The sequence below is a fragment of the Abrus precatorius genome, unplaced genomic scaffold (assembly GCF_003935025.1).
Source record: "Abrus precatorius isolate BTA unplaced genomic scaffold, Abrus_2018 Scaffold7, whole genome shotgun sequence".
In the NCBI taxonomy this organism is placed as follows: domain Eukaryota; kingdom Viridiplantae; phylum Streptophyta; class Magnoliopsida; order Fabales; family Fabaceae; genus Abrus; species Abrus precatorius.
In genome coordinates, this window is record NW_020874417.1 from 17,943,892 (window position 1) to 18,015,980 (window position 72,089).

Here is a 72,089-nt window from a genome sequence, read left to right on the forward strand (position 1 = left end):
GGTTTGAGCCTTGAAATTCTCTCCTAATCCTCTCTCTCACACTCTCTAAGAATATGGAAAAAAATTGAGAAAAGATCCTAAAAATTCTGAGTTTTTGGCTATTTATAACTTTCCCGCGCTTGTAGTGTAGCTACTTTTACGCGCAAAGTCTTTCTCATGACAACATTCTAGAGTGACTACTTTGAGCCCTGAAAGTAGCTACACACATGCTATTTGTCATGACAGCGCTATAGAGTGACTACTTTTTGCTTTGAAAATAGTTACGCTAGATTATTTCTGCAATATAGCTCCTCTAGTTGTCACTTTTGCTCCCAAAAGTGGCTACTCCATGGCATTTCTTCTCAAAAGCCTTCAAAGTGACTACTTTCACCCTAAAAAGTAGTTACAAGCACCATGTCATTGCTTTAATCTTTTTGTAGTGTTGTTTACTCTTAACCCTAAAAGTGGCAATGTGATGTAACATATTTTATGTTTACATTTATAGTTTTATTTTGATTTCTAAATACTTTTCATATATTTTATTTTTAGAGTTTTTATCATTTTCTAGTTATTTGAATAAATTAGGCTTGTTACAAATGAATGTTTTAATTTTGTATTTTTGGTTATTCTAACCTTTAACTACTATTTTGGTCATTACATTTTCTATAGATATCGCTTTTGGCTGATTTCAGTTGAATTAGATTCTACATATCCTGGACTTCAAAATGCATATATAGATAATTGGATTTGTAGTTCTTTTCAATTTTCTATGATTTTTTTATGTTGATGCATATTTGTTGAATCTTATATGCAGAATTACATTTAGACACTTGTTTTTAAATAATTGTATTTGGGCTTTTAGATATAATTGAGACCCGAATTTTGGCCATTTAGTTTACCTTAATCAGAGTCTATAAATAGACCATTGAGACTCTGAATTAGTGTGCAAAATTTGATATTTTGAGTTTTTGAGATTTGGCTCTTAATAAGAATCCTTAGTTTTACCTTTTTTGAATTTCACTCATCTTTCTCTCATTCTTGCTTAGTTTAAGTGCTTCGATGGAAGGCTAAACCTCTTTTTGAATCCTTTCAAATTTGTGAATGGTGATTATGATTAACTTTTTTGTGGTTAGAATTTAAATTAGGATTCCGTTGATATTCTGACATGATAATTAAATTTGGATTAGGTTAAATAATAATGATGTAATTCGCGATCTGGTTTAATTAGGTTATTCGATTGATTAAAATCTTTAGATAATGTGATAATCAGATTTACAGGCATTTGAGATTCTGTGGATTGATAATTTTTTAATCTATCTTTTTTTTTAAGTCAATTGCGTTCACGGTTTTAATTTTATTGATTGATTACCTTCTCTTGTTTTAAATTTTGCTCTATTGATTTTTGTTAAATTCTTCCATTTAAATTTTTATTTTGATAAATTGCTTTGATGATCCTTGAAGGACAACTCTAGTTGCTTGCCTCATGCTATAGTAATTAGGTTTTTATTATTTTGACTCGCATACGACCGTGGACCACTACACACATGATGATTCTTTTAGCTAAGCTCTGTAGTTGCCACTCTTGGTCTCAATAGTGGCTACATGCACTATGCACCTCTTAAAAAGCCTTCAAAATGACTACTTTTGACACAGAAAATAGTTACACTCACAATACTTCACTCTATAAGTCTCTGAAATGCTTACTTTTTGTACTAAAAGTAGCTACGCCCAGTTCTCAATTGAATTTCAGACCTTTAAAGTGTTCACTTTTTGCTTCTAAAGTGAAAATGCTCTAGCCCAATTGACCTCTTAATGCCTTTAACTCATATGTTTTTCTTTAGAATCTCCTGCAAAACTAATTCAACAACAAAATTTCATAAGAATTCTATTAAATCCAAACAATTTGAATTACTAAAATTAAATATTGAATTTATTGAAAATTATACATTTTTGTGCAGTTTTCACCTTTCAAATTACTTTTTTTTTATTAAAAAGATCCTAAAAAACTAATTAAAAACCTATCAAAATCTAGATTTATTAGATGATATAGCCATTCTAGTTTGCTTAATAGATTACGATAAAATGGTTATACCACCACATGTAAACAAATAACTCATTTGTGATATACCATTACAAGGGTCAAACAAATAGCCTATGTTTGCATAACTAGTTAAGTCAGACTTAGATTCATTTGACTAAAATAAATCCATATTCATCGTACCTTTAAGGTAACAAAATATATGTTTAACTTCACTCAAATATCTTCTTGTAGGTGAATAATTATATCTTACTATTAAGTTAACAACAAATGATATATCAGGTAGTGTATGACAAGGAAGATACATTAGTGCTTCAATTGCACTGAAATAAGGTACTTTAAAACTAATTAGTTCTTTATCCCTCTCTTGAGATTTGAAAGGATATTTGTTTACCTCTAATGACCTTTTAACCATTAGAGTACATAATGGATGTGATTTATCCATATAAAATTGTTTTAACATCTTTGTTGCATAAGTTTCTTGATGCATAAAAATTCTACTTTTTACATATTCAAGTTATAATCTAAGACAAAACTTTGTCCTTCCAAGTCCTTCATCTCAACTTCTTTCTTTTAGGAATTTATTATTTTTTGAAATCTCATTAGGAGTTCCAATGATATTTAAATCATTACTATAAACAATAATTTACAAACTCATTATTTGATCTCTTATAGAAATGCATGACAAATAGGATCAATTTTATATCCTTCCTTCAACAAATAATTTCTAAGGCAATTATATCACATTCATCCATATTGTTTGAATCTATAAAGTGATTTATTCAATTTGATTGAATAACCTTAACTGAAATTTGAATTGTATGCTTCTGGAAAATTAAAAATTCAGGTAGTTTTATATAAATGTCATTATCAAGTGAGTTATACAAATAGGCTGTAACAATATCCATTAAATACAAATCAAGTCCTTCATGTATTGTTAAACAAACTAAGTATCAAAAAGTACTTATATCCACTACAAGTGACTATGTTTCTTCAAAATCAATGTTAGGTCTTTTAAAAACCTTGGGCAACAAGTCATGCTTTATATCTTACAATTTCACTTTTTTCATTTTGTTTTCACACAAAAATCCATTTATATCCAACTGTCCTTACATCTTTAGGTATACGAACTATAGGTCCAAAATCTTGGCATTTTTTAAGTGACTTTAATTCTTCCTCAGTTGCATCTTTCCATTTCTATTGATTCTACATTCATTGTTTGATCTTGGTTCATTATCCTCTATATCAGTTACACATTCAATAAAATATCATTGATGTTGACTTCATTTTGATTACATTGTATTTTATTCATGACATAATTTTATTGAGATATCTTTATTTTCATGATTTTCAAGTATTTATGTTTCTTTAGGAATTGAAATATTAACTATGATTTATGACTCTTCTAGAGTCTTTACATCCTTAATTTAGTCGCCTTGATTCATTACTCCTTTTCTTTTTTTGAGAGTTTTCATCTTTTGAGCCAAAAGGTCTACCACACTTTGCACATGAGTTAGACTCATTTGTAACAGCAGACTGTCCAATTGAAACATCAATTTTGATTGGAGCATTAGTAGTTGACACATATGATACAGTCATCGTTTTTAGATTTATAAACACATTTGGTAGTTGGTTGGTTAAATTTTACAAATGAATTATCTTTTGAACTTTCAATTCACATTGTTTTAATTTGAGGATCAAGATGAGAAAAAAAATAATTTATTCCAATTGTCTCACTTTTTCCAAATTTTATGTTTCCCCCTAAAGTAGTTAAAATTTTCCTCAAAAGCTTGTTATTTTGTTTAACAAGGAGACAAGAAATTAACTTAATATTTTTGAAATTTTTTTCACATATTGTTACTGAAGGAGCACATTAGATGCATGAAAAGTGGATAAATTTTTTCTAACATATCCTCATTAGTACTCCACATAATATTAATTAAGATATGATTCTAAATAATGTTGAATTATGCTTGTTAACAATTTTAAAATCTTGCAAGTGTAAATGTGATGAATCGTAGTTCTTACCTTCTCAATTCTGCCATAAATATTTTTAATTCAGTCTTGGATCGCTAGATACGATTCTGGATAATTCGCATGTGATAAGTTCATTACTCGTGCGGTCTCAAAATATTTGTTCGTGTAGTTCAGACTTTCAAGATTGGATTGAAAAGAATCGTATTGAATTGATTAGAGACGCATGTTTAACGATCATTTAAAGAACTGAGATTAAAGATATGTGTTTTTTAATTTGAATTAAAGAATTTGATTGAGATTTATTTCAAAACTAAAATTGTTAAATTGTAGATCGATCGCTTTTGGTTTATTGAATTTCTTTGTGTTTTAATTTCTTAATTACGTTTTTTCTTACATTCAAAATTTTTCCTAATATTTTGTGTTTCATTTTTAGCGTTTGTAACTGAGATCCTTGAGAGAACAACCTAGTTTTGTTTCCTAATTTACTGTATTTAAATTACTTCTTATTTAACCGAGTAGGACATCAATCAAAATGCATCCAATCATAATGAGCTTTTAGTAAAATGACTAGTTTTTTGTGATCATATTTGTTTTTAAAATTTTTCTAAAGCACAATGAATCTTTTATCATGAGATATTCATTTTCTAGTCCTTCATAAAGGTGGTAACAAACAAAAATCATAGCTTTAACCTAATTCTGATTAAATATTTTTTTTTCTTCTTTAATAGTATTTTGAAGACCTTTCACATTTAAATAAATTTCAACATCTAATAGTCATGATAAATAATTTTTTTTCATAATAGCAAATATAACAAATTTGATCTTCGTAAAATTTAACATATTTAGTACTATCATAAAGATATACAATTAAATAAATATCTTTTAAATATTATAATAATTAAAAATAAATATATATATATATATATATCTATATATATATAAATTTAAACATTCAATTAATAAATAAAACAATAAACATTTTTAATTATGGTGATGAAAGTAATCTAAAATTACTGGTAAATTTTTTTGACACAAATTTATAAAACTAATTTAAATTAAAATAAATAAGTTATGATATATTTTTATATAAAAATAAAAAATATCATATCTTTTTTAAAATCGTCCTTTTCTTAGTATTAAAATTTTATACTGATAACGTATTATAAAATTAATATAAAATTATGATAAATAAATAAATAAAAGAAAAAATAATGTTAAAAAAATTATCTTAATTTTATTTCACTATTATTAATATAAATAAGATATTTTATTTATAAATCTAACTACACAACTCACGAGTTTAATTACTTTAAATTTGGATTAAATAAATATTTATAATCTTTTAAATTTTAAGCAATATGAAAACATTCAGCGGTAATAATTTTAAACCCTAAAGTCTAAAGATGATGAATTTAGCCTAACAACAGTACGAATCACGCAGTAAAAAGTATATAAAAAAAAAAGTAAAAAGTGTAAGTTACTATATTATCACTTATCCATTATATTTTGAAGGATAAGTTATCCCTGCTATTATTTACGTGACGTTAAAATAGTGAAATTGTAAAATGAACTAAATTTACAGACATGGAATAGGATTCTGTTGAACAAAGATATTATATTGTCCTTGTGTGGTGTGCCTAATTCAATTCCACGTGCTCCTCTCCTTTCTCAAAAAGAACACACGACACGTAGACACATCACCGAACTATCACCACACACACTCTCTCTCTTCCCTTCTAAAAACCTTTGTCCTTTTGCCTTCCAGCTTCAGTCGAAGTCACACACTCTCTCTCTCTATCTCGTAGGTCCCTTCACTTGCATCTATATCCAAACGGTGATCGGATCCGGTGCGAGCAGCACCATCACGCAGGATGCAGTACAAGAACCTTGGGAGATCGGGTCTGAAGGTGAGCCAACTCTCGTACGGCGCGTGGGTGAGTTTCGGAAACCAACTGGACGTGAAGGAAGCGAAGTCGCTCCTGCAGTGCTGCCGCGACAACGGCGTGAACTTCTTCGACAACGCTGAGGTGTACGCGAATGGGCGGGCCGAGGAGATAATGGGCCAGGCCATTCGGGAGCTGGGCTGGAAGCGCTCCGACATCGTGGTTTCGACGAAGATCTTCTGGGGCGGGCAAGGCCCAAACGACAAGGGCCTCTCCCGCAAGCACATCGTGGAAGGCACCAAGGCCTCCCTCAAGCGCCTCGAAATGGACTATGTCGACGTCATCTACTGCCACCGCCCTGATTCCTCCACCCCCATCGAGGAAACCGTGAGGGCCATGAACCACGTCATCGACAAGGGTTGGGCCTTCTATTGGGGCACCAGCGAGTGGTCCGCCCAACAGATCACCGAGGCCTGGGCCGTAGCCCAGCGACTGGACCTCATTGGCCCAGTCGTTGAACAGCCTGAGTATAATCTCTTGTCCCGACATAAGGTACCCATCATATTAAATAATAACAAAACTCGCTCTTATCAGATTATTTGATTTGATTTGATTTGATTCCATGCCTATGTAGGTGGAAGCTGAGTTTCTTCCTCTTTACTCTAACTATGGTTTGGGACTCACTACTTGGAGCCCTCTGGCTTCTGGAGTGCTCACTGGCAAATACAAGAAAGGAGTTATACCGCCAGATAGTAGATTCGCATTGGAAAATTACAAAGTATTTTTTTCTTCTTCTTTATTTCGATTATTCCACTCTATTAAAATACAAGTTTTGATACTCACCAATTAGTCCTTATACTTCTAAACAAAAATTATGTTTTACAGTTGCTATAGTTACTGTTTTTGTTACGGTTGAGAACTCGATACTCTGCAATTTTCTATAACAAAATTGTAAGGTTGAGATTAATTTTAGCATATATTTCAGCTGCATTTAATGTGAGGTTAAGATTATCATTTCCGGTGTTTTCGTAGAATCTGGCAGCTCGGTCGCTGGTTGATGACGTGCTGCGGAAGGTTGATGGATTGAAACCAATAGCGGATGAACTTGGCGTGCCGTTGTCACAGCTTGCGATTGCGTGGTGCGCTGCTAATCCTAATGTTTCATCTGTTATCTGCGGTGCTACCAAAGAGTCTCAGGTTAGTTCTTTTCCCTGTGTGATTTACAAATTAGGGAGAGTAATTGTTGTTCTGTTGTTGAAATTAAGGCTTTCCATTGTGGTGTGAGGAACTAAACTGTTTGTTAAGATTATTTGCTTCAGATGTCTATGCCTGTGTTATTCTTCTTTATGCTTTCCCTGTTGTCTTTGCTTGTTATTTACTTTTTTCTTCCTTGATTTCTTAGATGAAATGATGAATGCCTGTTCTTTTGGATTTTGTGTGGCGTTAGTGTCGAAAGGTTTTCTCCACTTTGTTACTAAAAGGGTATTGTTTGGATTGCATTGTGCTCTTTTGCTAATGTTATGATTTATGAAGACTTCTAAACTATCAGTGAAGGAAGCTTGAATCAAACTGAGAGGTTGAAGATTTTAACAAATGGTCTTAAAGAATTAACATCGAATTGGACCCTGATATATACTGCTTCTGGTTTTTTTGCTGTTGGTGTTTAAACTGTATTATGCTCTGCTCTTCCCTACATATCTTTCCAGTGACATTCAATGCAACTATTCCTTCAAAAAGTGAGGAGGGAAGCCTTTAAATATATTATGTTTAATTTGGAAGCAGAAGAAATGGTAATGGTAGGGGAAAAATCGTAATTAGGGTTTTGAGGAGGAAAAAGAATTGAGTCTTAAACAAATTTCTCTTCTCGAAAGCTACTGTGTTGAACTGAGAAATATAATATGGATGGATTATATTGCAATTAGCAAATTAAATATGTTCTAGTGGCATTTATTCAGGTTTGAATTGTAAATTGCAATGAACAAATAAATTGGACATGGACAAAATTAAGGCGATTAATCACCGAAAGATGCGTAGTTTGCATGATCAAGCAGTTAACAGAAAATCAATGTACGCAGTAGGGAGTAGGGACAAGAAGCAGAAGTCCTCCTGACTATATATAAAGAATATTTTATGTTATATGTATAACTTTTGACATTATTTTGTCATCCTAAAGAGGATTGGAAATATATTGTATGTATAGGCAATAAAATAATTCCTTACATATTCCACTACATGCACAATTATAACTTGCCTCCATGCCTGCAAGATTTTATGATGTTTCCCTTTACTTTAGAGACATGAAAACAATTAATTTCATTCTTATTTTGAGGTTTATCTTGCTTGCCAGAATGTAGTTTTTCAATGTAATATTCTCTTCTTTTTTTTTTTTTTTTTTGCTTAGATTCAAGAGAACATGAAAGCAGTCGATGTCATTCCATTACTTACTCCTGTTGTGATGGAAAAGATTGAGGCTGTTGTTCAAAGCAAGCCAAAGCGCCCTGATTCATACAGATGAACTGCAAGGTTTTCATTCTCGGATGCATCATATATATGCATTAAGTGGGAGGCTCCGTCATCCTGGTGCACTGGAGTGGAAATTCTTGGTGAAATTAATTGGTGTGATTGATGTGATTTCCCCATGGCGACTTTTTTTGTCTTTGTTTTTCTTTATGGTATTTTAATTATGCCTTTTCTTGGGTTTGAAAGCCTTCCAAATTTATTTTAGGAGCAAAGGATTAACGACTTGAAATTTAGGTTTTACATTATTTTTGCTTATTAAAATAACAGATTGGCTTGGATGGTTTTAATTTTTTTTCTCGTGTCAAACTATAATTTTGGATTTTGGGAATTGTTTTTTGTTGATCCTTATTCAGGTAGTTAGGTTTATTTGGTGGGATATGACATGGTTCATGTAACACCTTAAAATTTTATTACTTCTAAATTAATTATTAATCATACTAATTTAAATAAATTAGAATTAGATAATATATAAAATGAGAAAAATTAAAATATATTTAGTAAAATTTAATTGTAAAACAGATGAATTATTGAAGAATCGAGTATTGTAATTATAGGGTGATTTAATTTTAGCAGAAATTAATTATTAAAATTATTTTAAATAATTTTAAACTATCTAAATTAGAGATTACAAATAAAAAAAAAATTAAATACAAGTTGTAAAATTAGTTAAAAAGATTAAAATAATTTTAGAATAGGCTTAAGATGATAATTTAATTTCAGCAAGAAAATGAACATAAACAATTTTAAAATTTTTATAGCAATTTATTTAAGCAAATAGGTAATTGTTGTTTAAGAACTAAGCAAAAATCTGAAATAGAAAATTTAAACTAAATGTGTCAAAAACTAACATTGATGTGATGTGTAAAAGTTAGTTAGAAAAATTAGATGATTTTATTTTATTCAATTTAAGTGACATTTTTTTGGTGAAAAAACGAGTTAATTTACTAAGAAATCAGTTAAAGTGAAATAAATTAATAGAAAAAAAAGTTTGATTTACTAAAACTCGTGAAAATAACACTTAATAATTTAATTTCTAATCAAATAGTTTAATTAAATGGCAATCAAATCAAATTTAATCAACAAATAGTATTACGTGAAGAAAAAAATTTGACTTAAATAATTAAGAATTAAAAGTAAACTAATCAAGTATACTTGAATCAACAAGTTGACATTATATCAGTCAAATTATGCATAATTTTTATGAATTATTTTCCACAAGATTTAGCTGAATTAAGGGGAGATTTCAAAAGTAAAGTTGCTTGACTTGAAGTGTCCTAATTGGTTGTAATGTCCTTGTCCCATAAAAGTGTTAAGGTATTTGACAAGTGTACCAAGTTTGCAATGTAGTATAAAAGATTGTCATATCCAGTGGGAGTATTGATACACAAACAATTTCAGTTATCCCAATTAAAAATAATAATCCTAAATGTTCACAAATTTACAACTACAATTCATTTGGTTTTAATTGGTTGGATTCATGAAAATTTAGCAAGATGACAAAATGTAAATATACTATGATAATAAAGAGCAAGGGTCGGATTTCATCTATCACTAACTTCGTATTTTAGTCATAATATAGTTTGAACAAATACTATGGTCATACGATGCACTCCCATTATATTCACTTGTTCGATTTTACTCACTCGAGATTCTAAGATATATTTATTAAATGATAATTATTTACCCAAACAACAAATAACTCAGCATTAATATCAAGAATTGTTAAGCATACAATAGATTAACATTTATTCCTAGAATCTTAACTACTGTGTGAGTTTATCTCAATCGGGTCCTAAGGTAGTTTCTCAACTCACCAAGTTCCCAAATCATGAATAATTTCTCGTAAGGTAGAAACAAACATTAATATCAAGATAAACACACCCAATGCATGAAAAATGAACAAGTATATTAATGAACTAAAATACTTAGAAAGTTAAGATCACATCCAATCCCCTATGAAGTTTTAGACACTCATAGTGTACAAAACAACAAGAAAACACATGGAAAGAGGATAGAAGTAGCCCTCCAATGGTGTAGTCACTCTCCCACGCTTCTTCTCTCGTTCTCCAGTCCGAACAACCCTCTTAGGTCTATCCAATCCCCTCTCTTGTTTTTGGGCTCTTCAAATTTAGGGCATTTAATGAATTCTCGCTTGAGCGAGAACCACACAAAGGCACCTTCCAATCCCAGTTGATCTTGCCCATGCGATATCTCTCCTCGCTCAGGTGAGCTTCTCACTCATGCAAGGATAGTCTCGCTCAAGTGAGAATGCGACAGAATGCAGCCCTTGCAGCTTGACTTCCTCACTTAGGTGACTCGTAGCTCGCTCAGGCGACCCAAAGCTTGCTCAAGCGAGATTTGTTGGCTTTGAGGACTTTGCTTCTCTTCTTTTCAATCTTCATTCCATCAAGTCTTGCCCTTTAATATTTAGGACAACAAAAAAGGATCAAATACCTTTATATGATCACCTATTTAAGGCAAATAATTACTAAATTTAAGTAGCTAACTTCAATTGACATGAAATGTAAATGCATTGAATTAAAAGGAAATTTAAGCATAAACTAATTAGAAAGGAATCGATTAAGTACCAAATTATATACAAAAAATTACTACCAATTGGCACTTATCAACGCCCCCAAACCTAGACTCTTGCTTGCCCTCAAACAAGGTATTCACATCTTTTAAATTAAAGATTGAATCAAAAATTTCTTTCCAAAAAAAATCAATTGACATAATTCAAAATGTTGAGTTTGTTTATCATGATTAAACATTCACATGAGCAGTCCTCACACATTTCAGTGGTGCCCACAAATGTAATCAACAAGATGCTAATGCACTTAGTATTTTTAAAAGAGTCAAAAGAATAGTTCAATGACTATGACCAAGAAGATTTCACTCATTAAAATCTCAACAAGGGTAAGTATTTCACTCATCCAATCACAACTTGCTAAGTAAACCATAATTACTGTTCATCTCAATAATCATCATCATCAAAGTAAATTCAAGATCACAAATGTCTTTTTAGGCTTGTAAGGAGGTTGGGCTAAGAAGGAACTTGGTTTTTCTGGATAACAAGTCATTCAAATCATGAAGAAAGCACCCAATATCTCAAAACTTGTGCTATTAATTTCCTTTAACTCATCCAATCCAAACAATTTCTTCAACCAAAACATTCTTTTCTATCTCAAAGCCTTCATTTTTCTTTTTTCTTTTTGTTCTTTCTCTCCTAACTTTTAGCATTTTTGTTTTGCAATGATATTTTCACTTTGACGAAGGAAAGGAACAATTTATACATCACTAATTTATCCTTCAAATCAAATTCCCTAAACCCTTGGAAAAACTTTATGCTTCATAATTTTGAATGAAAGGGAATGAGAATAATTTTCTTTTAAGGTGCTGGGAGGGATTTTTCAAAATAATGTCAATCTCTTTTAGGCTCAAATAGGTTGCAAGTGATAATTTAATTTAAAGGTTAGCTATTTTGCCTTAGCTTGATTCATAAAGATGGCCTTGATCATTTTAAAAACTTGCCAAAAAGAAGATGAACAAAGATTCAAGCAATAACAACTACAATTTAGAAGTGATGACACTCAATCAACTGTGTAGAATGCACACAACTCACCCAACAAAGGCTAACTCCCCAGTTTAAGTCAATTCACTATTCCAATTACACATTTTAGAACCAAATTATGCAAAACACTATCTAACACATGCTGAGCACCCACACATTTTACAAATTGGACTCTCAACGAATCATTTCATGCTCATAACCAAACATCAAGCAATAACTTATGCAATTCAAGTGTAAATTTGCAAAAATTCTAGTGAAAACTACACAAAAAGTCCTTGTTCCAAATTGTAAAGGGTATTTTTCCTTTTATCTGCAATACTTTTCTATTAAAAATTAATGTTTACCCACTGCACTATTTTAGAATCAATGAGTCCAAAAAGTTGTTTTCTCTTTTGAAATAAAGTTCATTGTGCAATGTTAATAGCTGTTCAAAAAATTCATGCAATCAATTTGAATTTACTAAAACTAAAATTCTAGACTCAAATTCCAGAAACCAATTGCAAAATTAACATCACAATCGTAAAGTCAGTCGCAAAATGCAAGAGCTGTAAATAAACAGAAACTATGAACAGTGAAATAAACTATAAAGGTAAAATGCTAAAAATATAAACTGATGAAACCCAATGTCTGTGGTGGTGCATCATAGTTCTCCTACAATCCTATCTATGAGTCCCTGCAAGTCTCTCTCCACCTGCTACACTTCCTCTATAATGTCAACTTCTGTAGTGTTAGCATAAGCTCCAGCTCCCTCTGCAAACTAGTCATCCTCTCTCTTTCTTTATGCTCTACAGCTTCAGCTACTTTCCCTATAGAATAGGCCTATCCCTAGGCCATGCAACCAAAGTTGCGAACTGCGCCGGAGTGCTGAATGAGCTAACCTCTGAGGGCATGAGATGAGAGACTATCTGATGTAAGTCAGACTACAACTGCAATTGGCCTCTATAGTTAGCAACCTGCTACTCATGAAAGTGTTGGAAGTGGGTCATGTACAGTGCATGCTAGTCATGTGGGGCTACATCCTCCTGTTGTGGTGCCTGAGCTATGGGTGGAAGAGGTGATGGTTGAGGTGCCTCAGGCTCTGCTGCCTCATTGGCAGTGCAGTTTTTCTCAATAAATCTTCTATCTATGGGTGGCCTGATGCTCTTGGAGAAGTTTACTTCCACCCCTTGGCTTCTGCATAGAGCTGTGATAAAAGCGAGATACCCAAGGGCCCTCTTCGAGTTGTTCAAATTTGGCATGATATAAACAAACTGATTGATGTCTTTATAGACAATTGTAGCAAAATCTACTGTCAAACCAGCTAAGATGCAGTATAGAAGATGGCATTTGAGCATGTTTAGATCTTACACATGCCCATTAGGGATGATATTGACCAACATGAGTTTTGTCCAAATTTGAGAGACTGTGGTCATATCACTCTGATGAATCCAAATAGGTCTCCCATCCTTAGCTCTCTAATAAGTGTGGTAGGGGAGGCATATGAGAGCTGCTATTGTGTCGTCATCAAAACCTTGGGTAGTCCTTTTCAATTTATAGTAAGTGTGTAGCTCTCCTTCTCCTAGGACTAGAGAGTCCCTAAAAAATGTGTTGATAGTCGCTCTATCATAACATACCCATTTGCCTCTAACCCAAGAGTGCATCTTGTAACACCTTAAATTTAATTTCAATTAAATAATAATTTCGCAAATCAGATAAGAAAATTTTTCATAAAAGATTTCGAAATAAGTGAAGGGTTACAAATTAATATCAAATAACTATTATAGGACTAGTTCAATTACAGCAAAGTTCAAAATAATATCTAAGTCCTATAGTAGTCCATCCATCCCTTCACTGAGTCCAGTGCTGATCGTCTTAATTACCTGAAAAATGAATGTAAGGGTGAGTACTCTACACTACCCAAAAACACTCAATCAATGTAGAGTCTTACCTCCAAAACATTTCCAACACATTAAACAAACGCAATCACAAGCAGGATTTCACATCCATAAGTACAATTCATAAACCCATGCATATGCACGCCAGCCACACTCACTATGGCATTGTGATCACAGATTTACACCATGAATGGTTGTCGGTTACTCCTCCCTCACGGATACCACATGGGCAGTCACAGATCACTCAGCAAGGATAGTGGTCAGAGGTCTAGTTAGGAAGAGAGTGTATGGCCCGTGGTGCACCCGTTTCGCAGTCGGTGTCACCACCACTTCCTCTTCCACAAGGTATTTCTACCGTCCTCATCTCCCATATTCCCAGTGTATCGCTGAACCATTCACAGCACATTACAACTGCGCTAAAATGCCTATTCACACATATTTCATTCACGCATGCAATAGTCATGCTTACACACGGCACATAGCCCACATTTATTCACAATATCATTAATTCACCAATCAATGGCATTCCATCACACACATTCACCCTCACGGGGTCCAATTATTCTATCACACATCACATTGCATATCAATTTCCATCAAACATACAATTTCTATCTTCTATCTCAGCCACATTGCATTAATCATCAAAACAAATAAGAATTACAATACATTGAGATAGGTAGAGTCCCCCTTTACCTTGGATTGAAGACCCACATGCTAAATCCACTAAGAATTGTTGCCCCTCACGGATTTCGTCCTAAACACATGGAGAAACTCTATGAGAACCCAAGGAAACCAAGAAACAGAGAAAGGGGATGAAAAACTGAAACCCTAACCATTAAAACTCCCCTCCAAGCGTCCCTCACACGAATTCAACCTTCAATCAAGCTCCCGAACGGCTTTGGAGCCAATTAATTGGTGGAATAGGGCTTTGGGAATGAGGGGATCCAAGGAATTTCAAAGGGAGAGGGAGAAATAACTCTCCCCGAACCCTAACCCCCTTTAAATCCTTTTCTGGTCGTGACACTCTCGCTACAGCAAGTTATTCTTGCTGCAGCGAAAGGTGTCTCGCTGTAGCGACGCCCTTTGTCGCCACAACGAAAATCTCAGACGAAATTGCACTCTGGTTTCTGCAGAATCTCGCTACAGCAAGACTGCACCCAGAAATGCACCCCAAACTGTCACTCTCTCGCTGCAGCGAGAACAGCCCAGAATTACTCCCTGCACTTAGGCACTTAGCCCATTTCAGCCTAACCAATCATGCATACACACACACACACACACATATGTATGTATATATACTAATATCCATAACATATATCCAAAAATATACACATATATGCATTTAGATTTATATAAATAACAATAATTAATATTACCAAAACTCAGGGCGTTACACATCTCGGGCCTCCTTCCTGACTCAATAGGATATGCATTGGCATAAAACATCCACTCTACTTCTTGATCAAATTTGAGCATTGGCTCAGCAATCGGCCTCCATCTTCTTCTATCAATTTCATCATTGAATTTTGGGTATTCTTCTGGTTGAAGTTGTACTCTTCTCTCCTCAATGAAGGTCTAGTGCTTGATAATTTCATATCTCTCAGCTCTCACATTTTCCTTGAACCTCTCCTTGTCAAAGCTTGCTTCAGAAGTGTTTGGTCCTATCTTTTGCTTCTTAGTTTTGGGTCTAGGGTTTACTCTAGCAGTTTGTTTAGTCCTCACCATCCTAAAATTTTAAAATAGAGCAGAATGTTACAATAGATTTGATTCAGTTTAGGTTAGCATGCAGAATTGAACATGTTATGCTTGAAGTCATGTGGGTATTTGCTAAATATTAAGCATAGATGAATGAGTTAAGGTGTAGCAAATTTTAACCCAGCTGTATGATTACACTTAGCTTTTCCAGCTAGCAATGCATGCAAGTGTTTATATAAATGAAGTGTTGTAGAGTTTAGCTATTTCCCTAACCTAGTCATGATGCAGAAATAGTACGTATGGGAGTTCTTGCTAAATTCAAATAGCTCTAAACAACTGGACTAACTCAGGTGTGTTCAATAATGTGCCTAAAATTTCAAAAATAGCCAAGGAATATAGAATAGGCATTTTATCAAACATGTAGAGTGCACCCAGCCGCCATTCATTTCCAATTTAATTAGGGCCAAACAATTGCCTCCAGCTTATTCCAAACAGTTAATTCAAAGTTCCAGCATAAATCAACTCGGTAAAACTGAACAGAGAAAGCATTTTCCCAAGGGCATTTCATCAAATAATTAGGGTATCACTCTTTCAAATTTATTGTAATTGCATTTCAAATTAAGGAATTAAGCACTCATTACAGCTTAATGCAATAACAAAATAAACAGAACTCTCGAAACATTGCCTTCAGAGGACTTTTTTCAAACATATATCATATTTGCCCTATTTCAGTTCAACATGGTTAAGAGCACCCACATTTGTAACATCCTAAATCTTTTAAATTTTAAAAGCTGCTTATTCATTTATACAACTCAGGATACTATATAAATATTTAATATATGAAAAATATTGTCAGTATAAATAGATAAAATACATATTTGTAATTAATATCGTTTACAAGATTTAACAATACAGAAATTATTAAATAAATAACAATAAGCACAAATTATAATTACTCGAAATAAATTTTTACAACATTGGTATAAAACCTGCAGTAATACATGTTTCCTATAATAATTTACAAACTATTTGGTAAAACAAGTGGGACTCAAAATAATATGTACATGACCAAAATTAATACATCTCAAAGACAATTTAAGTCCCAGAGCAGCCCCAAAATATATTCCAACACTGAGAACTCAGTACTAGTCAATTCCATACCAGCTTTCTATCTTTGTCAGGTCTTCAGAATCGAGATCATCATCTGATCCAAGATAAAGATCACCTGGATCAGCTGTAACTTCAGTACCAATAACTCTTTCAAAAGTCCATCTAGATGGTCTTCCAAGATGGTCATGATCGTGATAAGTAAACAGATAGGTGATGGCTGTCGAGGTCCTAACAATACCACTATACATATAAATACACAGGGTCTGATATATTCTATTCCTAGGAAAATCAAACGGAATACTACAAAAGAAATTCATATCTAATGTAACAAGAGTTCTAGGTTCAGTTTCTACCAAAACAGCAAGTTTAAAGTAACACAGTCGTTGATATTCATTAAATACATAATTTAACCTATAATGTATTGAACTATCTATTAGTCTAACTCTTTCCTAAGGCTCTGTCATCCTGATCTCTTGAAAATATTAGTAAGGATGAGATTTTATTTTATCATTTAAACACAATATTAATTTAAAGACCAACATTATAGCACGATCACAATCATAGAACGCAAGGCAAGGAATAATAAAATCATGAATCTCAAAGCAATATATATCATATATACATATATTACATCACAACTCATTACATTCCTCTCTTTTGGATACGCACTCCCAGTGCACTATGATCATAGATATACGATGCCTCCAGCAGTTCTTGAGGTCTTACACAACTAGATAAATAGTCGATGGTTAGCCCATGCATACGGATACAACGTATACAATAACGGGTCCCTTAGCAAAGGTATAGTTAGGAGTCTAGTTAGGAGTCTAGTCAGGAAACGAGTGTGAGGTCATGTGGCGCATTTGCTCTCAGAAAGAATGTATACACATGAGCGAATGTTGCTCACCACTCTACATTTCCCCCAGATTTCCTATCGTCTCCAGACTCTATACCCCCAGCGTATCTCTGTAACTATTCACACTAGATCCATTCAGCTTTTTACACTTATCTCATACTTTCCTAACAATTCAATGTCAATCAATCATAAGAATCATACAAGAACTCATACATAAAGTACTCTCATGATTACAAAATAGTTATTATGCTTAAAATCACAAAATAAAGCCCTCCTTATCTTAAAATGAAGTTTTGAAAGAAGGTTTGTGAAGGGTTTTGGTGAAAGGATCAAGATCTTCCTAGATATCACAAAAGAGAACATTTTGGGAAGGAAGAAACTTAGAAAATAACCAAAAAGAGAAAACAAAGCTCTAAGAACCTACTTGGAATTGATTGATGTAGTTCCCAAACTTGGATTCGAAAGAAAGTTGAGATTTTAGGGAGATTTTCTGAGAAGAGGGTTAGAGGTCGAGAGAATGGAGGAAGAGCTCGAAACTTGGATTGTAATCCAAGTTTTCTAACTTGGAAACCCTTAAATACCCCTTGACTCATGACATTCTCGATACAACGAGCCCTTCTCTCGCTACAGCGAAAAAATCAGACAAAATTGCACTTTACTGTCTGTCATTCTAGCTCTCGCTACAGCGAGAAGATCCTCGCTACATCGAGAGAGCATCAAAATGCTTCATTTCTGGATGCTCTTTCTTGCCACAGCAAGAGATATCTCACTACAGTGAGATATCCTGCAACTTACATTATTTAAACTCTCTAAAATTCAAATAACTTCACAAATACACCCAACATTCAATGCTATAATAATAAATATAAAAATGAGGATGTTACAACATTTCCATGCCACAAACTCAAAGTATTACAATCAGGTTTGAAACGAAGGAGCTAACATTAATTAATTAAACTAAGCTAGTGAACAGAATCAAACCCAAAGAAAAAATGCGAACAACCAGTGAAAGTAAAAAAAATAAAAATTCAAAGTACCTTATGAAATTAAGGGGTTGAGGAATGAAAGTGAAATACAATTGGAGTGAAACTAAGAGAGGATGCCTCGAAAATGCTTAGGAAAAGTTCACTTAGAGGAAATTTTAGGTAAGTGATTTTTCAAAACTGGGTTGCCCCTATTAATTTTAAAATCTGTGCTCGTGAGGTCTCGCTCAGGCAAGCCCTTCTTGCCTGGTCGCGCAAGTGTCTAGAGAGCAACCCTGTCAGTTCTCGCTTGAGCGAGAACTTTCCAGAGAACGCCCTTTTCATTTTAAATATCTTGCTTGAGCGAGCATACTTGATATAACATATTTTAGATTTACATTTATAGTTTTATTTTGATTTATAAACACTTTTAATATGCTTTATTTTAAGAGTTTTTACCATTTTCTACTTATTTGAACAAATTGGGCTTATTACAAATAAATGCTTTAATTTTATATTTTTGGTTATTCTGACCTCTGACTACTCTTTTAGCCATAACTTTTTCTACAAATATCATTTTTGGCTGATTCCAGCTGCATTAGATTCTACACATCCAGGACTTCAAAATGCATATATAGATTGCTAGATTTGGAGTTATTTTTTATTTTATATGATTTTTGAAGTTGAGGCAGTTTGCTGAATATTGTTGCGGGATTACATTTAAGCCTTTTGTTATTAGATAATTGTAATTGGACTTATAGTTATAATAAAATCCTAAATTTTGGCCATTTAGCTTACCCTAATCAAAACCTATAAATAAACTACTAAATTTTTGAATTAAGGGGTTGGATTAGACTTTGAATATTTAGATTTGGCCGTAATAAGAATCATTATTTTTATTTTCTCTTGAATTTCCTTGTTCTCTTCCCATCCTTGCGTGGGTTAAGTGCTTCGATAGAAGGCTAAACCTCCCATTCAATCTACGAAATTCAAACGGTATAATTCTGATTTGAATTCTAGGCCAAATTGCTCTAAGTTTATTCCCTTTTTCTCTAAACTTAGATTTGTGTATTACGATCGAGATTAACTTTTTTATTGTTAGAATTCAAATTAGGATTCGATTGATATTCTAATTTAATAATTAATTCTGGTTAGGTTAAATGATAATTTGATTTAATCCGTGATCTAGTTTAATCAGGTTATTCGGTTAAATTAATAATTGAATTGGATAAATATTCAAATTTGGATTAAAATCTTTAGTTACCGTGATAATCGGAGTTACATGCATTCGGTATTCTGTAGATTGATATTTTTTTTCATTTGCTTTTACTCAATTTTATTTTGTTCGCAGTTTATTTTAATTAATTTGCAGATTTCAAACCCCCAAAACTATACTCGCATTCTTTAAAAAAAACCTAAAATTGAATTTAACTGAAAATGTGTCTCTCTGAATCGACCTAGGTTTAGCTCTATACTACAATATCCTTAGAAAACTTAGTTGTTTTGATAACAACTCGGGATCATCTGTAACACCTTATATTTCTTTCCTCAATATATGATAAATTTTCATAAAAATTTAAATAGTAAAATAAATTTTTCTTCAAAATCTCTCTAATGAGAAAGAAACACTGAAATGATATAAGTTTCATTAAGTAAAATTTCATTAATTCATAAGTACTTTAGAAAAACAAAGATTCTAAAGTTTTTATCAGCAACAAACAGAAATAGTAGTTTTACAACTATTTCAAAAGAATGCTATAGAACTGAAAATATTCATTACATAACTCAAAATAACTAAGTCCTATAGCAGTTCGCATCCATCCATGCACTATAAGCCTGGTACTATTCGTCCTGGTTTCCTGAAAAATGTTGTGTAAGGGTGAGTCTCTACCCTACCACTCATACATAACACATATTCATCACACACATCTTATCACGATTAAAGAAAACATCATGGCATTACATATCACAGTGTCATATATAGCATATTCTCATCTCAACATAGATTATATTCCATAGATTCACAATTTCTTTTACTTTCATCCGCGCTTACCGCGCCCTGTGGCCACAGTTATCCGATGCCTCTATCTCAAGGTCTACATCCATGTAAATAGTCGCCGGATGGCCTAATGCAATACGGATACAATGAATGTAATAGACGGCCCCTTAGCAAAGGTAATGGTCATGAGTCAAGTCGGGAAACGAGTGTGTGGCCATGTAGTGCATTCAAACACAATATTCCGTGCACAATCCCGAATGTCACTCACCACCCTGCATTTCCCCAAGATATCCCATATCGTCTCCATCTTCCACTCCCCAATCTATCTCTGTAACTATTTACATCATATCTTTTTCCATCTCATACTCTTTCGAGTATATTCAAATGTTCACATATGTCATTTCTCATGTTCACACATATTTTTCATCATATTTCCACATACTTTTCATCATATACATCAAACCATGGCATATTAACAATACACATCATTTTTACATGAAACACAATATATTCAAACATGAAACATCCATCTCTTTGTATATTTCATATCACAAAATCATATAATCATATCAACCATCCTCAATATACCTTATCATGCCTTATTTGGACATAATATCACATTTTCACCATGTATTCATCATAAATCACATCAACAACCAATTATTCTCACTTTTAACCGATTATTTTTCATAAAACAAGGATTATTCCACATATAATCACATACATGACAAGATCTATGAGAATACAAGTAATAAACATAACAAAATGATAAAGTAGAGCCCCCTTTACCTCAAAACAGAGCTTTTACAAGGATTTAACCGAAGATTTAACTCTAGAACGAAGTTTTTCCTAAGAACATCATGAACATCTATAAGAAAAAGAAGAAGAAGAGAAACGAACGGTAAATCTAACTTCAAACTTAGAGAAACTTACTTGAAATCCTTTAGAACGGAAGTGGAATCACAGGTCTGAAGAGAAATCTAAGTTTAGGAGGTTTAGTATGGGAGAAAATGGCGAGATATGACCTTAGAACCTTCGAGAACCTTGGGTAGGAGTGAAGAAATGAAAATTTCATGTGAAGCCCCCTATTTATAGAAATTTTTTTGAAGATGTCAGCGTCAATGTGATGTAAGCGATGATGTCAGCATGATGCAAGCGATGATGTCAGCGTGATGTAAGCAATGATGTCAGTGTCAGCGTGATGCAAGCGATGATGTCAGCATGATGTCAGCGTGAGATCACCAATAACATCAGCATGATGTCATTGTTGACATCAGGGGCTACTGTACATACACGGTTTCTTTCTACTCACAAAGTACTACAGATTTTTCTCAATGATATACTATAGGCATCACACAAAGCATAGGATGTTACAATTCTCCCCTCCTTTAAGGAATTTCGTCCCCGAAATTTGCTAAGTTACAAAAAGATCAGGATATAATTTTCTCATCTTATTCTCAACTTCCCACGTGGCATCTCCTTCATCACTAGTATTCCATATTACTTTAACAAGTGAAATCTCCTTACCCCTTAATTTCTTAACACAGCGATCAACAATTTTCACCGGTTGTACATCATATGACAAATTCTCTCTCACTTGAACAGGATCAAGTTCTATCACATGAGTAGGGTCAGGAATATACTTTCTAAGCTGAGATACATGGAATACAGGATGCAAGTTTGAGAGATTTGGAGGCAAAGCAATTTCATAAGCAACAGAACCAACTTTACTTAGCACTTCAAATGGCCCAATAAACTTAGGAGATAACTTCTTGGATTTTAGAGCTCTTCCAAGTCCAGTTACAGGTGAAACTTTCAAAAACACATGATCACTCACCTAAAACTCCAAAGGTTTTCTCCTCTTATCATAGTAACTCCTTTGCCTATCTTGTTCTATTTTCATCTTTTCTCTGATCAATTTGATTTGCTCATGTTGCTTCTGAACCATATCTGGCGCATATAGGATCGCCTCTCCAGTTTCATACCAACATAAAGGGGTTCTACACTTCCTTCCATACAGAGCCTCAAATGGAGCCATTCCAATGCTTGCATGATAACTGTTATTATACGTGAATTCCACCAAAGGTAGACATTCCTCCCAAGTTCCTTGTTGTTCCATCAGTTACCTGCTGGATATACCTCAAGAGGATTTTCCTTGAAAAATTCTTCCCTACATCCAGAGTAGCAACAATCAGGAAGGAGATTAGCGACATAAGCCAGTTCATCCAAGAAAGTCTATATGAGTATTGGGAGAGATTCAAGAAGCTGTGTGCAACTTGTCCACACCAACAAATCAGCGACCAGTTGCTCATCGAGTATTTTTACGAAGGCCTTGCTCCAATGGAGAGGAGTATGCTTGATGCGGCCAGCGGTGAAACTCTCATGGACGAGACACCATCTGTAGTTTAGGGCACTTACTAACAAACACAAGAGCCATGGCACTAGTGAGAGAAGTGTACAATGTGCATCAACCCAACTAGATGGTAGCGGATTCTATTAAACTTGAGGGAAGAATTGAGGAGCTAACTACATTTGTGAGATAGCTAGTTGTTGCATAATAAACTACTCCATAAAAAGGGATGGCAAGAGATTGTCAAATTTGTTCCTCCATAGAGCACCCCTTAGATTGTTGTCCTTTGTTGCAGGATAGCAACCAAAAGCTTCTGTCCATGGAGTTTTTAGTGGAAGACAAGAGTAATATAGATCTTCAAGTTTCTAGCAACCTCAAAAATAGCAGCTACAGCCATACCAGTTCCAGTACCAGTCTCATAATCCTGCCTTCAATGATCATCCAAATATGAGTGCCTGTAAGCAATAGCAGTAATAGAGTGGCTAAGCAAGTAATAGCTATAGACCACCCCTAATAAGGTAGTAGCAAACACATCAGAATTCTGAGCCTTCGTTGGAGGATTTGGTCAAACAAATGGCCAAGAGCAATCTGCATTTCCAACAGAATGTCAATGCATCCAGTCAAGATCTATAAACACAGATTGGCCAGCTTGCTACCACTGTAAACTAGTTCAAGTCTCAAGGTTTTGGACAACTTTCTTCTCAACCAGAGGTTAAACCCAGAAATGTGAGTACCATAATATTGAGAAGTGGGAAGGAGTTGTTAGACAACTAAAAAAATAAAGAGGTGCAAAATGATGCAGAGGTAGAGAAGAAGCAAAACACAGAGCAACAAACTGCTCCTAGCAGTTCAGAAATTGTTCAAAAACCACATCTCCCCTTTCCAAACAAAGTGGCCAAGTCAAAGCCACCAACAGACTTTGATAAGGAGCTTTTTGAGACATTCAAAAGAGTAGAAGTGAACATTTCACTGCTGGATGCTATAAAACATATTTCAAAATATGCAAAGTTTCTTAAAGAGTTGTGCACCAGCATGAGAAGGCTGAAGGGGGATGAGAGAATCAACATGAGGAGGAACGTGTCAGCCCTCATACAACCCAATCTACCATAGAAGTGCAAGGATCTTTACACTTTTACTGTCCCTTATACGATTGGGAATTCCACCGTCAGGCCTGTAATTTATTATTAGGTAATCTATAATATTTTTTTGCTTGCTAAATGTTAATTGAATGATTATTTGGTATTAAAATAGCTTTAGATGGAGTTTTGAAAGAAAAAAAAAATGAACAGTGCCAGTGAACAGTGCATGTGAACAGTATTTTTGATGTGAAACGTAATTCCAATATGAACAGAAACTCCGTCATGAATAGTGAGGCTGTGTGAACAGTAACTCCAACATGAATAGTGATGACACGATTTTCGTTTGCAAAAAGATTTGTCGCCAATCTCATCAAAATATGAAGAATTTTTATGTAGTCTAGGATGCAAGCCTAGGTTGTCTCCAATGACTTTGGTTGGTAACATACATTGAACATGTTGTAAGCATTTACTATGAAAGCAATTAAAAGGGGATTTTGTGTGATTCCAATTTTAATGTAAAGGCAAGTGATGAAATTAATGAGTTCAATCAATGAAATGTAGCAATCTGATGTGATCCTTGAAGCTTCCTTCAAGAATGACCAAAGGCAGATCGTCCAAGAGTTGTTTCAGCCATGGTTTTGAGCAAATGTATGGAGAGTTTCATGAATCCAGCAACAAATAAAGAAGGAAAAACAAGTGGAAAGCAAGGAAATGGAATTATAATGCAGCACGACACTCCAAAGGATTGGAGATAAGCACCAATGCACTCAACAACAAACCACACTTTCTTTCATTCTTTTTTCTTCAGATTCAACATGTACTATTTGCAATATGTATTTCTCACTCTTTTACTTTTGATTTGCTCACTTTTTTTACTTTTTTTTTAATTTTGCTGTACAATGGCTTTTGTCTAAATTTTGACTCAATTAAAGAAACTTTTGTGCAAAATTTTTGTTCCAATTGTTTTCTTTGAATCTCTAATCACAACATCTAAGTGAAACCCATGCAGCAGCCAATTCAAGCCAATTCCAATTTAGATCACTTGCATGGAGTAATAAGCATGACAAAACATGGAAGGAACAACACACATCAACACAAAAATGGGCACACAGATTGCAAATTCATATCCATCCAAATCTGTGCAAATAATGGTGCAGAATTTATATACACAATTGTACAAAACAAAGAATAGAAGCATATATTTTGGCGCTAAAACAGTACATGACCGAGCAAGATTCCATGAATTTTATGCAGCACTTGAGTTCAATTTGGAGGTAAACCGATCAGCTATACAATTGAATCTATCAAAACACATTACAATATGAACAATCGAACTAATTGATGCTAAGGGAAATGAAATTGTAAATCTGGACAAAATCAAATCTGTATGGAATTGCACCAATTGACGCTAAAAATGAAGTTACGCAGATTGGACAAAAAGCAACACAATTATATGAAATTTGCACCGATTAACAAATTGCATATTGGACAAAATAGAATTGACAAATTGCATATCGGACAAAATGGAATTGCACTGCTTAAACAAATTGCACAATTTGCATATCGGACAAAATAGAATTGACAAATGCAGATCAGACAAAACAACATTCATACTAACAGAATCGGTAGAATTGTGGCATTTGATAAATGCATATCCAGACAAAAGACAACAATGTATTTGACGTTAAATGAATCAGTGAAATTGCAAGATTTGATAATGCAGATCCGGACAAAACATACTTGGATTTTTTACGCTAACAGAATTAAAAGTGCAGATCCAAAAATAAGAAATGTATTTTGGCGCAAAAAGAATTTTATATTAGAAATTGTGATCAATTTTTCAATCTGAATCGATTAATCATCCAATTAGATTTGTAGAAACACATTGCAACAAGAATCAATCGGTAGAAATGCAAGAAATGTTCAAATTCAAATCCGGCAAACAGAAAACCGATTTTGGCGCCAAGAACATGCAATTTTAAAAGTGCTCAGATTTTAGATTAATTTACAAGGTTTTGATGCTCATGGAATGAGGATTTTAGATCTGAAATCTGATCATCAAAACTCCAAATAGATCTAAGTAGATCTAATTTTCAGATTCAAACCAAATTTGGCTCCAAATGAACAACAAGTGCAGAAAATTTGTTCAGCCAAAGGAATTCCAATAAAATGAAGGTGTAGAAGCAAAAAATGCAATTAGATTTTGGAAATAACAACTAGATGAAATCAAAAATTGCATAACAGTACCTCTTGGAGGAGGCTCTTGATACCACATGATGTGATCCTTGAAGCTTCCTTCAAGAATGACCAAAGGCGGATCGTCCAAGAGATGTTTCAGCCATGGTTTTGAGCAAATGTATGGAGAGTTTCATGAATCCAGCAACAAATAAAGAAGGAAAAACAAGTAGAAAGCAAGGAAATAGAATTATAATGAAGCACGCCACTCTAAAGGATTGGAGATAAGCAACAATGCACTCACCACATGGAAGAATCTATGATAAGAGTATGGTTCTAAAATTTTCAATGAGAAAATTCAGAGAAAACTCACTCACTCAAGAGGAGACTATGCTGAAAAATGCATCAAATGAATCAAAAATATGAAAATTACAAAGGAGCTTAGCCTATATATAGGCAAGCTATCTCAAAGCCCAAAATGATCTCTAATGGGCCTCAAAACAAAGAAAAGAGAGGGGATTGGGATTTGGGCTGAATACATGCCTAGAAACATGGTCTAATACAAGCCTAGACAAAATACAAAAGACTCCACCCCAAAGCCCAATGGGCTTCCCGAGCCCATGACCAAAACACACTATTCTAGACATGAACAAAGCCAGTACAAAAAGTGTATACATGTGTGATCCTTTGGCTCCTAGGATCACATCATCACATGACAATCTTTAGTTTGTTCATGTGATTCTATCCCTATCCCTCTCAAGATTCAATACTTTTCCTCTTTTTCTGAATTAGGATAACTCAACAAGCGAGAATTAACATTAAAACCCCATACAAATTTAAGCAAATTACATGAGCTCTAACTCTTTTTTCCAAGATTACGCAATCTTAGAAATTAACTTAGGATTAAGCAAACCAAGTTAAGAATTTCATTAAAATGAATTAGGGTTAATTAAGCAATGTCCCCCTCATTCAACCATTAATTCAATTCAAAGAGTTGTGAAATGTAAATTCATGAAGGAAAGGGAATTATATTGACATTCGTACCCAAGAATTCAAGAATCCATGAACTCACTAAGGATTACAAGAAAGTTTAGCCCTCCATAAGGATAGGTCATACAAATTCAAGATGAAAACAAAGGAAATTCAATATCATCAATGCAAGAATTAAAGGAAAATGAAGAGAAATTGTAAATCAAACCCCAAGATTGGACGTGCTGTCACCCAAGGATCCTAAGCTCTGCAAGTACTCCCTCAAATGGCAAAGAATCTAAAAATGTGTAAAAAGATTCGTACCCTAATTTCTCAAATTCTATTTATAGTGCAGAAACTTTCTCCTATAGTAACTACTATGGTTTCATAGTAATAACACGCAGTACTCTATAGTAATTACTCTCGCCCTATAGTAGCCACGTGCAAGTCTTTTGATTTTGTCCTCTCTGGAGTGTTCACTTTGGTATTAGAGTGATTACTTTGGCTACTCCAGAGTGTCTACTATGGTTCCTTAGTAGCTACACGCAAGTCTTGTGCTTTTGGCCTCTTTGGAGTGTTTACTTTGGTATCAGAGTGATTATTTTGGCTGCTCCAGAGTATCTACTATGGTTCCATAGTAGCTACGTGCAAGTCTTATTCAACTGGGGGTTCTGTAGTTGTTACTATGGATTCATAGTGATCACTTTGGTCTATCCTTCTAGATCTAGCTTGTTGTAGTGTTCACTATGGGATTCAAAGTGATCACTTTCATCTCAAACTTTCTCAAATGCTTAAAATCCATGGAATAAGTCTAGAAACTCCTGCACAATTATTCAAATGATCAAAATTGCAAACTATATCTATGTAAATCAATGTAAATTAACCAAAAATTAAGAAACCTATGATATTTGACCAAAATGATATTTTTATGTTATTTACACTTCTTAAGTTTACTTTTTCTATTAAGAAACATCAAAATGACAAGTAAAAATCCAATAAAATGTGGATTCATCAAACAGTGCCAAAAAAAATTTCTATAAATAGGGATCCTTGCACGAAATTTTCACTTCTTCACACTTCTCAAAGGTTCTAAGGCCATATACCACCATTTTCTCTCATACTAAACCTTCCTAAACTTTAATTTCTCTCCAGATCTGAGATTCTGTGTCTGTTCTAAGGGATTTGAAGTTAGTTTCACCGTTCGTTTTTCTTCTCCTTCTCTTTCTCATAGAAGTTCATGGAGCTTAAGGAGCAGATTGATGATCTAATGTGGAAGCAGATAAATAGATCGAGTTTATCACTTTGAGGAGCACTAGTTCTCTTGGTGAAAAAGAAAAATGAGAGTTCTAGGTTGTGTGTTGATTTTCGTATGCTAAATAAGATGACAATTAAGAATAAGTACCCATTGCCACAAATTGATGATTTGATGGACCAGTTAAGAGGCACTAAAGTATTCTTTAAGATTGATTTGAAGTCTGGGTACCATCAGATCCGAGTAAAGGATGAAGATATCCCAAAGACAACATTGCGCACTAGATATGGTCATTACGAGTATATTGTGATACCTTTCAGAGTCATTAATGCTCCGACAATGTTTATGGACTACATGAACCAGATCTTTAGACCTTTTCTAGATCGATTTGTGTTAGTCTTCATTAATGATATCTTGATTTATTCTAGTTTGCCAAAGGAACATGCAGAGCATTTGAGGACTGTATTAGGTATTTTGAAGGAGAAACAGTTGTACGCTAAATTGTCTAAGTGTGAGTTTTGGCTAAAGGAAATGAATTTCCTTGGTCATGTTATTTCAGCTAAGGGAATTGCAGTTGATTCTTCCAAAGTTGAAGCAATGTTGCAGTGGAAAAAGCCGAAGAAAGCCACAGAGATACATAGTTTTGTGGGGTTAGTAGGTTACTACTGGAGATTTATAAAGGGGTTTGCAAAGATAGCTGCACCATTGACACAGTTAACTCACCGTGATCAACCTTTTGTATGGACTGAGGAATGTGAGCAAAGTTTTAATGAACAAAGTTTTAATGAATTGATTCTCCCTGATACTACTCATTCATTTTAGGTGTATTACAATGCTTCACATCAGGGATTAGGGTGTGTGTTAATGCAAGATAAAAGGGTGGTAGGTTATGCATCTTGCCAGTTGTGAACTCATGAGCAAAATTACCTGACCCATTCTTTGCTCTGAAGGTGTGGCGACACTATCTTTATAAAGCTCAGTTTAATGTGTATAGTGATCAGAAAAGTCTGAAGTATTTGTTTGACCAGCAAGAGTTAAATATGAAGCAGAGCCATTGGATGGAATTCCCTAAGGATTATGATTTTTAGCTCCAATACCATCCAGGAAAAGCTAATATGGTGGCTGATGCATTAAGTAGAAATATGGTTCATGAATTCTCCGTAAGATTTAGTGAAACTCTTTTGGTAGAACAATTCTGAGACCTGAACTTACATGTGGTCTTATCACTTAGAAAGATTAGTTGTGGTAGAATTGTGGTAATTAACAATTTCTTGCAGGAAATTAAAGACAAACAACTGTGGAATTCTATATTAGTTGGACTTTATTTCTCTTGGGGACAGATAAGACGAAGGATTTTAGTAGAGGTGATGATGGTATTCTCAAATGTCAAGGTCGATTTTGTGTTCCTAGAGATGTTGAATTAAAGAGAGCAATTCTAGAAGAAGGACGTAAAGGTAGTCTTAACATTCGTCCTGGTGTTACCAAGATGCATCAAGATTTGAAGTAGATGTTTTGGTAGCCAGGCATGAAGCTAGAGATAGCTGAGTTTGTTAAAACTTGTTTGACTTGCCAGAAGGCAAAGGCAAAGTACTGGAGTCCTCCAGGAGAGTTGCAAACAATGGAAATTCTAGAGTGGAAGAGAGACCATATGACTATAGATTTTGTGTCCCATCTGTCTAGAACAATTAAGAATCATGATGCTATGTGGGTCATAGTTGATAGGTTGACCAAGAGTGCGTATTTCTTGCCAATCAACATGACCTATAGTTTGGAGAAATTAGCAGAATTGTACATCAGAGAAATTGTCGGGTTGCATGGAATACCTTCTAGTATTATCTCTGATAGAGATCCTCGATTCACTTCTCAGTTTTGGCAGAGTTTCTAGGAAGCTATGGGCATGCAAATAAAGTTAAGTTTTGCATATCATCCGCAGATAGATGGTCAATCTGAGCGTACTATTCAGACCTTGGAAGACTTAGTGCGGACTTGTATTGTGGAGTAGAGGGATAATTGGGAGGATATGCTTCCTTTGGTAGAATTAACTTATAATAATAGCTACCATTTGACTATAAACATGGCACTATTTGAGGCTCTGTATGGCAGAAGGTGTAAAACTCCTATCTGTTAGTTCCAAGATAGAGTACATTTGATGGTTGGTCCTGAAATGTAGCAGGAAACTAAAGAAAAAGTTAAACTTATCATAGAAAAGCTAAGAGCTACTCAGAGTCGACAGAAGTCTTATGCTGATCGACATAGAAGATACTTAGAATTTGAGGTTGGTGATCATATACTCCCGATAGTGTCACGTACTACAGGTGTGGGCGAGCCTTAAGGGCCAAGAAGTTAACGCCTAAGTTCATAGGACCGTATCAGATATTATATCGCAGAGGACTAGTAGCCTATGAATTAGCGTTACCACCTCAGTTGTCAGGACTGCCTAATATTTTCCATTGTCGTAGTTGAAGTATGTTCTTGATCCATCTCATATAATCAAGCCTGACGTTGTGGAGATACGAGAAGATTTGTCTATGGAGGTCCCAGCTGCTCGTATTGAAGATACTAGAGTTAAGGAGCTCAGAGGCAAGTTTATTCGATTTGTAAAGGTTGTTTGGGACCCAGTCACTGGTGATGCCACATAGGAGTTAGAGCAAAGAATGAGGGAGTTGTACCCTCATCTTTTCTCTAAGGGATAAAATTTTCGAGTACGAAAATTTATTTTTAGGGAGAGAATTGTCAGGCCTGTAATTTATTATTAGGTAATCTATAATATATTTTTTACTTGCTAAATGTTTTTTGAATGATTATTTGGTATTGAAATAGATTTAGATGGAGTTTTGAAAAAAAAAAAAAAAAGTGAACAGTGTCGGTGAACAATGTGCGTGAACAGTAATTTTGGTATGAATAGTACCTCCAGCATGAACAGTGAGGCGGTGTGAACAGTGCAAAAAAAATTTTCTATAAATAGGGGTCCTTGCACGAAATTTTTGCTTCTTCACACTTCTCCAAGGTTCTTAAAGGTTCCAAGGCCATATACCACCATTTTCTCTCATACTAAACCCACCTAAACTTATATTTCTTTCCAAATATGTGATTTTGCATTTTGAAGTAAGCTTCTCTAAGTTTGAAGTTAGTTTCACCTTTCATTTCTCTTCTCCTTCTCTTTCTCATAGAAGTTTATGGTATTTTTAGAAGAGACTCTGTTCTAAAGCCAAATCTTCAGTGAATCTTGCGTTAAAACAAGTAATATATAGTAGATCTAGTATGAATCACCGTTCTAAGGTAAGGGGAGCTTACTTTAGCCTATGAACTATGTTTTGAATAGCTTGATATGCTATTAGAGAAAAGTTTGAGTTGGTTTTGTTAGATCTCTTTGATAAAAGCTAAGATATAAAGGATTTAGTACTTGAAAATTGTTTTTCTAGGCTGTAACTACTGATAACTGATTTAATAACACTAAGATTTCGCTGATTTATTATAAACTTGTCTTAGCTGAGTTGTTGAAATGATTTTAGTCGTGCTGCATCATGCTGAGATATATGTCTTGCATCATTATAAAGCCGAGTTACACGTTTAAGTGGGTAGATGTGTAACGATAGAGCTTGTTGAGCTATGTTGTGTTATGCTGTCTGGATCCAAATACCAGAATGGCTCGCTCCCAGGCCGACTCGGTTCCTTTGGATTACTTAGGCTGTGAAACCAGTTGGAAATCGTGTTCATACTGTGCAGTAGATAGGTTGGGAATGCATGGGGCTGTTGTTGTGAGCAATATATATATATATATATATATGATTTTATTTTATTTTTGTAAGCTCACCCTTGCATTTCTGTCTATGCTATTGTGTGCGTGTGTACTGTGATAATCGTATGGTGATATGTAAGCAGATGTAGCAGGTGTTACATCTACTTCACAGGTTGAGGGGCCAGTGGAGAAGTGTTAGATGGCTGGAGTCGAGTGATTTTACATTAAAGTCATTTTCTTTATATTTTGAGATCTTATATAGAGGGAGTTATGTAGTAAAACTTTTATGTATTTGAGTACTATAAATTAAATGTAATATTATGTTGTTCTGTTAGATATTTGTTGTAAAGAACTTTGTTTATTTTGAATGAAAAGTGAATTTTATAATTATATTTTCTGTTATTTATTTATCTTAAATAAGTAAGTGGTGTAGAAATAATGTTCTCGATTCCTTATAAAAAGGAGTCGTGACATTTTAGTGGCATCAGAGCATGGTCTAGGTAAACCTAGGAGGTTAGGTTACTAGGCTTCAGCTGTGCATTGCATTTAGTGGGTTCTAGCTATGAATCATATAACAAAATTTCTAATTATTAGGTTGTGGGGGAACGAGCTTGATCACCTCAGTTCTTAGACACGACAGATGTAGGAAATTTTGTTATATGATACTTGGGTGAGCTATAGGTGAGTCATACTATGTGAATAATAAGCTGTTAAGCTAAGTTGTAACTGATTACTGAGATAAGTATGTTTGTTATGTTGTGTGAATGCTATGAATGTTGATATGATGTTATGCTAAGCGCTAAATTGATTAAATTACTATGATATACTTAATATGAATATATTACTGTAAGCTAAATCTATGAATATAGCTATGTGGTGGTATTGTTGAATGTGTTGAATGTTAGTAATCTAGGCTAGTATTATTCTGTATATTAAAATGGCTAGACCGAGAAGATCTGCTGCAAAACCTCCTCCTCTTGTTAACGTGAACCAAATGGCTCATACCAAGGAGGCTATGGTAGCCACAGTGAGGCAAAGTCTAGAAATGATGCAGTAACAACAAGCTACAAATCAACTCGCTGCTGCAGCACAGGCAGCAGCAGCCGCTACCTCAAATGTACCTCCTCCTGAATATCAGGGATTGTTTGAGTTCAAAAAGAACGATCGACCTCAGTTTACTAGATTTGATGGATCGGATGCGGCCGAGCAGTGAATTAGAGATATTTGTGTGAGAAACTTAGGATTATTAGTGAGCGATCTAGGATGTGAATTGGTAGTATCGACACCTACTCTGAGTTCAATCAAGACTTAGACAGTTTGTGTTAGGTATCCTATAGTAGTTGAGGGACGAAGGTATAAGGTAAATCTTATTTGTATCCCGATGTCAGGACTGGATGTAATCCTAGGGATGGATTGGCTGACTACCAATTGTGTACTGATTGATTGTGGGTAGAGGTGTTTGATTTTTCCTGAGCAGTAGGGTTGTGTTGAGCTGACTTCTACTTGTCAAGTAGAAACATCTTTGAGTGAAAGGGTCTCTTGTTATGTTCTTTTGGCCATTATGAATGCAGAGAATAAGCAAAATTTGTAGTCAATACCAGTAGTACGAGAATTTCCTAAGATCCTCCCAGAGGATATTCCTATAATACCTCCACGTAAAGAGGTGGAGTTTGCTATAGATTTGATTCCTGGATCTGAGCCAGTGTCTATAGCACCTTACAGAATGGCACCAAAAGAGTTAATGGAGCTTTAAGAGCATATTAAGGATCTAATGCAGAAGTAGATGATTAGGCTGAGTGTATCACCTTGGGGAGCACCAATTCTCTTGGTGAAAAAGAAGGACAGGAGTTCTAGGTTGTGTGTTGAATTTCATACGCTAAATAAGTTGACAATCAAGAATAAGTACTTGTTGCCACATATTGATGATTTGATGGACTAGTTAAGAGGCGCTAAAGTATTCTCTAAGATTGATTTGAAGTCCTAGTTGCTCGTATCGAAGATACTAGAGTTAAGGAGCTTAAAGGAAAGTCTATTCAATTAGTAAAGGTTGTTTGGGACCTAGTAACTGGTAATGCCACATAGGAGTTAGAGGAAAGAATGAGAGAGTTGTACCCTCATCTTTTCTCTGAGAGATGAAATTTTTTAGGACAAAAATTTATTTTCAATGAGAGAATTGTCAAGCTTGTAATTTATTACTAGGTAATCTATAATTTTTTTTCACTTGCTAAATGTTAATTGAATGATTATTTGGTATTGAAATAGATTTAGATGGAGTTTTGGAAAGAAAAAAAAAAGTGAACAGTGTCGATGAACAGTCGCATGAACAGTAATTCCAGTGCAAACAATAATTTCAGCATAAACAATGAGTCGGTGTGAACAGTAACTCTGGCATGAACAGTGCCAAAAATATTTTTCTATAAATAGGGGTCCTTGCACGAAATTTTCACTTCACACTTATCAAAGGTTCCAAGGCCATATACTACCATTTTCTCTCATACTAAACCCTTCTAAACTTATATTTTCTCTCTAGATCTGTGATTCTGCATCTGTTGTAAGGAATTTGAAGTAAGTTTCCCCAAGTTTCCCCAAGTTTGAATTTAGTTTCATCGTTCATTTCTCTTCTCCTTCTCTTTCTCATAGAAGCTCATGGTGATTTTAGAAGAGACTTTGTTCTAAAGCTAAATCTTCGGTAAATCTTACGTTAAAACAAGTAATATTCGGTAGATCTAGTGTGAATCACCGTTCTAAGGTAAGGTGAGTTTACTTTAGCCTATGAACTATGTTTTGAATGGTTTGATATGCTATTAGAGAAAGGTTTGAGTTGGTTTTGTTAGATCTCTTTGATAAAAGCTGAGATATAAAGGATTTAGTACTTGAAAGTTGTTTTTCTATGCTATAACTGTTGATAATTGATTTAATAACACTGAGATTTGTTAAAATGATTTTAGTTGTGCTGCATTATGCTGAGATATATGCCTTGCATCATTATAGAGCCGAGTTACTTATGAAAAGGGGGTTGTGACACCACCTTCAACCATGCATTACTCGATCTTGGTACTTCTATAAATGTGATGTCTACATCAATCTACAGGTCTCTGAACCTTGGCCCTCTGAAGCAAACTAGTGTAGTCATTCAATTGCCAAATAGAAGCACTGTATTCCCTGCTGAAGTAGTAGAAGACGTGCTAGTGAGAGTGGATAAGCTGATATTCCCTGTTGATTTCTACATTCTGGACATGGCAGAAGAGTCCAGCATGCTTGCACTCATCCTTGGTAGACTTTTCCTAAAAACAGCAAGGACAAAGATTGATATGCACTCAGGAATTCTATCCATGGAGTTTGGAGACAATGTTGTGCAATTCAACATCTTTGAGACCATCAAGCATCCTACAAAGTTGCATATATATATATATATATATATATATATATATATATATATTATTAATGTTTTAATTGCTGAATTTTGTACTGATTTTTCTTATTTTCTAGTTGTACATGCACTGTAGGAGATTTGTGTAAAGTTTGTGCTGAAATAGATGCATATTTAACAGTTGATGGTGTTTCATGTGATTCAGCACCAGGCTTGAGAAGCTTATCATTTTAAATATCTCGCCTGAGCAAGCATGCTCTTGTCTAGGCGAGCTTATCAAAAAGAAATTGTTACCAAAAGTTTTGCATGTCTTGCTCAAGCGAGATCCATCTCGCTTGAGCGAGAAGCGTCCAGCGAGCCACTCCAAAATTCACCCAGTCTCGCCTGAGCAAGCTGGATCTTGCCTGGACACCACAATTCTCACTTGAGCAAGGTATGCCTCGCTCTCAGGTGAGACTTGTCTAGAGACACCATTTTGAAAATTGCCCAGCCTCGCCTAAGCGAGATGGATGTCTCCTAGGTGAGGCAGGCCCAAGGGTAACTCCCAGAATTGTTTCAACTATGTTTTTCTCCTTCGCTCTAAGATATATGCTTATCCAATGATCCTCACTCTTCAGAAAATTTTCATAACTTTTCTTCCAGTTTCCAATTTCAAACTTAGTAATATTGGGTTGAAACTCTTGTTGAGCATTAAGCTTAAAAGTTGACTCTGCAAGCATAGGAGGTGACTCCTTCACTATGTCCACTCTCATGCAATGAATGCCAATATTGGGCTACTAGGTGGATAGAAATACTTCAAATTTATCCTCTTCATCTTAAGCTCTAATCGTTAATGTTCCATATTTCACGTCTATGACAACTTTGACAATTTTCATAAATGGTCTGCCCAGAATGAGAGGAACTTTTGTGTCTTCTTATATGTCCATCACCACAAAATCATCAGGGAAGAAAAATTTGTCCACCTTTACAAACACATCTTTAGTCACTCCATAGAGATATTTAATAGATTTATCTGCTAGCTGTAAGGTTATCCTTGTCGGCTTGACTTCAATCTTTCCAAGCTTTTTCAAGAATGACAAGGGTATTAAGTTCAAACTAGCCCCCAAGTCCAATAAGGCTTTACTAATAGATACCTCTCCAATTGAAATCAGAATGGTGAAACTTCCAAGATCCTTAGACTTTCCTGGCAAGGGTTTTTTAATAATGGAACTGCATCCAGCTTCCAATTCAATTGTTTCTTCATCTTGAAACTTTCTTTTTTTGGTGAGGAGGTCCTTCATGAATTTGGCATATTGGGACATTTGTTCAAGGGCCTCCATGAAAGGTAAAAAAATTTGCAGGTTACTGAATATATTCATAAACCTCATGAACTACCTTTCCTTCTCCTTTTTAAAAAGAGCTAGGGGATATGGTAATCTTTTCATTTGAGACATTTTTTCTTTGCCTCTCCCTCTCCTTTTCTTATCTCCTTCTTCTTCGGACTTTTTTTCTTTTCCATCAATTTTTTCTTCAAGTTTATTCAATCCCTTTTCTCTCTCACTATCTTTCTCCTTTTCTTCCTCCACCTCTGGACTAGCTCCCATTCCACAACTTATGACCTTACCCCTCCTTGTGATGATTACATTACAATGCTCTTTCAAATTGGTTTGAGTATTGGCTGAAAAATGGCCTGCTTGTTGCTGTAACGCCCTGAATTTTATAATATTAATTATTATTGATATATGTATATGTGTTTATATATATATGTGTAAAGGTGAAAGATGTAAATTGCATTTGAATGTGTAATGATGATCTTTGTGGGTATAATGTATAAGGATGTGTGTGTGTGTGTGTGTGTGTCTGTGTGTGTGTATAATTGAATTGGATTGATTGGGCTGAAAACAAGCTACGTAGGATGCTGCAGCAAGGCATTCTCGCCGTAGCGAGAGGATTCTCGCTGTAGCAAGAGGCCCCTGGGCGTGAGGCATGAAATTGTGCCTTTCTCATTGTAGTGAGAATGTCGCGACCAGAGAGGTTTTAAAAAAGGGTTTAGGGATTGGGATTTTATTTCCCTATTTCCCTTCCAAATCTCTTCGATTCTCTCAACCCAAAACCCTATTCTACTGATTAAATTGCCTCCAAAGCTGTTCGGGAGCAAGATTGAAGGTTGAATCCGTGTGGGGAACGCTTGGAGGTGAGTTTTAATGGTTAGGATTTTCGTTTTTCATCCCCTTTCTCTATTTTCGTAATTTCCTTGGATTCTCATGGAGTCCTTCCATGTATTTAGGCCAAAATCTGTGTATGGAGCACTTTTGTGGTTGAATTCGAGTTTGGTTCCTCAATCCAAGGTAAGGGGGGACTCTAACCTATCTCTTTGAGTTTGATTGTCATGTATTTGATGAATATTGCAATGTAGTTGAGATAGAGGGTAGAAAATATATATTTGATGGAAATTGCTGCATGTTGTGAGGTGTGATAGCATGTGGAAACTCGTGATGGCTGATTGTGTGGTATGAATATGCTGATACTTAATGAATAAGGAATGTAGGTGGGAATTATGTTGTAAATGTATGTGGGCACTTGTGTCGTATATTTGAATGAATATTGTGAACACATGTGGGCCCGAGAGCCGTGTAATATGTATGAATATGGGCTTCATGTCGTGTACTGTAAAACGAATGTGGGCCTTAGTGTCGTGTATTATGCATGATGATAAGTCTGTAATTAGACCCTATTTTATAGCCCATATATTCATATTTGACCTTTATTTTATTTGGTACTCACACTAATATATATATTCATTATGCAGTTTGGTATAAAGTTGTCGCAAGTATACTTTGTGTGTGTTTTGGGCCCAAATTGATAGAATATTAGAGCTTCGTAGTAGTCAGCACGCCCAAACCCCTTTAAACAAGCACGGGGTGCTTCAAGCCCATGCACGGTCATGCTTAAGGCCTTGCACGGTCGTGCTCGTCTGCGAGAAGCCCAATTATCAAGAGTCTTTAAGGTTTTCAAACCCTATTAAAAGGAGATCTTAGGCATCGTAAAGGGAAACGTTTTTACATCTAGTCTTTGACTTTCGGATACACTTCTTATCTCGTCTCTCTTGCACGGGATCCTTGACACATGCTTGGCGAGACTTGGAGCTTCAAGCGATCGTACTTGAAGACCGGGAACACATCTCATACTCTAGTTTGCTATTTCTTTTGACTATGGCTTTGTTTATGATTGTTCTAGTTCTTTTCTTTAGCATGAATAACTAACTCCATAGCTAGGGCTATGCAAACTATTGTTCATAAATTTATAAAATTTTGATGTTTGAATCTAAATTTGATTTCCTTTTTGTGATTAGATTTTATCCTATTATGCTTCTTTCTTAATCCTAATTAATTATATCATCAGGCGACTGTACCTCAATTAATTAATAGATCATAGGGTAAAACAAGACAAAGGATTAGGTGGACCAAACTAATCTTTCTCTTCTAATTATTATTAAATTAACAAGTTCATAGGTTCCTTAAGCTTTCTTAAATTGATGTCTTGCATGACCATTGGGGATGTTAATTTAGAGAAAAGAATGTTAATATTGCATGACCATTGGGTATTAATAGTATTTGTATGAATGATTGGTAATCACAAGGAAATCGAATTTAGAGTTAAACAGAAGAATAACATAAAGGATTGAATGAGAAAACCCATATGCCCTAGGTTCCTCTCCGATAAGTTTAACCAAAACGTTCATCGTATTCCTTGCTCTTAATTTTAGAATTAATGTTATAAATTCTTCTTTTAATTAATCTCACATCTTTAAAACTTAAATAATTGAATTAGAAAATTCTTAGTAATTGAAAAACAATCCTTGTGGGATGATATTTCGGGAACTTAATTTAAGAACCTTTTATTACTTCTCGATGGGTACATTTGCCCTCCGAACACATGACTGTGGGCTTTGTGCCGTATACTGAGAATGAATATTGTAATGTGTGAACAAGGCGTGATTAACGCTAGTGTGATGTGTTGTGAATGGTTCAGCGATACACTGGGGGTATGGGAGATGAGGACGGTAGAAATACCTTGGGGAAGAGAGAGTGGTGATGACACCGACTGTGGGACCGGATGCACCACGGGCCACACACTCTCTTCTTGACTAGACCTCTGACCACTACCTTTGCTGAGTGACCCGTGACTGCCCACGTGAAAATATGTGATCACAGTACCACCGTAAGCATGGCTGGCGTGTAGTGAGTACACGGGACTATTGTTTGTTAATTTTGTGTGTGTGGGTAAGTTATTTGATGCCGAGAGTGTATCGGTGTTTGAATTAAATTAAATGGAGTAGTATTGTTGCCTGTGATATATTTTATGAATTGTGTTAGAAATGATGCAAAATAGGTGCAAGGTGAGACTTTATGCTTATTTGTGTGTTTGGTAGTGTAGAGTACTCACCCTTACATTCATTTTTCAAGTAATCAAGACAATCAGCACCAGACTCAATGAAGGGTTGGATGGAACTGCTATAGGGCTTATGATATTATTTTGAAAATGTTGTATTTGAAATAGTCCTGTAGCAGTTAATTGATATAAACTTGTAACTATTTTCTTCATTTTGAAATATTTGTGAAACCATGTGATGAGAATTTTTATTTAAATGAAAAATTTTAATATCCTTATTTTTTTGCAAATTTTTTTATTATTTAGAAATCAAATTTAAGGTGTTACAGTTGCTCTGAAAGCTGTTTAGCTAATTGGTCCACTTATGTTTCCAAGTTCCTTATTGAGGTTTTAGTATTCTTTGGATTTACCAAGGAAACTTGCATGAATTTCTGCAGAGTGTCCTCCAATTTTGATTGCCTCTCATGAAGTGATGAATAGTGATATTGCTACTGAAATGGAGGTTGCCTATATGATGGTCCAGTCTTTTGCCTCCACCCTTAGTTTTGGCCTTGATTGTTTTTCCAATTATAATTGTTGCTATAAGAGTTATTTGAGAAGTTGTTAGGCTGTGGTTGAATGTTCATGTATTGTGCTTCCTCCTTTTGCATATTTGGAGAATAAAAGCAATGACCATTAGGGTGGTCACCACCACAAAAATCACACATAAGAGGTTGTGCTTGCTGAATAGGCTGTGAGGCTACAACATGTAGTTGTTGAGGAAGACTGGATATTTTCTTGGTAAAAGCATAAATTTGTTGAGTCAAAATCTTATTCTGAGCCCATAGTGCATCTGTGGTATTCAGCTCCAAAACTCCTTTTCTTTGCACCAGCTGCCTATGATGTTGAGCTTGATGATCAGTGAAGGCAAGAGCCTCTATAATTCTTGTGGCTTGTTCAACATTAGCTGACATCATTGTACCTCCAGCTGTAGTGTCTAGAATCATTTTGGTGTTAGGCCTTAAACCATTGTAAAATATATTAAGTTGGGCAATATCATTAAACCATGATTAGGGTATTTCCTCAACAAAGATTTAAAGCACTCCAAAGCTTCACAAAAATATTCATTAGCCCCTTGACAAAACACTAAAATGTAATATTTAGCAGTGATAAACCAAGATGGTGGAAAAATTCTATTTAGGAATTTTTCCTCCACATCATTCGAGCTAGTTAGGCTCTGATTTAGGTATGATTGCAGCCATGCTTTTGCTTTTCCCACTAAAGAGAAAGGAAAAAGTCTCAAATATGCAGCTTCTTCACTTCCTTGAAAGATACCAATTGTGCCACACAACTCGTAAAATGTAGAGAGGTGAGTGTGTGGGTCTTTATGGTTAAGTCCTGAAAATGGATTGACACCCACAAGACTAAGGAATGTTGGCTTCATCGCAATTAACCCAGTGGTTAGGACCACAATACTAGAGAAATGCCTTAGTCTCTGCTAGATCGCATAGTCACCAAGGGTTGTCCTTGGCATATTTGCTCCTTCTTCTCCCATCTTTGACTGGTCGGGAGGTGGTTGATCAGATTGAGATTCAAGTTGAGGTTGAAAAGGTCCCACTTGCTCTTCTCCTTGTTTATCTTCTTCTTGTTGTCTTCTTCTTCTTGCTGCAAGTCTCCTTTTATTGATTGATCTCTTTATTTCTGGATAGAAAACAAAAGGTTCAGCCGAGTTATGACCTCACATACAAGAACAAACACTTCACAAGGAAATTAGCACAAGGATAATTAAGTCAACAAACAATATCTATACAAAAAGTAATTGAATAAATTTTAATAAGGATAAAATAAAAATTACTAAGTATCTAGCACACTCCCCAGCAACAGTGCCAGAAAACATATTAAGGAATCAGTTAAAGTGAAATCAGCCAATAGGAGAAAAAGTTTGATTTACCAAAACTCATGAAAATAACACTTGAGTTAATAATCTAATCTCTAATCAAATAATCTAATTAAATGGCAATCAAATCAAACCAAATTTAACCAATAAATAGTGTTATATGAAGAGAAAAATTTGACTTAAATAATCAAGAATTAAAAGTAAACTAATCAAGTACACTAGAACCAACAAGTTGACATCATAATAGTCAAATTTTCCACATTTAGCATGATTTTTAGGAATTACTTTCCACAAGGATTTAGCTGAATTAAGGAGAGATTTCAAAAGTAAAGTTGCTTGACTTGAACCGTCCTAATTGATTTTAATGTCCTTATCCCATAAAAGTATTAAGGTATTTTGTAAGTGTACCAAGTTTTCGATGTAGTATAAAAAATTGTTATATTCACAGAGAGTGTTGATACACAAGCAATTTCAGTTATCCCAATTAAAATTAACAATCCTAAATATTCACAAATTTATAACTACAATTCATTTGGCTTTGATTGGTTGGATTTATAAAAATTTAGCAAGATGACAAAATGTAAATTTACTATGATAATAAAGAGCAGGGATCACTAACTTCATATTTTAGTTATAATATAGTTTGAACAAATACCACAGTCTTATGATGCACTCCCATTATATTCACTCGTTGGATTCCTCTCACCTGAGATTCTAAAATATGTTTATTAAATGATAATTCCCTGCCTAAACAACAAATAACCGAGCATTAATATCAAGACTTGTTAAGCATATAATAGATTAACATCTATTCCTAGAATCTTAACCTATTGTGTGAGTTTATCCCAGCCGGGTCCTAAGGTAGTTTCCCGACTCACCCTAACTTCCCAAATCACGAATCATTCCTCGTAAGGTAGAAACAAGCATTAATATCAAGATAAACACACCTAACGCATGGAAAATGAACAACTATATTAATGAACTAAAATACTTATAAAGTTAAGATTATATCCAATCTCCTATGAAGTTCTAGACACTCATAGTGTCCAAACAACCCTCTTAGATCTACCCAATCCCCTCTCTTGTTTTTGGGCTCTTCAAATTTAGGGCATTTAATGAATTCCTGCTTGAGCGAGAACCACACAGAGGCACCTTCCAATCCTAGTTGATCTTGCCCATGCTAGATCTCTCCTCGCTCAGGTGAGCTTCTTATTCAAGCGAGAATGCGACAGAATGCAGCTCCTGCAGCTTGACGTCCTTGCTTAGGCAATCCATAGCTTGCTCAGGTGACCCAAAGCTTGGTCAAGCGAGATTTGCTGACTTTGAAGACTTTACTTCTCTTCTTTTCAATATTCATTCCATCAAGCGTTGCCCCTTGAGGACTTTTGTAGGCCATATAAAAGAATTTTCAAATAATTTCAAGATGATTTATAATTTTGAGATAATTAGAATTGTTTTTATGCTGTTTTCTGTCTTAGAAAACTTTTAAAATCACAAGAATTTTTTTCAGAAGGTCAAGACACATGATTTTCTTATTATGGAGTTATTGAATTTATTTTAAATTTAAATGACATTTTGAATGTATTTTTAAAGACTTTAGTAAAAGAGTTTAAAGGAAAATGACTTTAAAATGGAAGTAACTAGGAAATTGAATTTTTGAATCCACGAACACTTTGGGAACCTTTGGACTATATGAAGTACATAAAGTTGACTACAATATTAGAATAAATTTGGAAGATTAAACTTTTAAATAAGAAAATATTAAAGGAATATTTTTTTACCATATTGAGACTTGGATAATGACTTAGAAGCAAGGGAAAAATATGTTGAATAACCTAAAATTCACAAAGTTTTGATAAAAGGACTTTTTTTGCAAATAATCAAAAGTTTAGAGGTTAAACTATAATTTCTATAAATTATAGAGATTGTTTTCAAAAATTCACAAAGGTATTTTATTTAGATATCAGTTTGTATTAGGAGTAATTTTTTTTATTGATTTACTAAGTTGTTGATAGATAGAAGGAGTTGTGACTCGAAGAAGAAAATTGGGTCATGTGCAAGACTCTATAAGTGTTTAAATTATTATTATAATATTTTTTGAAAGGTAGACATATAAAGGAAAATATTCTCACTGATTTCATCATTTTTTAATTTAAAATGAGTAAAATATGAATTTTTTAACCCACTGTTATGTGAAAAATAAAATCATGTAACTTCTAGAGGAAGTTTGTTCTTAGTAGAGAGACTTGTGAGCCTCATATCTAAACATGTATTTTTCTTGAAAATAGATATACAATAGGATCACAACTCCATTGATTTCGACATATTTAGATTTAAAATGAATAAGTTACAACTTTTTCAAGAATCTGTTACTGAAATGAGATAATATGTGACCTGCAGACAAAAAGTAAGTCTTGAACTAGAATCTATAAGAGTTTATTTTGTGACAGTGTTTTTGTATGATAATAAATACTTATAGGAACATAACTTCATTGATTTCATAATTTTTGACAGCATAATGAATTATTTATGAATTTGTCAATATGTTGGATTCTGAAAATGACATTCTAGAAATAGTGATGAATCCATATTTTGACTGATATTTTAGCATAATTCTAACACAAATGATAAGAAAAATATATAAAGAAAGCAGAAAAACATAGAAAAAGAGAAGGAATTGAATTTTGTTTACATATGTAGTTATTTTAGCAATTGTGAAATTTTTGCTTAGGAATTAAGTTTTTAATCTTGTTTTTGTAGGAATAAATTGAGCAAGGATCATATTCATGGAAGTTTGATGACAAGGAAGAGGAAAGAAGCAAATCTGGACTCCAAAAACTCAAGAATAAGAAATTACAGACTGGGCGTGATCACTATTGTCAGTGAAAGTGATCACTTCAGAGCTCAAAGAAGAAGTGAAGCCTGGGCGTTACCACTTTTATTATTAAAAGTGATAGTTCCAGAGAGGCAAAATATCAGGAAAGCTTTGCGTAACCACTATTGTCATCAAAAGTGATCGTTCCAGAGAATCTTCAACTTGGCGAGCTGTGCGTAGTCACTTTTATCAGAAAAAGTGTTAACGCGCAACCAAAAACTCTCTGCGTAACTACTATTTCTCATAAAAGTGATGACGTGAAAATCTGGGAAATTTTATAAATACCAGAAACGATCCGGAAAAAAGGGATTCTGTTCATTTTCAGTTTTTTTAGTTAGTTTCTGGTTAGAGGAAGTGAGAGAGAGGAGTGGGGATTCAGATCTTGGAGCTTCACGAAGAGGAATTGGAGTGGAGCAAGCTTCCATGGCGTTTCTGAGTTTCTTCTTCTCTTCTTCTCTTTCTTTTTCTTCTTCTGCTACCATGGCTGTGTAATTCGTTCATAGTTAGGGATTGTAGATCTGAAATGAACATGTTGAATTGATTTGGATCTGGATTTCAAGCTTTGGAATAGATTGAGTGATTGATTCTGAACTTCACGTGGAAATTGAATGGAAATTTGATTAACTAAATTCAGAGGAACCTTTGTCAATGGAAATTGAATTTGTTCTTCAGATCTGAACCAATCACCGAGATTTTAGTTTTCTTAGGGATAAGGAACTTTGATCTTGCAATCTTTTGGTTTCTTACGCTTAAAGCAACATTGAATTGAATTAGATCTAAGGAATTAGAATGGTTTAATTGAATGTTAGGTTCACTGAGTTAAGGAATTAACCTCTGAATAGTATAATGTGAAACTGATTGTCATTCTTTCCAATTGCTTGTTAATTCAGAACTTTATTGATTAAACATTGGAGTTTTGGTGAAGCAATTCCCTAGCTATGGTTTCTCCCTCTGTTATCACATAACTGTGTGTTCATTGTTTTGTTTTCTGCAAGTTCATTTTACTTTTAATTGTTCCAGTTTGCTGTTATTAGATGTTACCACTCTCTTTACAATTTCGAAAAAGCTTAAATGGTTATAATTCTATGAAGTGATACTTGAATCTAAATTCCCTGTGGAGACGATATTTGGATCTTAAATTTACTCATTACTTGCTGCAATCCTAGTGCACTTGCTAGTGTAGATTGCTAACAACAAATAGCAAAGAGAAACTAGGTTGAATGTTACTCTATGTGGGTGAACGATTTATACTTGCATTTTTTGTATAAAAATAGACATATAAATAAAGAAAACAATGGTGATTTCATGATTTTAGATTTATATTGAATGCAAAATTAATGCTGAAAATATACCTATTGTTCCTAGGCAGAACATGAGCTTTAATATTAGGGTAGGAAGTTGGAGTCATATGAGCAATTACTATCATTTACAATTTTTATATGGGGTTTTCTAACCTGTGCAACCTTGCACAGGATAAACACCAATAAATGCACTACTTAACCAATCTGTATTAATTGTTTTATTATGATTTTTCTAAAAAAAATATTTTTACTCTGCCCTCATTGGTTAAGTGGTGCATTTATTGGGGTTTATTAAAAAATCTATTTTTATATTGTTCTCATAATTATGCAAAGTACTGTTAGAGTTTAGATTCCTTTTTCTATGTTTTGTGCAACAGTTTACCTAAGCCTTCATGTTGATCTCTTTTAGATAGACTAGAAGATTAGATAAGAATAAACTATTTGAAAGAAATATAGGCAAATTATAAGTTCTTAGGACCTTTCACTAAACCTTCATTTTTCTTTGGTTTATAATATACTTAAATAATCTATAAATTTTAAGAGGTCTGTATAATATTTTCTACTGTTGAATAATAGAAATAAAATATCTTTTATAAAAAGTTTGACAAAAAAAAAATCATTTTGATAGTAAAATATTAGAATAATCCAATATCACATTTATTTTAATAAAAATATAAAATATTTAAATAAAAATAAAAATATATATGTTTAGTATATTTTGAATTAGTTTTATTAAAAAATATATAAAAATAATAGCAAATAATTAATTAAAAAATTTTATTTTCTCTCTCTCACGTACTCTACGGATTTACCCACTTTTTAGCATTTTGTATTTTTTTGGATTTTTCCCTAACCCATTTCACCAACACATTTTCTCCCTAATAAAGTAATGATATATACTTATATAACTTCACGTAAGTGATAATGCTATTCCTTGTGGATACTCACCGCGTACTATATCTGTTATTATCCTTACTAAATCTTTTGTTTAAGGCCTTTCAAAATTATCGATAAAAATACCTATATAAATTATTATCATTGTAATTATTTATAATTAAATATTATTATTATTAAGACTAAATATTTTTAAAAAAATAAAATTATCATCTTTTTGTACTTTTTTTTCTTAATCGATAATTATATTGTTTATCTTATTATTTGACATTTATATTTTATTAATTTTAATTAAAATATATTGTTTATTATTTAATATTGTAAACATTAAAATTAAAATAAAATCAATGGCTTTTTTGCCATAATAAAATAAAATCAAAATTACATATCCTATAATAAAAAGAATTACACAAATGTCTTATTTAGCATTTAAAAGAAGACGATTTAAATTGATTTCTTTTGAAAATGAAAAATGATTTGAATCGATTTCAATTTATTGTGCCCTGTGTCATATTTGTTTATACAGAAGTCGATTTTAATCAATTGTGGTTACTTTTTTTACTGTGTGAAAGTCGATTTAAATCGACTTCAGTGTAGAGAAAAAGTCAACTTGAATCGACTTCAGTGTAGAGAGGAAGTCGACTTGAATCGACTTTAGTGTAAAGGAAAAGTAGATTTGAATCGACTTTAGTGCAAAGAGAAAATCAACTTAAATCGATTTTAGTGCAAAGCGGAAGTTAACTTGAATCGACTCCAGTATAAGATAAATCGACTTGAATCAACTTTAATGACAGAGGCCATAGGCCTGACTTGACCTTTTTAATAAACAAATAAGGCTTAGACTTTTTTTACAACTTGTTTAAATAAATTAGTCACGCCTGAGCTGTTTACAAAGCATGTTAAGCCTAACAGGTTGATATATATATATATATATATATATATATATATATATATATATATATAATATTAAAAATAACGTTGTCAAAACATGTTTAAATAATAAAGTTATTTAATAATATTTTTAATCTATTATTATTAATATATTATGTTTTAATTCTTTTTATTTATAATTATATTAAATAAAATTATATCCTATAAAAATTAAAAATATTTATACACGATTACACTTTTAAAAAAAAATTATTTAATAATAAATTATCATATTTGTTACATTTAAACAAGTTAAAGAGTAGTTAAGTCTTTGAACAGGAAAAAGACGTAATTAAAGTTAAGTCTTTGAACAGGAAAAAGACGTAATTAAAACTAAACGAAATAAAATTTACAAATGAAATAATAATATTATATTAATATATATTTTTATATTCTTAATTTTATTATTATTAATATTTAATTATTTAATTAATATATTATGTTTAATTATTTTTCTTTATAATAAATAGAAATTATTTAAATATGAATTATATTTTATTCGAAACTAAAATTTTATAAAAAATAATAAAATAAAAAAGTAAAAAATTAATATACAATATATATATATATATATATATATATATAATAGGATAATATAGTAAATAATATAAATAATATAATTTTAAATAAATTATATATAATAATACTTTTTGTTACTTATTATGTATTTTATTTTTATTGGTATAATTTTTTTGAGTAAATTACCTACAAAAGATTTTAGGTATCAGGTCCACAGCACACAGCCACATACCTAAATATAAGTATGTCAAATTTTAAATAATTATTTTTAATAAATTTGACATTGATGTAGATGGATTTTTTCATAAAAATATAGTTGTAACCAAGTCATAACATCAACATTTAACATGAAAGGTGGATTTAATTAACATTATTAAAATGTATAAAGTTCATTAAAATAAATAAATAAATTACTACAATATGAATTAATAATTAAAAATTTTGAAATATAATTAACACTCATTAAATTTAAATTTATTCTAATTCACTAAGTTACATTTTAAATGTTTACTTGCCTAAAACTATAATTGTTTACTTTATTGTAATAAATAGTAAAAATCTTAATATAAAATACACTAACAGTTCTATAACTTACACTTGATTAAATATGTAACAAACATTTATATAATATATGTAACAATCATTTTAATTAAACAACTAAATATTTAATGATAGATTAAATTAAAAAATTCAGATAAAATTAAATAATTTTTTTAAACATTTACACGACAGTTTACTTATAATATGATCAAGAAAATTAAGTCAATTTAAATTATTATTCATCTCCATTATAGTTGTACTGTATTTTTTTTTTCCTTTCTTTTCGTTGATTCTTCTCAAAGATGTTTATCCTTCCAAGGTCATGGCGGATAGGTAGCATATCTCTCTCTCCACCAAAGTCGATTCAAGTCGACTTTTCTTTTACACTGAAGTCGATTCAAGTCGACTTTTCCTCTACACTAAAGTCGATTTAAATCGACTTTCACAAAAAAAAAAAAAAAAAAAGCAACCACAATCAATTAAAATTGACTTCTGTAGAAACAAATATGCACAACAAACTAAAATTGATTCAAATCGTTTTCTATTTTAAAAAAAAATCAATTTAAATCGTTTTCTTTTAAATGCTAAACAGGACATTTATATAATTTTAATTTTATTTTATTTTATTATGGTAAAAAAGCCAAAATCAACATACCAATCATAAATGTTAGTTATCTATACACATAATATTTATAAAATAATATCAACAAATAAACTTAAAATTAATAAAATATTACTTAACATCAATTATATCTCAACAAAATTAAATAAATTGACTTTAATATTAATAAAAAAATAAATGAAATCGATTATAAGAATTTAGTAAATGATTTTGCATCTTAAAAAATTTAAAAGAAATTTACAAATAAAATAACCAATAATTTTAATGTATTATATAATTTAAAAAGACCTTAAAAATTTACTTTAGGCTTACACATTAGTTAGACCGGCCATATTTACCGTTTAAAATTTAAGTTTTATTTAATATAGTGTGTATTTATTCAGTTTCAGTATTAAAATGTAATTAGAATAAAAAAATGCATAATCTAGATAATAATAAAACTTAATGATATATAATAGGTTTAATCCATCTCTTAAAGTTATGCTTAGTCTATCTATATATTTTATCAACTCAAAATTTTATTAAATAATATAAAATGAATATAACAAAAGTGCAACGTAGGATTAATTTATATAAACTAATAAAAAACTATAAAATATTAAAATAAAGTAAAATAAATATAATAAAAATATTTTTATTTTTTTAAAATTTCTTGCACATTATATATTTATTATCTATTAAATAATATTTTCTGATAAAAGATTTAATTTAAACAATTATAAAAGTTATATATAACTAAATTACATAAATTAAAAGTGCAATTGAACCTACATAATAAAAAAAATATTTTGATATAGAATTATATAAGAAATTTTAATACAATTATTTAAGGCTTAGCCTAAATTAGGGTTAGATTAGGTTATGTTAGAAATGATAAAATTACTTACAGTTATATATATGTACATGTAAAACTTTGTTATAAATAAAAAATTTTATATATGAATTTTACTAAACGATTTTTTCTATGGTTAAAGTAAATGTGATCCTAACTTTTTTTTTATTTATAATAATTTTGATATATGTTTGACTTAGTGTTATATTATTAATATTTTGTAATTTTTATATTTAAAGTATTTGTTCAATTATAACTTTTAAGATTTAAATCAAATTATTATTAATATTTTTTAAATAAATATTCATGGATATAGAGATTTGGGGCTTTTTTTTCATAAATAAATTTAAAAATATTAATTATTTCCTAAATGTCCTGAAAATAAAAAATTACACAAATATCTTAAAAGTTCATATAATAGAAGTTGATTTTAATCGAATTTCGTTAAAATTTTATAAACTTGTTATACAAAAGTTGATTTAAATTGAATTTTATTTTAGTTTTAAAAATTTTTACACAAAAATTAATTTTCATTGTAGATTTAATTTTTTTATACACAGAAATCGATTCTATTTTTGAAATTTTTTTAACATATAAATCGATTTAAATTAACTCCCATTCTATTTTTGAATTTTTTTGTTAAATAGAGGTTAATTTAAATTGATTTCCATTATGTTTTTTAAATTTATTTATACATAAGTTATTTTAATAGACTTTCACTCACACATGGATATTTTTAAAAAGGAGTTGACAGTGATTTAGATGGATATGTATTGTAAACTTTTGATTTGGTTTATGTAAAAGTTTTAATTATTAAAGCATGGTGGTTGAGGACTTTTAATTTTATGTACTTTTTCTTTTAATTTTATAGACTTTAGTTATTTTTAATTATTAAAGTATGGTAGTGTAAGACATTTAATTTTAATTGACTTTAAATTTTATATACTTTGAAATATTAATTATATATTTTAGCTTAGCTTGGTTAAATATATCAAAAGATGGTAGATAACAAGGCGATAGATAAAATGTATCAAAAGATGATAAGCATAAGGTGATAGATAACAATTTTTTTTTAAGAAAGTAGTTACATAAACTTAAAAATATTACTCTTAATGTAAGAAAAAATAAAGCGATAAACATATATACTACAATAAATTAAACTTAATAATATTAGTTTTACTACATAACATAGTGAATCAATTATGTTAGTTAGAAGATAGAGTATGTGAACATGTCCAATGTCCATTTGTTGTGACTGGTACCCCTACATAATTTACATAATTTTTTTTTGCTCAAATTAGTCTCATCCATTTGGATGCAAAATTTTAAGCAAAGTCCATTAAAATTAACTTTCATTATCACAAATTCAGAATAGAATAATAAACGTATTTAACAAGACAATTAGGTAATAAATATTTTAAATTAATTTATTTACATAGAAACCCTATATTTTGGCAAAATTTTAATTTATTATACTTTGATAATTAAAATTTTGACATAAATAAAATTAAAAATCTACTATACATATCTATCTAAATCATTATTAACTTCTTTCTAAAATATATCCATATGTGAGTGAATGTGGATTTAAATTGGCTTTTTTATAAACAAATTTTTAAATCAGAATAAAAGTCAATTTAAATCAACTTCTGTATAAAAAATAAAATTTAATTTAAAACAATTTTTGTGTAACAAATTTTTAAAATTTCAATAAAAGTAATCGATTTTCTATTATATGAACTTTTAAGATATCTATATAATTTTTTTTCTTTTCAAAACATTTAAGGAATAATTAATACTTTTTAATTTATATATAAAAAGTCAAGATTTGGAGCAAATATAACTGCAAGTAGCAAACACTTACTATTCATGTTTATTGTGTCTCGTTGATATCTCTAAATTAGACCTAGATTTTCTTAAAATATGTTTAGTTAAAAAAGACTAAACTTTGAGTAAGCTAAAAAGCCTTTGATACTTAACACGTCAACATATTTAAATAAATATGGATAAATATAAATGATGAAGGTAAACATAAAAATAATAATATTTTAATATTATATATTTATTTTATTTAAAAGCTTAAATTTATTGATTTATATTTAAATTTATATCAAATAAATAAGCGCTTTGAATTTAATTAATTAAAACAAGTTTAACTTTTAAAAAATTTAAATCAACTTATTTTTTTTTCGTTGCTAATTCTTTTAATTTCTAAATTCTAATGTAAGTTACATTATTATTTAAAAATTAATATTATATTTTAAAATTAATTGTATATTTGTTTTTATACTTTAATGCAGTCGTAATTTTAGTCCATTTAATTTTTAATTAAATTTTTATATTTTTAAATATTCAAATTAAATCTTTCATACCTTTGTAATATTTTGTATTTATTTTGTTGAATAAAATTTTGGATTAGAAAATTTAATTTAAATATTTAAAATATTAAAAATATTAAATTTTAAAAATTAAAAATAAAGGAGCAAAAATTATTAATATGTTTTAAGGATTAAAAGTGTAATTAAATTTATATTTTAAAATAAATTTTATTTTTAAAATTTTTACTTATAAGTGTTTCAAGGACACTGATAATCGAGATAACAGTAATTTTTTATCAATAATCTCATTATACTACATTAAAAATTATGATTTTTAAAATAATTTTCTTATAAATTTTTAAAAGTACTTATTAATATTGACTTATTTTTAATGGAATATCATATGCTAGATGATTATAGTATATTACTTGAGAAAAAAATTCTAACTTTTCATTTCGAACTATTTTTTCCACTCTTTTGTATATAATTACCTAAGTTATATTTATAATAAGGAATAGTTATGTGAAAATGCCGAGGATATCATGATTTTCACATTTATTAATAATAATTATAATTTTCAATAATAAAATTAAAAAATAAAAATAATGACTTTAAACAATTTCATTCACATAATCATTCTTCAAATGTTTAAACAATAGGGAGAGTAAACGAAGGGAAAATCGCTAGGGTTTATCTACATACGTGTCCCTTGCGTAGCAACATAACATTTGCTTACTCAAAATGGCACGCATTCCCATAATCCAAGTTGTATCATTACAAGCGCCCTTTACCACGTGGATATACCTCCTATGTTTCCTTCTCTGTTCTATTTAAGATGGTATAAATTAAAATGACAATTTTAAATATTTAAAATGAATAAAAACTAATTTTTAATACGAGAATATTATATAATTTAATTATTAATGAAAAATAAAATAAAATTTAAAATATTCTGACTTAAATTTAATATATTCAATCTAATATTAGTCCTTATAAGTCACGGCATTTTTTTCTTTTAAACAAGGAAAAAAAAGTAAAAAAAATTGGTTTAAATGTGATTAAATAAAATTTAAAATTATTAAAATATTTTTATTTGAAAAAAATAAAATAAAAATATTTTTCATTCATTTGATTCAAATTTTAATTTATTTTTTCCTTTAAAACAAACATAAAGAGCGAAAGAAAATAGAAAATTCATCAACTAGAAACAAACATAAAAATTGTTCGGTTATGTGGCAATTCATAATTGTAAGATAATATAAAAAAAGTATATTATCAATATATTTTAATTATATTTAAATTTTATAAAGATGAACATTAAATTACTTTAAAAGTAAATTTTGTAAGATAATGTAAAAAAATTATTATTAATTAGTTTTTTAAAATAATTAATTTATAAAATAAATAATTTAAATTAAAAAATAATGATTAATCATAAAAATATATTAAATGATGTATTGCGAGTATTTTTCAAACAAGAAGTTAAAAGTATTAAAACAAGAGTTTATTCATTTAGATTCAAAATAAATGAGCGAAAATAGTAATCAACGCGCCGAAACCCTCGAGTAGAAATCTTAGCCATTTTTTAGGAGACCAACAACATCGTTCTCATCGTGATTGCGTCCCCCTCTTGCGCCATACCCCATTTTTCTTCCTACATTTTTGTTTTATTACAGTCACCTTTTTTGAAATTCTTAATATTAATATTATAGTAATAATAATAATAATTTTTAAAAAAAGTACGTTAAAAATTATATTAAAATTTATGATAAATAAAAAATATTAATAACACATTTTAATAATTTTTTATTTACAATTTCTCAATATTGTCCTAATAATAATATAACAAAGAACAAATTATCTATCCTCCTATTCTTCCTCCAACTGTGAAAAGCTGAATAAATAGAAGCAATTTATGAAGTGAACAAATCCAATCTCTCTCGTATCCCTCTCAATCGGAATTGGCTTCCATTCGCAAATCACGAAACACAAAACCAAGATGGAGAAAGCGATCAACAGACAGAAGATTCTGCTTCACCATCTCAACCCTTCTTCATCAATTAATCCCAATGATTCATCCTCCCTCTATGTTAGTTTCGCTGCTTTTTCTGTTTTTCAATTTTCAACTTCGCTTCAGTACTATTCCTTTTTCATCGTTACCGCTTTTGACTAATCCCTCTTAATATTTTTTTTGGCGTTTGGGAAAATCACCCTTTTGACAATTTTGCCAGAATCAGTTCCCTTGATTGATTATTAGCTCTAAATTTTGTAAAAGTTTTGGTCTTGTATGTATTTATTTTCGTTTAACTGGTTGTTTGGCACGCGAGAGAAGTACCCTTTTGGCAATTTTGCCAGAATCTGTTGTCTTTATTGATTTTTAGCTCAAAATTTTGTAGAAATTTTAGTCTTGAATGTATGTATTTTTTTTATCGGTTTCTTGGCATGTGAGAAAAGTCTCCTTTTGATACTTATTTGCGAATTTGCTTTCTTGATTGATTTTAGCACAGATATTTATAGAACTTTTGATCTTTTATGCATTTTATGGTCGTTAGTGTTGGAATGAGGTGTTTGGCATGAGGGGGAAAAATTCCCAGTTGACTCTTTGGGTACAAATAGTTTTCTTAATTGATTGTTAGGCTTTGGCTACATATTTTTGTATTTTGTACTTGTGTGATGTGAATTGAACTGGTAATGATGGATTTTGTGTTTTATGTTGAACATTTGATCACTAGGCTTCTGCATGTTTGGCGGGAGATAGTGCTGCTTATCAAAGGACATCTTCATTTTGGGATGATGTCGTGATTGTGGCGTAAGTTCAACTCTTACTCAAATGAAGTATCTCATTTTAAATGCATTTTTTGTTTGATAATAGTCTTTGGCTATGAGCTACGAACATGTGTTTTTGAAGGATCTATAAATTTTTGTCTGAATGAATGATTATATATTTGCAGTGCATATCGGACTCCACTTTGCAAATCCAAACGTGGTGGTTTCAAAGACACTCTTGCTGATGATCTACTGGCTCCTGTTTTGAAGGTATTCTTCACTTTTTATTTGTAATTATTTTGCAATTTAAAATTTAAATAGTGAGAAATGGATAACTGCTTGATGTAAGCAATGATGGCCTGTGTACATTTAGTTTGTACAGTGGTTAATATTCTGCTCCGTTAATGTAATGAATATCCATCTACATTAATGTGATGGTGAGGTTTTTTTTTGTAGGCTGTCCTAGAGAAAACCAGCTTGAACCCTGGTGAAGTTGGTGACATTGTGGTGGGTACTGTATTGGCACCTGGATCTCAGAGAGCTAGTGAATGCCGAATGGCTGCATTTTATGCTGGCTTTCCTGGTATGTGTCTAGATAATTTGTGTTTGTGATTATGATAGATAAGTCTGGTTATTTATTTATACATGTGATTTTTTGTCCATCTAGAAACTGTGCCTGTTAGGACAGTTAATAGGCAATGTTCTTCTGGGCTCCAAGCTGTTGCTGATGTAGCTGCAGCTATAAAAGCTGGATTCTATGACATTGGTAAATGACGCATCAAATTGTTTTTTACTACTAACTTTTAGTATCTCTTATGTTTACCTTTAACTATTTTGTTTAGGTATTGGTGCTGGTTTGGAATCTATGACAAGTAATCCCATGGGATGGGAAGGATCAGTGAATCCTAAAGTATTTGTCCTCTTTCCTCATTCTGTCTCCTTTGCCCCAACATTGTTTTTATTTGTGGTTTCAGGAAATAAAACCTCTGAACTGGCTACAAGGTCTTGATTTTTACTTTGGTGTTGTGACAGGTAAAATTGTTTGAACAAGCCCAAAATTGTCTTCTTCCTATGGGGATTACCTCTGAAAATGTTGCACATCGCTTTGGGGTTTCAAGGAAGGAACAAGATCAGGCTGCAGTAAGTTGGATATATCTTTCCATGCAACATTTTGATCTATTTGTATTCTAAAAACTCCTAATCTTCTAACAATAATGTTGGTAGGTCGAGTCTCACAGGCGAGCTGCTGCTGCTACTGCTTCTGGCAAATTTAAAGATGAAATTATTCCAGTTTCCACCAAGGTATGTGCCATTACAGGGTATATTGAATTTTTCTTTGGGGTCTTGGGTGCTGGATATGAAATTTTCCCCCCCAGCAGATTGTGGACCCAAAAACAGGTGAGGAGAAATCTGTCACGATTTCTGTTGATGATGGAATTCGACCTAGCACAACATTGTCTGATCTAGGGAAGCTTAAACCTGTGTTCAAGAAAGATGGAAGCACTACTGCTGGTATAAGATCATGAAACTGTTGTTTGTTCCCTCAAATTCTTGTTAGTTATATACCTTTTCTAATCATTTATTGCCTGGTTTTTAGGTAATTCTAGCCAGGTGACTGATGGTGCAGCAGCTGTTCTGTTGATGAAAAGAAGTGTTGCAGTGCAAAAGGGGCTACCCATTCTTGGTGTATTCAGGTACATAATCTGTAAAATAGAAAAGCTTTTGTCCTTGGCAATATTTATATACTGATTTCAAATTGGCATGCCAGGTGCTCTATGAAGTAGGGAAGGGCTGATAGATCTACTTCCCCTTTTTAATCAAGTGGTTAAAAAGTTTATAAAATTGAAAATGAAATATACTTTGGCCAAATATTAAATCAGTGATAATTTGTCAGAATGATGTACTTTTTCTTGGTTTTTTATGGCTAAACAATGTACATTTATACTTCAACAGGTTTCTGATAAAAACTGTATTAGCTGATAAAAGATGAAAACAAGCTCCTTACAGCAGAGACAAATTTTTGAAATAGAAACAGTCAATTAAGAAGGAAAATATTGAAAACTAGAGACTCAAGAGTCCCAGCCTTAGAAACAGCCAACTCCTTACAACACCACTTTTCACTAATTTCCCTTTTCCCTCTACGTGTATTCCCCTCACTATTATCATTCCTTCCCCATTTTGTTAGAATTTTCTTCTTTCTCCTCCATCTCATTATTACTTCTTCCCCCTACATGAACTTTGGCCCGTTACCTGAAATTGGCCCTATTCCCTTGCATTGTTTGCTAATTTTCCTCCTATACTCCAAAATGCCCTGTTTGCATGTTGTTATTAACAATTTCATATATGATATCTCTAGTTCCTTCTTCTGCTTTGTGTATTTATACAGTTCTCAAGTCTTACTATGATTGTACCAATTTTTGTGCCAACTTTACCAGTGACTCTGTCACAAGTATTCACCTTAGAGGGCTTAATTCACCAAACGTGATATCACATAGCTCAAAATACATTAAAAATATAATTGCCAACAATTTTCTTTTTTGTCAACTATGTGATAGGACCATGTTCCATCTCATACTACATTTACCACTTTTCTACCTGTACTGACTAGATAGTATGTGAGATACAATTTTATGAAGCATGTTAGAGAAAAATTAAAAAGTTGCATGAGATTAGAATCCTAAATGTGAGATTCAATCCCTTTACAGTATTATCTGCGAAGACACCAACAATTAATGGAATTCAACTTGTGAAGCATGTCTTTCAGGAACTGCAATTTCATATTTATATATTTATCTTGATGAGTTGCATTACGTCCTAACAATCATAAATTATATTTTCACTGTACCTAAAATGTGAATTGATAAGTACCAAAAATAAAAATTATGCTTTATTTTGATCTGGAGAATGTGTTGGCTGTCATGTAGGACTTTCTCCGCAGTTGGTGTTGATCCTGCTATCATGGGCGTTGGCCCAGCTGCTGCAATTCCTGTTGCTGTGAAGGCTGCAGGTCTAGAGCTTGATGATATTGATCTTTTTGAAATAAATGAGGTATTTGACTAATGCGGTTGTTTATATTTTCCTTTTACTTTGTTTGAATATACTCAGTTTAAAAATTTGCTTGTGTTCAGGCATTTGCTTCCCAGTTTGTGTATTGCCGTAACAAGCTAGGGCTTGATCCAGAAAAGGTCAATGTTAATGGAGGTGCAATGGCAATTGGACATCCTCTGGGTGCAACAGGTACATACATGTTCACAACTTTATTCTTACATTCCAAAAGCAACACCACTTCTGATTACTAAAGCTTTTAGCTATTCTCATGTATAAACCACTGATACTTGTATCCCTTTAATTTGGGAAGCTTTCCATACCTATGCAAGCTGAAGTAGCCAATACTCATAAAGCAGAATTTACTGCTAAAGGCTTACCATGTGTAAAGTGGTCGGTGTGCTACTAATAGTTATTTTGCTCATAGTATATGATATATATAACTTTATGTTCAGGCAAAACTAATGTAACTTGCTTTGAAACTTCGATCCAAGATTCTTGAGAATTAAGATTTGAGCTTAAATATAAAATGATGTTAAAATAAAAATTAAATTAAATAATAATATAAAATACAATCATTCTCCACTTTGACCATATGGATTGGTAACAGCGCATCTGTGTACCCTACTGGGTATGACAAAATCTAAAAAGATTAGGGTACAGGTATTGCAAGATATATATATATATATATATTCTATAGAGATATAGAACATGATGAATACAAGCAATTAAATCACAAGATTACCTACCCTTCAGGTGAGTGTTGAGGGGTATGTACCTAGTGTACCTAAAATAAGTAGTGTCAGACACACAATGTGTACGATAACCATTTAGGACTTAAGAGTATTTGTTGAGATCCCAAGTCGATTACAGATATGGCCAAAGGAGAGTTTATGAAGGTTAAGACAATCTTCACCTTACGCCCAAAATCTCAAGAATATCAAGAAGGCATCATACATCCGGACCCTCTCTTGACTGGGACTCAACGTGGAACATTATTATTGTTACCTGTGCTTGTCAAATACCTAAATCCAGGGCATTCTTATTGTCTTCTAAGCATGTTTTTCAATTTTTTTTGGTAGGTGCTCGATGTGTAGCAACTCTGTTGCATGAGATGAAGAAACGTGGTAGGGACTGTCGATTTGGAGTTATATCCATGTGCATAGGTACACCTACTTTCTCACTTTATGGTCGTGGTTGCACACACTTAAATATCCATCATAAGAATCATGGTTTGGTTATTGTCAATTGTGAGCAGGTACTGGAATGGGAGCAGCTGCTGTTTTTGAGAGTGGTGATTGTGCTGATGAGCTACACAATGCCCGAAAAGTGGAGCATCTTCATTTATCCAAGGATGCTCGCTAGAACTAGTTACTTCATACTCACTTTGTTTGGTCATCCATTAAGAATTCAAAATAAAGCTTTGTTCTATGATAGTGAAAATGTCAATCACTGGTCAAGATTTTTATCCTTTTTATATTGTTCTATTCATATTAAACTTGCATTAGTTTGAGTTATTTTTGTCTTTGACCTTACCAGCAGAGACTGTTGAGTGGAAAATATTGTATCTAAGAAAAGACTTTTGAATAAGCATAATTACTAATAAAAGGTAGATAGATGTCAAAAATTTATATTGTATTCAAAACATACCTACTATAATATTAAATGGCCAATGAATGTATGTATTTATCTACGTAAGTAATGAGTGACTTTATTTTTAACATAAATCTAAAAAATGTTGGTAATTTTTTATAAATAGAATTGGAGATACAATGTCTTCAGAAAATGTAAGGAAATGTTGTGACTTTCTTGCTTGTATATGGAGCAAAGTAATCACTTCACTTACATTTTCCGTCAAGGGGATGCAATACTCTAAATCCGAAGACGGTTTAATCACTATCTAGTTTTAAAAGGATATTGAAGATTGAAACATGCAATATTCTGTAATCCTGACATGTAATAGCCCAGATTTTTATTTAGTCCCTATAAATATGATTTAATTTGATTATGATTTTCTTTATTTTATTTCTTTTACTTTGTTTTGATTCTCTTAAATTCTGGAATTTTTAAAATATGATTTGTCATCATCATTTAGTGCTGACATGATATTTTTATTCATGTCATAAAAAATATTAACTCAAAATGTTCGTTTATGTGAATTGATTAAATATATGTTACGTTACGGTTAAGTGTGACGGATTTGAGGATTAAAATGTTAAGAATATAATTTTTGAAAGATTAAATTTAAATAAAAATACATTTATAGAAATTAAAAGTATATTTAAGTTTTAAAATTTAGCCAAGGTGTCTTGTTTTCTTATATTAATAGATTTGTTTATTTTTTAACATGTTTTCTTTAACTGTCATACATGTGTGTGTTCTTGACAAGTTCACTTACTGAAAACAAAATTATTAATATTTGTTCTATATTCTTATCATAGGAGATTGATTAATAATATTAACAAATCAAACAACTAATATTAACAAATCATTCAACTCATATTACTAACAAATCTCAAGTTTAGAGAAAGACTAAAGACTAAAATATATATTCTATTTCAATTCACAAATAAGTGCGTTCATTGCACCAACAAACATTCCATACACACGTGTGTTCATTTCACGTAGTCACGTTTACTGTGATCACAATTTTCCTAATGCCCTCAATATCAGGGATTTACTCAATTTCACACCATGAATAGTCGTCGGATAACTCTCGCCTCACGGATAGAACGTGTGTAGTCATGAGTCCCTTAGTAAAAGTGTTAGTCAGAGGCCGAGTTAGGAGGAGAGTGTGTAGCCTGTGGTACACCCACGCTTACTGTTGGTGTTATCACCACCTTTTCTTCCCCAAAGTATTTCTACCACTCCATCTTCTACACCCTAGTGTATCGCTAAACCATTCATAACTTTTCAACATATTCAAACACATTCACAATCAACATCAATATGTCATTCACGCACATTTCCAACCATTCAATTATTTTGCATCAAGCAATGGCATGCTAACACATAGTTTCACCCACAATCTCAATCACATTACAATATTCACTTTCACATATGACACATATGCTCACATCCAATCACATTACACAAACATCTAATTTTCCTAGAACCTCACCACAATCAAGCCATTCCACACTCACACATGTCCAATATTCATTTTATCAAGAATCTTTTAGGGTTTAGGGTAACTCAACCACATTGTAACTCATAGCAAATATTTGGATTCAAAACAAATGGAAATAGGGTAGAGTCCCTCTTTACCTCAAATGAAGACCCAACACGAAATAATGGCAGAAAACTTTCCTTCGCTACAGCGACACCGCCTCTTGCTACAACAAAAATCTCAGAGGAAACTGCACTTTGGTTTCTACAGAATTTCGCTACAGCGAGACCCTCTTGCTACAACGAGACTGCACCTAGAAATGCACCCTTCTCTATTGCCTTCTTGCTGCAGCGAGAACGCAACAGACGCAACTCCTTTCCCCAAGATACTCTTGCTACAGCGAGAATCCCTCTACAATTCACACTTAGCCTATTTTCAATCTAGCTCCAATCATACTTAACAATTTCAGTTCAACCACAAACCAACATATACCCTTGTACTCATGGACTTATCCATATATATTTCTACACACGTATTCACATCATCATCTTATAAATCAAACATAACAACATATAACAATTCACATATATTTATATATATTAATAATCAAATATTACAAAATTTCAGGGCGTTACAAGATAGATCAAGTAACATTAACGCAAAAGAAGCGAGTGACATTATTTCTCTTAAAGGGTATATAATAAGGATACTCTTCAATTTCAATGAAAAGGATTAGGGTTTCTAATTCAAGATTTTATTTATTTTAAGTTTAATTTATTTAATATAATATAATATTATAATTTTATATGATATTATTTATATATCATTATAAATTTTATGAGTCTTAAATAGACTATTCTATCAAGTTTAATAGGCTTTTTCTTAGGCTTAAGCCTAACCTATTCAATTAATTAAACCTTTAAGAAAGATTAAACTAAGCTTATAACTTAATAGGCAAAGTCTGTTAGGCTTTAAAAAGGTTAGGTCATAGGCTCTTATTAGATGATTGTTCTTCTCGATTAGTTTATTGTCAAAGATTGTGTTATTTTTTATTTCTTTTTAATTAGTTTTATGTTTAATCCTTTTTTATTTAAATTTCACATCTTTTAAGTTCAAACAATTAAAATAAAAAATTCTTGGTAATTAGAAACAATTCTTGTGAGACAATATTTTAGAAACTTATTTGGATCAAGTTAACACTTAGGAATAAATAATTAAAATACTATTATTGATATCAAATTTAATATATCTATGTTTATACTTTATTCATTTACACTATTTTTTTTAGTTATGGCTTTTACACCAACTATAAGTTGAGGGGGTGCTATTGCACATATCTTTCAAAAGAAAACTTGAAGGCACTTGAACATTTTGGGGAAAGGTGGATGGTGACACCATTATGAAGTGATTCAAAGAATTTAAGGTAAATTGTGTATTATTCACTTTGATAGTTTCTATATTTGTATACTTCATGTAACATAGGTTTGCCTTATCTTTAATATAGGCAAACTTTAAGTGGTTGAACAAGGATGAAAAAATATTAAATTAGTTTCAACACTAAGGATTTATTTTATTAAAATTGTGTATAAGATGTGTGATGATGAGGACAATAATACATGGATTCAATTGGATAAATAAGCACATTTTAAGGCTTAATGGAAAGTTGAAGATTGACAAAAATCTAGAAAGATCAAGCAAAACAGGCATGCTAAAGGACACAATGTACACAATAGAGGTCCAATATCTTTAAAAAAACATGTGAAGAGAATGGTAATACGCTCTATAAAAATTATTATTATTTCATAAAGTTTGTACTTAATTAACACTTATTTATCATTCTTTTTTATAAGTTTCAATTGAATAGAGAATCAACATGTATTAAGGTTTACCATAGGACTAAAAGAAAGCCAAATAAGTGGTTGAATAAAGAACAAGAAAAGAATATTGTATGTATGGTGATATTTTTTGTAACACTTGACAAGCAGACCAAGTTTCATTGTAGTAAATTGATATCGTCCTCAGGGATTTGGTGATAATAATGATTTTCTTTTCTGTTTATATATAGAAATGGAAACATGGTTGAAATAGTGGTTTGCATGAAAATAAGTAAAAGCAAATAGAGTAAAATTTAGTAAAAACCTTGTGCAAGAAAGAGATTGGATTCAAATGCACTTGCTAACACTTTTTATCTTCAATGAGCAAATGTGATTTCAACTATCTTACTTCCACATTCATTGAGTAACTTAACCAGATCCCTCAAAATTAAGTTTTAAGATAGTTAATCTTAAAACATGATTCCTTTATGAGTAAGAATAACACCTTACATTAAGAACAATAACTTGAATATAAGTGGCAAACAAACCCAAGTCTATTCCTAGTACGGGAGTTTATTAAATGTGATGATTCAATTCAGATTAAGAAAATGTTTTTCGATAGAATTCCAAACCCTAGTTCATGAAACGGGTGATCAAGCCAAAATAAGAATTACGATTAGAATCACACACAAGTTGTAACGCCCCAGAATTTGTAATAATAATAATAATATTTTTGAGTTATTAATGTAAATTGTGAATTTCCATGTAAATGGGTAATTGACGAGTATGATGATGTGAATGTATGAGAATGTGTGTGAGTATGTCTAGATGAATATATATATATATATATATATATATATATATGTATGTATGTATGTATAATTGTGGATGTTAATTATGTATTGAGAGATTGGATGTGGTTAGATTGATTGAATATATAGGCTAAGTGTGTGCTGTAGAGGTGTTCTCGTTGTAGCAAGAAGGCCTTGGGAGAAGGGCGTGAATCTGTTGCGCTCTCGCTGTAGCGAGAGGTCCCTCGCTGCAGCGAGAGAGCGACAGAGAGGAGTGCATTTTTTGGTGCATGAATAGTTGTTGCGAGAAGGTCTCGTTGTAGTGAGATTTTGGAGAAACCAGAGTACAGTTTCCTCTGAGATTTTTGCTGTAGCAAGAGGGAGAGTCGCTGCAGCGAGGTCTCGTTATAGCGAGTGTCGCGACTTAAAGAGTTTTTGAGGGATTTAGGGTTTGGGGAACTTCATTTCCCACCTTTTCACTCATCTCTCTTTCGATTCTTTCTACCATCAGCTCGTTCTTACCGATTAAACTGTCTCCAAAGCTGTTCGTGAGTTGGATTAAAGGTTGAAATTGTGTTTGGGATGCTTGGAGGTAAGTTCTAAGAGTTAGGGTTCTGGTTTTCCATTCCTCTTCCTTGTTCTTTCGATTTCTCATGGAGTTTTCCATGTATTTAGGATGAAACTCATGTGAGAAGCACATTCTTGGTTGAATTCGTGTTTGGGTCTTCGATTTGAGGTACAGAGGACTCTACCCTATCTCTTTGTGTCTTTAAATCCATTTATATTGATAGATAATGCAATGTGGTTAAGATAGAACGTAGGAAGATGTATATTTAATGAGAATGGCTTGATTGTAACTGTATTGTGATAGAATTTTTGTGTGCAACGTTGTGTGATTGATGTTTGAGATATGTGTATGATTGATGGTGGATGTGTGTATGATGAAAGGAATGATTGTGATAAGAATTGTATGATTGAATATTGTGTGTTGGGAATAAATTATACGACATAAATGAAATGTGTTTGTGTGGAAGGCATGATGAATTGTGAATGTGTTTGTGTTGGAATATGTTGGAAAGCCATGAATGGTTCAGCGATATATTGGGAGTGTGGAAGATGGGGGTGGTAAAAATACCTTGGGGAAGAGAGGGTGGTGGTGACACCAACAGTGAGTGTGGGTGCACCATAAGCCACACACTCTCCTCCTAACTTGGCCTCTGATTAAAACCTTTGCCAAGGGGCCTGTGACCGCACATGTTATATCCTTGAGGTGGGGGTTATCCGGTGACCATCCATGGTGTGAAACTGAGTAAGTCCCTGAGGTTGAGGGCATCAGGAAAACTGTGATCACAGTGAGCGTGACTAGCGTGCAGTGAGCACACGTGAGTGTGAATTGTTTGAAGGTGCAGTGAGCGCACCTAAATGTGAATGAGAATGAAATTATCATTTTGTGTCATGTGATGAATGATTTACATTATAATGAAAATGTGTGGAAATATGTTAGGTGAGTTTCTATGCTTGTGCGTGTTTGATAGTTTAGAGTACTCACCCTTACATTTATTGTTTAGGTGACTAAGATGATCAACACCGGGCTCAATGAAGGGATGGATGGAATTGCTATGGGACTTAGAATATTATTTTGAAATTTGATGTATTTGAATTGGTCCTGCAGCATTCATTTGATATAAACTTGTAATCCATTCCTTTGAAACACTTTGATTAAACCATGTGTTGGAAATTGTTTAAATAAATTTTTTTGTTATTCCCATTTTTGTGAAATTTATTTATTTGAAAATAAAATTAAGGCGTTACACAAGTAATGGAACTGAATATCATATAAACTCAAGAAGAAATAGAGTTAATAGTTATATCGAATCAAATCCTAGAGAAACTAGCCGAGTATAGTGAGGACGATAGCAAGATACAAGTAGAAATTACAAAAAGAAGAAGAGATGAAGAAGGCTCCTCATTCCCAAGTAATCCATTCTTCACATCTTCATTGTGCTCTATTTTCTCTTGGATTTTTCTCTCTCTCTCTCTCTTAATCTATGCATGTTTCTTTCGTCTTCTCTCTCCAATATCCCTTTTATATAAGTCTTCAAAGTAGGAGAAATTTGGGAATTTTAATTCCACCACTGCAACTTTGGATTCATGGCTGCATCTGTGGGGATCTGGATTGCCCTAATTACTCTAATTTCTCACAGCTGCAGTTGCAGATTCACAACCATGACATAATTCTTTGAAATCTTTCTTCTGTTGCACAATTTCATGGCTACAACTGTGGATTTGGGGCTGTAGCTCTATATTTCAGACTTCATCAAATTCTACACAAAAAGAGAGATATTTTAAACCAAAACACTACCACTCTTGTGACTTCTTGAATTAGATTAATTAATCTCTTTGAGGGTTAAATATGACCAAGATTATTTACATCTTTCCCAAAAAGAGTGCTAAATTAAGAACAAAAACATGAATTTAAAGCACTTAACAACTTCCCTTAACATAATTTTTTGTTTGTCCCCAAACAAAATTCTTCTCAATGATCAACTGGAACAACACATGCTAAGTACAAATTGCTTTTATATCAACCAGAGAACAAGTCATCTATCAATTCACCTTCACTAAACCATTTTTAACTCGTCTAAAGTTCCTACAAAATCAATCATACTCAACCAAAGATTTCACAAGACAAAACACTAACCTAAATGCTACAAATCAATGATTGAACACAATCCTCACTGGTGTGTATCTCTTCTTAGGTGAGTGTTTCTCTCAAAGAATTAAGGATCACAAGATCTTTTAAGGGTTGTAACGCGGCTTGGCTAACAAAGATGGTTTTTCTGGTTAAGCGAAGTTCCAAACTTTAGAGAGCAACATGAACATGAATAAACATAACTCAACATTTGTTTCACTCTCTTCAATTTTCAATTCCAACAACATCTCTCTGCCCATTTTCTTCCTTCAAAGTTCACTTATACCCTCTTTTTTTTTTTTTTTACTTTTACTCAATGTGGAGAACCCCCTCTCTATTTTAAAATTTATGTAAACTATTTTAACTTCTCTCTTTTATAATACACACACACACACACACACGAAGCTACTTTTAACATATTTGTACCATGATAACACTAGAGAGGTAATTCTCATTTTTCCTTAGGGTTAAGTGTTGAATAAAGTAGCAAGCTCAAACAGGTTTCAAAAGCATTTTTCTTATTTCAATATAGTTGTTTAGCTCCAAGCTAAATTTTTTTACTATACATAATAAAATGCCTTGATCCTTTCCAAAATTTCTTACAAGAGCAACCATTTCAAGACTCAACCAATGCAAACACATATACTATGATGATGGCTCCCAAAAATGTAAGTACATACATTAATTAAGGCACTCTCACTCACTGGCTTGGCTAAATAGTTCAAACCACTGACCATTCATGTCAAGTTAATGAAATGCTTATAAACTTTATGATCATGCATAAATTGACCGAGTGCAACCACAAATGAGTATTGAAAACACATTTTTTTTCAAAAAGTGAATTTCAAGATGAGATAATTTCTTTCTTGTTGATATTTAAACAATTTGTTATAAACCAATTTGATTTGAAGAAGTTTAAGTATAAGGTTAAAATTCAAGAATGATTTTCTATACTTCCCAAAAAAATTGTTGTTGGTTAAACCACCTAGTTCTAAAAAAATAGTTAACTTATCACTTTACCTATTTACAAACAAGGTCAATACATTAAAAAAATAATAATGACCTTTCACAAAAAACAACAAAGTTACCATTTCCAAACTAAACACTAAAAGCAAAGCAACTGCTCATGCAACATCCTAAAAACTATGTAGTAGAGTCATAACCACATAAAACTATAACTAACACCAACTTAAAATAGAACTCTTTTCTCCACAGTCAGTCTTAGAAGTCTTCAAACTCAAACTCCTTCTCCTGCTTGTATTCCTCATCCTATGCCTCTTCAATTTCTTCAGCTCTTCCTTTCTCTATTACTTCATTAGTCTCAGCACCCAACTCCTCATTTCTAGCCCCCTCCTCCTGTCCAACATTAGCAGGTTGTGCACTCTAAACTCCTGGCTGCTGCACTCCACCCCCTTCTGAGGAAATAGATGTCCCCAGGTCATAATATCTGTTTTGCAAATACCTCTAATGTAGGCTGATAAGTCTGTAATTAGGCCTTATTTTACAACCCATATATTCATATTTGACCTTTATTTTATTTGAGTTTTACACTAATTTATATATTAATTGTGTAGTTTGGTATAAAGAGGCCGCAAGTGGATTTTGGGTGCATTTTGGGCTGAAATTGATAGAAGATTAAAACTTCGCAGCAACCAGCACGCCCAGACCCTTCCAACAAGCACGGGGGTGCTTTAAGCCCATGCACGGTCGTGCTTAAGGCTTTGGACGGCCGTGCTCATCTGCGGGAAGTCCAATTATGAAGAGTTTTTAGGGTTTTCAAACCCTATTAAAAGGAAGACCTGAGGCACCATTAGGGAGACCGTTTTTGACATCTTGGCTTTTGCTTTGGGATACATCTCTCATCTCGTCTCTCTTGCATGGGATCCTTGGCACATGCTTGGAAAGACTTGGAGCTTCAAGCGACCGTGCTTGAAGATTGGGAACTCATCACACTCTAGTTTTGCTATTTCTTTTCTTTATGGCTTTGTTTATGATTGTTTTAATTCTTTTCTTTAGCATGAGTAACTAAGTCCATAGCTAGGGCTATGGGAACTATTGTTCATGAATTTATGGGATTTTGATGTTTGAATCTAAATTTGATTTCTGTTGAGACAAAGGATTAGGTGGACCAAACCAATCTTTCTCTTCTAATCGTTATTAAATTAACAAGTTCGTAGGCTCCTAAAGCTTTCTTAAATTAATGTCTTGCATGACCATTGGAGATGTTAATTTAGAGAAAAGAATATTAATATTGCATGACCATTAGGTATTAATAGTAATCGTATGAATGATTGGTAATCACAAGGAAATCAAATTTATAGTTAAATAGAAAAATAACATAAAGGATTAAAACCCATATGCCCTAAATTCCTCTCCGATAAGTTTAACCAAGACGTGCATTGTATTCCTTGCTCTTAGTTTTATAATTAATTTTATAAATTCTTGTTTTTAATTAATCTCGTATCTTTGAAGCTTAAACAATTGAATTAGAAAATTCTTAGTAATTGAAAATCAATCCTTATGGGACGATATTTCGGAAACTTAATTTAAAAACTCTTTATTACTTCTCGATGGGTACACTTGCCCTCCGAACAAGTTTTTGGCATTGTTGCCGGGGATTGCTTTTTCAATACTAAGAAAATCTCAAATTTAATTGATTTAAGCAATTTGTATTTTATTTTATTTTGTTTTGTTTATTGTTAAATTTTTCTTTTATATTTTATAATTTTTGTTTTTATTTTATTTTAATTTTTTTATTTCACAATTTCTTTTAATGTATGTTCACTCGTTCTAAGTGCTCTACAACTTGTTTATTTGATCCGGAGATTGAAAGAACAGTTCGTAGACAAAGAAAAGAAGTGAGAGAGCAGAGAATGACAGAGGGAAGGAGATCGATCCAAAATTACATGACACCCACTGCTAGAGGCACTCCTGGAAGCATTGCGGCACCAAATGTGGAGGCCAACAATTTTGAATTGAAACCAACACTTATAACCATGGTCCAGAACTCAATACAGTTTGGAGGCATGCCTAATGAAGACCCCAATCTTCATCTGACAAAGTTCCTCCGATAGACGAATACCATCAAGTACAATGGAGTCTCCAACGATGCTATTCGACTCCGTCTTTTCCCATTCTCGGTATCTGAAAAGGTGAATGCTTGGTTCGCCTCACTCCCAGCCATCTCCATCAGAACTTGGGAGGATCTCACTCAACAATTCTTGGGAAAGTACTTTCCCCCATCAAGGTCCTCTAAGCTTATGACGTAGATATATTGCTTCCAACAACATGAAGCAGAATCCTTATTCGAGGCATCGGAGCGATTTGGAGAGCTTTTGAGGAGATGTCATCATCATGATTTTCCAACATGGAGACAGGTACAAATTTTTTACAGTGGCTTATCAATCACTACCAGGGCTACAATTGATGCTGCAGCAGGAGGGTCCCTCATAAGAAAAGATCCAGATGATGCATACAAGCTGATAGATGAGATGGCATCTTCTAGCTTTCAGTGGCACACCGCTGACTCTTACGACATCAAGAGGAAAGAGACCGCTTCGGTCTACCAAGCAGAGAGTAGCAGTCCACTAATGAACCAAATGGCAGCCCTTGCAAAACAACTGTAATCTTTAATGAAGGCTCAAGACCAACCTGTAAGAGCTCTTGCAAGCCCAGAATTTAAGCAAGAAGAGGCAAACTTCATGGGCAATCACAGTTTAGGGTGGAGGAGTAATCCTCCTAACTCTTGGGGGAATGGCTTTGGAAGTCAAAATTCAAGTGTTTATCGCCCTCCTCATGTGCAAAGTCAGGGAGCAAGACCTGAAGGAAAAGAAGCTCCTAGATCTCAGTCCAACTTTCAAGAACAGACGATGCAATATGTGTATTACTCTGATAAGAGGATGACAGAGCTTGAATCCAAGTTGGACCAACATATTGAGAGAACTGATAAGAGGTTCGCAAAGGTTAAATTTGAAATACAAGCCAACTCTTATAAGATGCGTGCACAGTTGGAGAAAATTACGAACCTTCTGAGTCAAAGAGTGATGGGAACATTGTCATCTCAGCCTGAGCCTAATCCAAGGGAGCAATGTCACGACCCTTCTTATAAGGAACCGAGAACATTGTTTCTATATCACATACTTATTTAAGATAAATAAATAATATAGAATATAAGTATAAAATTCACTTCTCATTCAAAATAAAATAAAGTTTTCTTACAACAAATATCCAATAGAACAATATAATATTACATTTAGTTCATAATATTCAAAATACCCAAAATTATACTACGTAGCTCCCTTTACATGAGGTCTCAAAATATATAAAAAAAGGACTTTGATGCAATATTACTCGACTTCAGCTTCTAACATTTCTCCACTAACCCCTCAGCCTGTGAAGTATATGCAATACCTACTACATCTGCTCACGTACCACCGTACGATTATCGCAGTACACACGCACACAACGACATAAAAAGAAATGCAAGGGTGAGCTACCTAAAAAAAATAAAATAAAATCATATATATAGCGTAAAATATTTCTCACAGCAATAGCCCCATGCATTTCTAGCCCATCTAATGCACAACATGAAAATAGTTTCCAACTGGTTTCACATCCTAAGTAATCCAGAAGGAACCGAGCCGGTCCAGTAGTGACCCATTCCGGTATCTGGATCCAGACAATACAGCACAACAGCTCAGCATGAACTTACCGTTACACGTCTACCCACTTAAACATGTAACTCGGCTCTATAATGATGCAAAATATATATCTCAGCATGATGTACACTGCCAAAATTATTTTAACAGCTCAACTAAGGCAAGTTTATAATAGATCAGCAAAAATCTCAGCATTTTAAATCAATTAACAACAGTTACAACTTAGAAAATAGCTTTTATTCAATAGATCTAACAAAATCATATCAAAACATCTTGAAATAGCATATTAAACCGTTCAAAACGTAGTTCATAGGTTAAAGTAAGCTCCCCTTACCTTAGAACGATGATTCACACCAGATCTACCGAATATTACTTGTTTTAATGCAAGATTCACCGAAGATTCAGCTTTAGAATGGAGTTTCTCCTAAGAATACCATGAACTTCTATGAGAAAGAGAAAGAGAAAGAGAAGAGATACGAACAGTAAATCTAGCTTCAAACTTCAAGAAACTTACTTCAAATCTCTCAGAATAGACGTAGAATCTCAGATCTGGCGAGAAATCTAAGTTTAGGAGGGTTTAATATGAGAGAAAATGATGGTTTATGGCCTTAGAACCTTTGAGAACCTTGGATATGAGTAAAGAAATAAAAGTTTCATGTGAAGCCCCCTTTTTATAGAAAATTTTTGAAATTCATTGTTCACGCCTGAAACACTGTTTACCGCCTTACTGTTCAC

The 72,089-nt window shown here is 32.6% G+C and overlaps 3 protein-coding genes and 2 non-coding genes across 7 annotated transcripts; 3 read left to right on the plus strand and 2 right to left on the minus strand.

The window, feature by feature from the left end:
- Nucleotides 1–5,764: 5,764 nt before the first annotated feature.
- LOC113872803 (probable voltage-gated potassium channel subunit beta) lies at nt 5,765–8,736 on the plus strand. The gene is made up of 4 exons (XM_027510630.1): nt 5,765–6,429; nt 6,512–6,655; nt 6,910–7,074; nt 8,279–8,736. Exons 1-4 carry the CDS (start codon nt 5,866–5,868, stop codon nt 8,390–8,392), a joined length of 987 nt encoding a protein of 328 aa, XP_027366431.1. The 5' UTR covers nt 5,765–5,865; the 3' UTR covers nt 8,393–8,736.
- A 27,579-nt stretch (nt 8,737–36,315) lies between these two features.
- LOC113871582 lies at nt 36,316–36,720 on the minus strand. The gene has a single exon (XM_027508674.1). It carries the CDS (start codon nt 36,718–36,720, stop codon nt 36,316–36,318), a length of 405 nt encoding a protein of 134 aa, XP_027364475.1.
- A 4,092-nt stretch (nt 36,721–40,812) lies between these two features.
- LOC113873952 lies at nt 40,813–40,919 on the plus strand. Its single transcript, XR_003506017.1, has one exon. It is a non-coding gene; the product is annotated as a small nucleolar RNA R71 (small nucleolar RNA).
- Nucleotides 40,920–54,334: 13,415 nt separating this feature from the next.
- Nucleotides 54,335–59,944, plus strand: LOC113871050 (3-ketoacyl-CoA thiolase 2, peroxisomal). Of its 3 annotated transcripts, none has more exons than XM_027507749.1 (14): nt 54,335–54,568; nt 55,212–55,288; nt 55,431–55,515; nt 55,702–55,828; nt 55,913–56,011; nt 56,088–56,155; nt 56,278–56,385; nt 56,470–56,547; nt 56,625–56,757; nt 56,843–56,939; nt 58,170–58,293; nt 58,374–58,482; nt 59,373–59,456; nt 59,549–59,944. In XM_027507749.1, exons 1-14 carry the CDS (start codon nt 54,479–54,481, stop codon nt 59,653–59,655), a joined length of 1,386 nt encoding a protein of 461 aa, XP_027363550.1. In that variant the 5' UTR covers nt 54,335–54,478; the 3' UTR covers nt 59,656–59,944. The 3 variants fall into 3 exon arrangements, with proteins under 3 accessions (XP_027363550.1, XP_027363549.1, XP_027363552.1); XM_027507748.1 differs by having other exon boundaries at nt 54,335–54,589; nt 59,549–59,910; XM_027507751.1 differs by lacking the exon at nt 55,913–56,011 and having other exon boundaries at nt 59,549–59,911.
- A 10,006-nt stretch (nt 59,945–69,950) lies between these two features.
- LOC113873926 lies at nt 69,951–70,057 on the minus strand. Its single transcript, XR_003505992.1, has one exon. It is a non-coding gene; the product is annotated as a small nucleolar RNA R71 (small nucleolar RNA).
- Nucleotides 70,058–72,089: the final 2,032 nt, after the last annotated feature.

Bases quoted from the DNA above. Each gene is read 5' to 3' on its own strand.
- LOC113872803 (XM_027510630.1), top strand. From the start codon at position 5,866: ATGCAGTACAAGAACCTTGGGAGATCGGGTCTGAAGGTGAGCCAACTC. The intron at 6,430-6,511 runs GTACCCATCATA...ATGCCTATGTAG, and splicing joins ATCTCTTGTCCCGACATAAG to GTGGAAGCTGAGTTTCTTCC. The intron at 6,656-6,909 runs GTATTTTTTTCT...GTGTTTTCGTAG, and splicing joins TCGCATTGGAAAATTACAAA to AATCTGGCAGCTCGGTCGCT.
- LOC113871050 (XM_027507748.1), top strand. From the start codon at position 54,479: ATGGAGAAAGCGATCAACAGACAGAAGATTCTGCTTCACCATCTCAAC. The intron at 55,289-55,430 runs GTAAGTTCAACT...ATATATTTGCAG, and splicing joins GATGATGTCGTGATTGTGGC to TGCATATCGGACTCCACTTT. The intron at 55,829-55,912 runs GTATGTGTCTAG...TTGTCCATCTAG, and splicing joins ATTTTATGCTGGCTTTCCTG to AAACTGTGCCTGTTAGGACA.
- LOC113871582 (XM_027508674.1), bottom strand. From the start codon at position 36,720: ATGGAGGCCCTTGAACAAATGTCCCAATATGCCAAATTCATGAAGGAC.